The sequence below is a fragment of the Polistes canadensis genome, unplaced genomic scaffold (assembly GCF_001313835.1).
Source record: "Polistes canadensis isolate GaletaPanama2010 unplaced genomic scaffold, ASM131383v1 scaffold_38, whole genome shotgun sequence".
NCBI lineage: Eukaryota > Metazoa > Arthropoda > Insecta > Hymenoptera > Vespidae > Polistes > Polistes canadensis.
Window position 1 is genome coordinate 388,431 of NW_014569585.1, and position 62,550 is coordinate 450,980.

At 36.2% G+C, this 62,550-nt stretch overlaps 1 protein-coding gene across 3 annotated transcripts; it reads right to left on the reverse strand.

Annotated features, from left to right (window-relative positions):
• Positions 1 to 32,924: 32,924 nt before the first annotated feature.
• On the reverse strand, positions 32,925 to 60,653 carry LOC106784695. 3 transcript variants are annotated; one of them, XM_014744510.1, is made up of 4 exons: positions 59,834 to 60,653; positions 36,348 to 36,601; positions 35,045 to 35,427; positions 32,925 to 33,783 (listed from the first exon to the last, which is right to left on the reverse strand). In XM_014744510.1, the coding sequence occupies exons 2-4, from the start codon at positions 36,557 to 36,559 to the stop codon at positions 33,326 to 33,328; spliced, it is 1,053 nt and encodes a 350-aa protein (XP_014599996.1). In that variant the 5' UTR covers positions 36,560 to 36,601; positions 59,834 to 60,653; the 3' UTR covers positions 32,925 to 33,325. The 3 variants fall into 3 exon arrangements, with proteins under 3 accessions (XP_014599996.1, XP_014599999.1, XP_014599997.1); XM_014744513.1 differs by lacking the exon at positions 59,834 to 60,653 and adding an exon at positions 41,779 to 41,837; XM_014744511.1 differs by lacking the exon at positions 59,834 to 60,653 and adding an exon at positions 40,888 to 40,956.
• Between the last annotated feature and the right edge of the window lie 1,897 nt (positions 60,654 to 62,550).

Here is a 62,550-nt window from a genome sequence, read left to right on the forward strand (position 1 = left end):
CTCTATTTCTATTCACTATCATTCTCTCGCTCTCACTCAATCTCCATCTATCCATCTATCCATCTATCTTTCCAGCTTTAGCTCTCTTTACTACGTCACACAAGGCTGCTTGCTTGTTTGCTTGGATACTTGCTTGCTTGCTTGCTTGCTTGCTTGCTTGCTGGTTTCCTTCCATCCTTCGATATTTTTCTCGGCTTTCTAGACACGGAAAATTTTCACAAACGAGTCTCGCCTATTTCTAGAGATCCCACAATAAAGGGGGAAAAAAAAAAGAAAAAAAAAAAAAGCGAACGAAGGATGAGAAGGAAAAATGGGGGTTAGGGGAGGGGGAGACTGCGAGAGGAGTAGCTAGCAATAGTAGCCGTGTACAATCGTTCCATTGTGAAGGTTACAGGAGTGCAACGAAGATAAAATCAAATGGAAATACGGCTAGACGATGCAACACCGAGAATAATATTTACTTCCGGTGTTAAAATTCGTCCAGACACGAATCGTATCCGGCGTATACACTCGGCTTACTCTTTCTCTCTCGCATTTCTTTGAAATAACTTTGTCCTTCATTGTAATAGGGGACCACCTTTTAAATATCCACCATACGTTTTTCGGTTTTTCTCTCTCATTTCTTCTTATTTTTCTTCTCCTTTTCCTCCTACATTTTTCTCGAGAAACAAAGCTATTTTTTTTCCCCTTTCTTTTCTTTTCTTTGGCCAGCTAAAGATTCCGCCATATTTTATTTTATTTTCGTCCTTTTTTTATTTCTTTCCTCTCTCTCTCTCTCTCTCTCTCTCCCTTTTTCTTTTTTTTTCTTTTTTTCTTTTTTTACTTTGTAACTCTTTTCCTAACGTGTCGACTAGACGCCCGAAGTGTTGTACTCTTGCTGAGTATTGAATACAAAGAAAAAAGAAAATAAACCAATAGAGTAGAGTTTAGTAAAAGGTAGACGAAAGAATTGCAGTTTGACGTTGACAGGAAGGAACTAGGGGGCGCCCACGACACAGAGGTTCTCGCTAAAGGAAGAATGAGTGAAAATTATACGTTCCAGCTTTAATCGGATTTTATCGGCGAGAGGGCAGGGTACACCGCGGCCCCGCAAATTATGCCTCAATAACGTCCTCCTATTTTCGACCACCTTCGGCGTTCTTCTTCCAACCCCATTTCTTTTCAATTCTCCTTTTTTTTCTTTTACTTTTTCCCCCTTTATATCACCTTCTTCTCTTACCCGTTCATGGGGTGCGATTGTTCCTCTCTTTCTCTTTCTCTCTCTTTCTATTTTTTTTCTACCTCCTGAGTAGAGATCTTGACTTAGATGATCGGAAATATCGAAAGAAGAAAAATAAATGAAGTTACGTTCAGTGTCATAAACAAATCGTAAAATATTACTAAAGTAATTTTCTTTTTTTTTTGTTTCAATGGCAAATAAGAAAAGATTTGTTCTTTGTCTTTTTATTATCCCTTTTACAGGTTCGAATCACTTTTCTACTAACGGTTTCTCATGCTTATTCAATATTACCAAAGAGGTCGTATCTCTGAAGTCAATAGCACAGGGGGTTTTTGTCTTTTGTTTCTTCAGACGGATCACCCATCAATGTTAATCACTGCGTTTAACTTTAGACGGAGAACTAATAATTCAACATGACTGGGTCATTGATTTAATAATTTTTTATTAAAAATACATATCTCTCTCAATTTTGTTGAAATTCTCAAATAATTGTAAACAAAAAATTCTCTATTACGCGTAGCTTTCTTTGTGCCAAATAAAAAAAAAAAATATGAATCGTAAAGATGAGGAATAGAATGACGAGGAGAAGAAAATCTGTAAACGCTATTAACGAAAATGACTATTCGAGCAAGCCAATATTTTCGTATTAACGATCCTCGTAAAACGTGAGAAAAGATCTTAAACGGTCCAGTAAATATATGAAAAATGTAGGAACTATTACGTGTTGTATACTTACTCGTTATCTTCGCATCTCGAATGAATTTCTTCTTCTTTCGAACGTGCGAAATGAAAAAGAAACATGCATAGTCCTGATCAGTGAAACGCTTCGGGCGTTGAGAAAAGAGCTGAGCGAATAAAACGCGCTCTTAGGAGTTGCATAAATGTTTTCTTTCTCTCTAAGTGTACGTATGCGTTTATTACTTTGTCTGTGTGTGCGTCTATGTATGTATATATGTATGATACGACTGCTCATTACGAACCGTAGAAAATGACTAGCTCCGTAATCGTAATGCGATCGTAATGCAAACGTAAATGACTTGATCTTCGGTGACTGTGAGCAACCCACACACTCCTTTTACCAAGATAAGCCTCACTCATTACACGAAATTAGCGATAATCGCTAAACCTGCACGCGATTATTTCAATATTAGTATCGAATGATAAAAACTATCCCTGTTTTGTACAAATATCAAATGAAACTACAACGAAACGCATTGATTTTACTTCCATCGAAACTTCAAAACCCAAATAGACCTGACATTTCTATACATTTTATTTGTTTTTATTTCCGACAACGAATGGAATTTAATTGAGATTCAATTGTCAGTAGGAAGAAGATTTTATTGAAAGAGAAATTATTGTTTATAATTATTTTGGAATTTTATTTAATTGAAATAAAATTGACATAATATTAAAGACTATTAACAGAGGATAAAAATAAGTAGCGAATCATGAAATTAAAATAATACTTTTTATTCATTTATTTATTTGCTATAGTTTATTTTAATCGAAATAAAGTTGAAATTTGACAGAAGATTTGACTGGAAGGACGAAGATGAAAATAGTATACATAGGGTGGACCACGTGTGACCGTACGTTTTTAGGTCGGTTAGTATGATACTCCGAGTCGAAGAAAGGGAGATGAAAGATTCTCAGGAAGAAAAAGAGAGAACGAAGAAAATAAAAAGAGAGAAAAAATATGAAAAAGAAACTGAGAGAGAAAGAGAGAGAGAGAGAGACCTTGAGGGCACCGTTAGTGGAACTTATACAAACAGGGCCCCTGCAGGAAAGCAAATATTTTGTTGTGATGCAAGAATTTACAACATTAATGGGCTTCGTTTCGAACTTGCATCAAAGTTATGCGATTAGTTTTGTTTTCATAGAAACCGGAACCAACTTTAATTACTTTTATATTCTTTCCTTCAATTTGAAATCAAGCAGAAAAAAAATATCGTAGAAACTTTTTAATGATCGTATGTGTATGTTTGTTCTTATCGTTTGTGTGCATCGAAATTTAATCAAACGAGTAAACGTAGCTCGGATAAATTGCAAATTGTTAAATCTTAACATCCACGTTCCGCCCAAGTTTATTTGTATTTGTATGTGCATATTTACGACACGTGTAAGTGTGTAAGTAGCATAAGTGTGTAAGTAACAGAAGCGGGATCTCTTACTTTCTTTCTTTCTTCTTTGTTTCTTTCTTTTTTTTTTTAGTGAGAGTCAATTAAATTCGTGCAGGAAAGCAATTTACAAAAGCGAATCGGCCAGAAATTAACCAGCGACATGATATCGTCGGGGAGATGAAGAATTTTTTCAAAGAAGGTTTTTTACAAGAACGTAAACTCTCGCGAGAGTTCGAGTTATCCTCATTTTTTGCTTTCTTTTTATGTTGATAGTTGGTACGGAAAAGTAAAAGTTGTCTTAAAATTTCTTTCGTTTGATTGAGCTGCCCAAATTGCTCAGGGTGATTTAAAAATTGCTCGGCTTTAAATTTTCTTTAATTTTATAAATATAAAAATGAAAATATAAACATGAGATATCTTTGTAATTTTCCTTAAAAATCGTTAGGAACTTACCTGACAACCCATTTCATAATACAACTATTGATCTTTGAGACAATTTAGATTTCGAACGGCAGAATTTGTATTGAAATTTTAAAGAATTGATCATTTGGTCGATTGTTGTAAATTTTATATTAAAAATCATGATTGTGTCTGCGTGTCTGCATGATTTTTATTGTGGATTTTTTTACTCTTCCTTACCATATCCTCAAACGATGAAATGGAACGAAAAAATGAATTACTGTAGGATTCCCGTTTGCGATTAAAGAGAATTCATCCGATTGATGTCGATTTTACTTTCTGGATAGTATAAGAGAAGTTCAGAAATTCGCTGACCGATTAAAGGACAGACTTTGTAGGAATGAAGAAAGATGACAGGGCTTGGATCAACCCTAATCGTAAGAGAAACTCGTAGCTTGGCTTACAAGTCGGATTCGGGAATATTCATTAGAAGGACCAACCGATTCCAAGGCGATTTAATTACGCACGTTCACCTTTCATTAATTCGATCGATCCTGGGGACCCGATTAAGCACGAACCCTGGTCTCCTATCAACTCGATACTCCTTTATGTATCCCTTATCCTTTTATCCATCCTTTTCTCTCAATCCTTTTGATGATAACGATTTAACGAATATATTTGTCTAGGGAAAATATTTTTTCGTATTTTCCTACTAAAATGAACTAAATTTTGTTCATATTGTTAGAAGGCTTCTGTGGATCGTATATAAAACATAATTGTTGGAATTTAGGAAGCTTTATACAAACAATTCTTATGAATGTAACTCTTTGTCGTATCTCGAAGGAGAATCTCTTTTTACATACTGTAATGGAAATTCTAGCACACACTTATTAATATCCCTAGATATCACTAAATATCCTGCTAGATACAAAGCGCCATCTACATTACAGTGACAAATTGATTAGCGCCAAATTTAACCGTTTAAGTGCCACGATAACGAAGCTCTATGCAAAGAGAACGATCGAGATAGGCGTTTGCGTCAAATTTGTGTTGTTGAAAATGAGTGAATGTAGAGTACGATAATTATCCGCGAGGGTGGCGGTGATGTTCTTAAGTTTAGATTTAAGTACGTGTAATTTTATAAATAAACCAATGAAATTAATAGTTCTCTGTGATGTTTTTATTTTAATTACGAATTATTTTATATTGTTGATTTTGTGGTTTATTGTCTAAGCTAACTACCAATTACATTTTACATGCAGTATTATTCATTTTTATACTAATTGAGTTAAAGATAAATTGATTCCATTTCACAATTTTTTTACTGATATATAGGATGATTTATCGACATTTTTTTCATGCTATTGTTAATTTTTCTTGACTTTGTGACATCATAACCACTTATTCCATTTTCTTTAGTTTATAATCTTTTATTTACTTCGTCGATTTATTTATCTATTTTTTTCTTAAGTTAAAGGTAGGTTTTTTCGTATTTGAAAAGTCAGATCCAGCGAATCGACGCGCTCTCTAGTGGCAATAGAAATCGTCCTCTCATTGTGAATATTGTAGCCACATTTATAACACTGCGATCGTCCTCTTTATATATAGGCACCGTGGCCACGGTTTTTCTTGTTTTCCGATCGAAAATTGCCAAGCGGCGCGATAGCACTTGTCACATTCCACGTCCAAAATTGCCGAACAAGCACGTTTATTTTCTTCTTACAAGCAACAGATTTGTGTACTGTGATTACGTGCTTCGCCGCCTCGAGCACTGGCGCATTTAGAAATGGACAGAAGAAGCGCGATCGTGTTTACCGTTTGAGTCCCAGACACTCATATTATGCATCCAATCTTCTCAAAATAGTTTGAAATTATTTTCTGATCGTTGATTTAGTTCTTTACCAATTTTATGATTATATCAATGTACCGATTTCGTTTAATTTTTTCCAAAATTTCCATAATCCAACCTTTGTACCCGATTTAATATTGTTTTACGATTTTATTTTGAAATCTCATACTTCCAATTCACTCAATTTTGTCAAATCCTTTAGACGAAATAATCCTATTTCGAACTGAAAGCGAAAGATAGAGAAAGAGAGAGGGAGAGAGAGAGAGAGAGAGAGAGAGAGAAATCGTTTGGTTTTATGTTGCACAACTTATTGGATTTGCTGCATGCGTAGTAAATACAGAGAAACAGAAAGGGAAAGAGAGAAAGAGATAGAGATAGACAGATAAAGGGGGTGGGAGAAAGGAGATGGAGGAAGAAAGGGAGAAAGCGAGGGTGCTGCGGCAACCTGTTGCGGACACTGGTGTAAAGATGTCGTAAATGTACGGTAATAATACGAGACGCGTACACAGAGCGGTTTTGGTGGTATTGGTGCAACATCTGGCAACGGTTAAGCCACCACGAGCAGTCGTTACTTCTACCTCCACCCCCTTTAACCCCCAACCACACCGTACGAGCCTATTTAATGCACCTCGTTTCCTCCTACGTTTATTATAAGCATAGGAACACCACTCCAACTAATCTCATTAAATTAGGTCAAATATTAAATCTCAATTTTCGGCTTTAGACCCGTATTATCCTTTCCCTCGGATCTCCAAATTAATGAAACTGAGTAAATAATAAAATGACGTTAAGGAAAAAAATAATTGAAAGAAGAATAAGAATAATATGAAGAAGAAGTAGAAGAATAAGAAGAAGAGTTTGGGTTCCATTGATCCTTTCGAAACTCTCCTCTTACGTTTTGAAAAAGGCATACCGCGCACACGCGGGACTCCCATATTATGTAGTCGATCAAAGAAAGTAAGGAGCACCGTTGTACAAGGAGGAATACAAGGGGACAATGCCTGTCGCCTCATTCACGTCAACCAAATCCAAAGACTACCGAGTTTCGGTTAGCAAGGATGCAGTCGCGGATCGCGACCGAGTTCGACGTCCAGAACCGCGTCTAACCAGCTTTCCTCATACTCTTACCTAACCCCTAACCCCCCATAAGCCCCTCTAACAACTCTACTTCATCCCCAGGATCAAATTGCATCTCGATTCGTGCCTTCGACTTTTCTTTTTTAACTCCTTCTTCTTCTTCTTCTTTTTATTTTTTATTCTTTTTCCTTTCGTTCGTTCGTTCGTTCGTTCGTTCGTTCGTTCGTTCGTTCTTCTTCGTACTCTTCATACTTATTTATTTTTTCTTTTTTTTTTCTTTTTTTTTTGAAGACCCCTTTTACATCTCGGACATCGTGTAGAATCGTCCGAGCGTGCTTCACTGCGAACTCTCGACAAATAAAGATTTTTCGTACGGTCCAACAGTAAATTTCGGTGATCTCGTGCGAACAACCACCACCACCACCACCATCACCATCACCATCAGCAACAGCAACAGCAGCAGTAACAGCAGCAACAGCAACAACAGAAGCAAGTAAAAAAATGAAAGAGAGAGTGAGAAGGAGGCCTTCGTCGATCTCGTCTCTTGAAGAAAGATGGGAGGTGGCCGATCGGGTGACTGGCCTTGAATTCTTTATGAGGTCGAAGACATCGGGAATTTTGAAAATGGCGATCCCGCTTATCCGCTCGTTCATATCTCCAAGTTTGACTCGCGTATTCTCTAATCGAGTCACGAGTACGAATAACGTCGTAACTAAATATTATTTGAGAAAATTGTATCGTGGATTGTTCTCATTGATTTTCGAAATGATGATCAAATTTAATGAAGAGAGTGTAACGTTTAGTTAAAACGTGCGATTTCTATGGTCTCGTTCTCGCGTGAACGACTCACCCTAAAGAAGAAAAGAGGATATAATTCTCTCATTTGGTCCGGTTTACCGGAATCTCAGAAATTTGCCGGTTACACGCAGTCGAGATTCACAAGAAGACTTCTTATTCCCTTCGATATTTTCTCTCTCTCTCTCTCTCTCTCTCTCTCTCTCTCTCTCTCTCTCTCTTTCTCTTCCTTTTTCTTTCGTTTTCTCGTAGGATGAGAGAGAACACGAAACACGTTTCTGGAACGCCTATTCATCGCGGCTGGATTTTTCGTCGGTCTAAAAGCAAACAACACCGCGAAACCTCCAATCAGCACCGATTCAAATATCCAGTCGGTGAGAGCCAAGCAACTGCTTTTCCAAGCGGACGAGTACTCATTCTCATTGTACAAATATATTCATATGCCTGGATATACGTGGATGCGTGAATGTATTAGTATATGTGTGTGAAATCTTTGCTTCATTAATAAAGACATCGACATACGCGAACGAGTGGCGATTTAAACGAAATTTTCGAGTCGCTCTATATCGAGTTACCGTCACCCGTCACCCTTTCACTTTCCTCCCAGTACTATTACATATACACACCAACCCAACAACCTACCAACCTACCTAACCCACCTACCGTTGCTACCTCGAGTAACTCTGGCCCTTTTCGAGCTAAAAATTATTCACGATTTAACGAGCACGTTCCCTAAGAGCCAATGAACGAACAGAAAAACACACACAGGGAATGAGCGAGCGAGTTAAAGAGAAGACTGAAAGAGACAAATTTAGAAGTATGTAGTTGGGTTCATCGTGATCGACAAATCAAGTCGTGTACAATGTTCTTTATAACACTGACACAGTGACACCTTAACGTAGGAAACACTTTGAACCTGTTTACCCGGCAAATTCCATCCAATGTTGGAGGAGGAGTTGAAGAAGAAGAAGAAGAAGAAGAAGAAGAATAAAAAAAGAAAGAAGAAGAAGAATCTGTAGTCGGTTCTCCTGCAATTGGTAACTCAGAACATAACGTCATATACCGTGTGCCAGGAAAAAAAGGAATGATACGAACTAACTGACTATGAAAACTGGTTTCAAGCCACTCTGAGTCACCGTCTATAATGACGAAGCTTGGGAACGAAGCAGCTTTTGAGATTCACTTCTGATTTCGAGACTTTACGTATTGGTCAGATCCAACTGATGATCATTATAATGATCATAATCCTTCGATATACAAAATTAACAAAAAAAAAAAAAGAAGAAACCAAAGAAAAACAAAAAAGAACTGTGAATAAATTTTGTCGAAATAATCTCAAACAGCCTGAAACACCAAATCTTCGATACCAAAAATAAATTGAACGGAAAAAAAGAGAACAAAAGAAAAAATAAGAAGAGTCGTCTTTCTACCTCTTCTTCAGTTTTCTGTTTCGATTTCGAAGGAAGAGAAACGAGCGCGGAATTTGGTAACTCGGCGTAGAAAATAAATTATTCGGAACGCGGCATTGGTTCTTTCATCTCGTTTAGCGTTCGCTCGCGCGACTGGTAAACGATATTTCTTTCGACGTAGAAAAGGAACGAATAGTCTCTCTCTCTCTCTCCATCTCTCTGTCTTTGCCTTTCATTCTCTTTCTCTCTCTCCTCTTTTTCGATTTCTCGATTGGTGTGTTTCGTGTCCGCGCGCCCATACAAATATCCATCCTACGAATTAACGGTGAATCATCCTGATGACAGGAGCAGGTAACTAGATACCTCATACCGGTGGCTTAGGTCTTTACAGAAACTGTCCTCTCTCTCTCTCTCTTTCTCTCTCTTTCTCTTTCTCTCTTTCTCTTTCTGATTAAAAAACGAACAAGATTTATTCGTTCGTTCTCGTACACGTAAGATCCTCCATCTTTCTCTTTGCTCCAGTTCGAGTTTCATGCTATTGGTTTAGTTTTCATACGCATATGTAGATGAAAGTACAGTTGAATCTCAAGTATCCCAATTAACAGGAAATAATTCGGATAACAAAGAATTTCGTTAGGAGTAAACGTGAATAGAGTAAAATGTTCTAATACCAATACTGAATATTGAAAGGTTCCATTGTATTAGATTCGTGCAATAAATAATTGTACGTTTGAATATTATTTTTATTTTATAATAATTTTTATTCGATAACTATATATTATGTAGATACTTGTCAATGAATTACTAACCTAATTGACGTTCATTCAAACTAACATCGATTGCTATTGACAGGTACTATTTATTGTTAATAGTATTACATAAAGGAGGAAAATAGGATACATTTTTTAACATCCGAGTTCATTGAAAGACACAACTGATCGCATAAAGAAAATTTTCAATGACTTCATCGAATAAAGACACCATTGTTCCCTACAATATACTATAATCATATTTCATTCCTTTTTTTACTCTTTAGATTTCTCAGATTTTCTGACTCTTTTTTTAAAAGATCACCCGCTATAGAAGCTCACCACCAACAAAGGAGGTATCTTGATCTCAGTTAGATCATTGTGGGAGCAAGATATTCCTTCTAAAAACTAGTCCCGTTATTTTCCAACTTCTCAACTTTCCAGTTCTCAACCACCTCGTGCAACCCTTCCCACTCTGGTTGTTGTCACGTTTCGATAGTAGTCTCGATCGATGATATATATGTGTCAAGTGCGTCTTCTCTTGCTAAGAAACATTTGCAAAACGCGTCTTATCTCGATCTACAGTATACTGCTGCTTGCTAGATACTTGCTTGCTTGCTTGCTAGCAAGCAAACTATAGTTTATAAGGTGGGGTGAGAATGTGGGTTGGTTGGGTGGTTGGTTGGTTGGTTGGTAGGTTGGTAGGGAGAGATGGTTACTTTACGATGATATTAGAAAAGCGCCTAAGCAAGGACATTAAGGGTACGATGCACCTGAGGGGAAATTATCGATAATGGAGCGCTCGTTTTCTCTCATTCATTACATGTTATCGTGAAGGTAATAACAGTACCGGCTTGGTAATAATAATGATAGCACAGGACGTCGAGGATATTTACCTTATTCCCTCCCTTTCTCCCGTTTCTTCTATCTCTCTCTCTCTCTCTCTCTTCCCAATTTTCCCCCTTACACTCTCTGCCTATCAGTTTTTATCTTTATTTTTTCAAAGAATAAAAACAAGAATGTAAATAAAAATTAGTAGATGATTAAATCGTTAATCCAAATTACCTGTTTCTGATGAAATTCATATCGTTGATTTATTTCCATTCGAATACCGTAATTTCCGAGTTTTCGTAATAACTAAACGAATCTTCGATAGTTTTGTTTGTTTGTTTGTTTATATATGTGTAAACTTTAAAAGGAAGAACCAATTTCATGGATATTCGAAGTAGTGGAGCTGGCGGAGGAGTGGGGAATAGGTGCAAGGGGGTTTGTTCTCGGTGTTTCATGAATAAAATATACGGTCGACCACTCGAACTACCCAAGGCTCGCGTCTAAGTGGTCTCTAGGAGAGAAGACTATTAACTGATACATCATAAACTGTCGTTTACGGCGTTACCGGCGTTATTATTCATGAGAGCGCCGTTACGGGCGGACATCGTGCGATTTTCTTTCTCTCTCTCTCTCTTAAAGTCCACCGTGAATCCTTTGTAATGAGTTGAAAAAGGATGAAAAGGATACCTACTACTTCATAGTATTAGAAATATGACCTACCGCAAGTAACGATAAAGGATCATGGCTAAATAAATTGTGCATAGAAAAAAAGATTCGTTCGTTGTAAAGAGAAACAATTAATTTGTAAACATTTAAATAACTTGAAACGATTTTGAAATTATTTATCCGTTTTAAAAAGTAAGAATTAAATTTGTCTCTCTTATTCTCATAGAAATATAATATGATATACCATTAATTAAATATATGCAAGGAAATTTATTAACAAACGTGAAAATATTAGTAAAAATTATTTGGTAAAATAAAATATTATACCTGTCAGATTTAGAGTTAATAACGGAAAAAGGAAAAAAGAAACTAATAGGAACATTTGGAATAGATTTCCTGTCGGGGGCGTGGCTGAAATTTCTTCCATTCAAAAGGAAAGGATCAAGATGACCTATCACAACCGACAAAAAAAAAACGAATATATAATAATAGTTAGAAAAATTTTACTTACCAAAAAATGCTGTAAAAAAGTATTCTGTAACAAAGAAAGAGGAAAAAGAAGAAAAGAACAAATTTTACAATAAGAACGAATATTCTCCCCCATTATTATGTAAATTTACAGGACGATTTATCTGCAATAGTATTATTATACAAAACCTTCACAAATCCTACATCCGTTTACTTTAAAGTAATTCAATAAAATATTCGACTGACCAATAGGGGAGGAAAAAAAAAAGGAAGAAAAAACTTGTTAAAATTGCTACCGAAACGCTTTGAAGTATTTTTTTTCTATATTAGGGTAGGGACAAATTTTCCTTCTCTCTCTTTCTCTCTCTCTCTAAGTTTCGAAAGGAAGAAGGATTTACTTTCGCGACGTCGCACATTTATCGAATTACGTTTAGGGTATGGGAAACAATATGCAAGAACGTCCCCTCGTACGAGCGTAACGAGCCCGACCCTCGTAACATCAGGTTTGCTTCATTTACAGGTGTTTACGAAGAGGGAAATACTTTCTTTCTTCTTTCTCTTTCTCTCTTATTCGCGTTTTACGCTGCACCGGGTTCGAAACGAGCAAATTCCAGCCCTCTCGTAATGCTCGGAATATTACGAGCTTAGTCGATGTCGAGAGGATGGCCGCGTTTATCGAAAATCTATCGCATTTGCATGAGCAAACGAGCGTGCATGGATATATTTTGCTCTTTAAGTAACACGCCTACCTTCCTCTCCTAATTACTTTTACCCTATCCACCTTTCTCATTTCCAATTTAACAAACATATTTACGAGAAAAACACTCATCTCGTCTCATCTTTTCCACCTTCCTCCTTCACCTTTCTTCCTTCCTCCTTCACCTTTCTTTCTTCCTTCCTTTCGCGAATTATACTTATCTCTTCGACTATTGCCATATAATTTTGTTTATATCATTTCTATTTTAATTCAATTAACAAACATATTTTATTAGCAAATTAACTGAAATATATTTTTCAATCGTAATTATTTGAAATTTGACATAACAAATTCAAAAGATAATCATCAAAATTATGTTTTAGACACAAAGCCACTTAAGTTTTGAAATAATTAATATAATAAAGAAATGTATTATATAAATAAAATACTCGGAAATAATTGGTATATATATAATTTTTACCGTATTTATATAAGATAGGAAAAAATTGTGATTATAATTAAAATAAAAGAACTTTCAAACGTGTCCTATTAAAGATGAAATCATTTTTAACTATGCGTATCCATAAACAATGTTTACGTTTATTGATAACATCTCTCGCGTTACTTTGCATCCTTGCAAATTGAGTAACCTTCGTTCATTGATACTACGTTCACGATAACGAACATATTCCGTTCAGTCACCTTTTAACACGCAAACGTGTCTATTACATTATTGCAACGTTTCTCTTTAATTGTAAGCAATCAAATGAATATTACAGTATAATTTTTTTGAAAGGATAGTAATTAGTAAGATATATATATATGTGTGTATTAAGGTGTGTTAACATATATGCGATATCGATCGAGGGAAGGATTCCAGGATTTAAATAAACCTAGGGTCATTGTATCCATTCGAAAAGAGAGCAGCAAACAAACACACACAGAGAGAGAGAGAGAGAGAGATAGAGAGAGAGAAAGAGAGAGAATAGGAGTAGGTATGAAGAGGATCACAGGTGGGTTCGAAGAGGGAAGCGAAACAACCTGTTGCAATCAAATTCATGCGGCTACCTGACTAAGGGGATGGAGGAGAGGTAGGTGGCAGTTTTAGCAGGATGTTCCTCTCGTCGTTCGTGGCATAATCGGAGGGACGTGGACTCTGGGAGTTTGGGGATCTACCTGAATGAGGGTTCAGGAAGAGAGTGAATGATAGAGAGAAAGAGAAAGAGAGAGAGCGTAAAAGTGGAGTCTGCAAGAAAGGCAAAAGGTGTCGCGTGGACCTGTGCGGGTCCTCCATAGCATGGATAACCACTGGCACGCGTTCGTCCCGATTGTGTGGCCCGAAAAAAGGCGAGGAACGGTCCAGAAAGAAAGAAAGAAAGAATGAACAAAAAAAAAGGAAGCGAAAGGTCGGGGTGGTAGAGGAAAGAAAGCGTATCGTCCTTTCCTCCTGACTGTTAGGAAAAGAAAAAAAGAAGGAAGGAACTAGGAAGCTCAGAATTTAATTCCTGCTATTATTGAAATACACGCTGCCACGTGCCGCCGACCAAAGGACGGATCTTTTCGTCCTGCAGACCACCCTGGACCATGTCGAGTGGATGGGATAACGCCCTCTCTTTCTCTCTTTCTTTTAGCACAACCTTTTCTTATTTCCTCTCTTCGTTCTCCTTTCTTCTTCTTCTTCTTTTTTTTTTTTCCCCCATCATCACGCAAAAATCAAAGCTGCCTTTAAGCTACTGCTGCCACTCCTATCCTACTGAGATGTTTATTTCTTTATCTTTCGTTTCCTTGCCTCCTTCCTTTTTCTTCTTTTTATTCTTCTTCTTCTTCTTTATTTTCTTCTTCTACTTCTCACCTAGATTTCCTTTTTATAGGTAGAACAGTTATTTTGTGAAATTAGGGTTTAACATTTTGCGGTTGTGACTATTAGGAAAAAGAATTTTACCTAGGTCGGGATCGAAAAGTTTACTGTTTACTATTCTTTGATTTTGACGTAAAAATCTACAAGTGCCTTTGTCTACAATTTTTGTGTGTTGTCTTATTTTCGCATTTAAATGTCCTTATAAATAATTTATCAACATAATTCTAAACTAAATCTATATAAATCGTGTGAAATGAATTATCCTATAGAGAAATAAGGAACCGCGAAGATACGAAAATATATATTCACATTTGAATTATTCGTTACTAAGAATAGACATTGAAAAACAAATAAGAAAAGGACAAAAGTTGATTTCGATGACGCAGACGATTTGTTAATAAAATCGAATGATTTTTTTTGGTTGGTCGAGGCGTCAAGAGAATATATGCGAAGCAATATAGGCTGCGGTCTCGGTGAGAAGAAAAATTGTGCCTCCACCGGCGCCGCCTCTAAGCGTGTTCTTGGAATTGAATCAAACAAGTGTTACCACCCCACCCCCGCCCCCAAGCCTACCCCCTTCCTATTCGAGAATAATATATCTTCCGACTTATAGCATGGGGACCGAGACGGATGGCTCTTCGGTTTGTTCTGCTGGATATATCTGATCCCACCCTAAAGATCTTCCTAGATTCGTGACTTTTCTTTTTTTCCCTTCTTTCTTTTTTTTTTTGTTGTTTTTAACTTCGCCGCGTTTTCCAGACACATACGCGGGCGCGCACCACGAAAAGAAAGAAAACAAATCTTTCGCATTAACTCACCATTTAACATCTTTTCGACCGTTCACGATAGAAATTGATGAACGTTCAACTCTGAACAGCTTTTTTTTTCTTTTTTTAAATTGACTAGAGAGCAATCGCTAATCGTTGTTAGCTATCGAAAAATTCGTTTAGAATGTTAATGAAAAAAGAAAAACAAAATAATATAGATGGAATCTATTCGAGATCCTAAGAAATTTTTGTTACAGGAGAAAGGCCGCCGATTATTAATCGTTTAGACGTCGATAATGTAATATGTTAATAACTTGAAAACTACTTGCAACGTTAACGGTTTTCAATAATTTTCGTGACAGGAAAATAGCCAGCTGCGTGACTTTACATACACCCCGTCCATCCTCGCGACTGTAATTGTTCGTCTGTGAACTCGAGCGAAGGGTCCGTTTAAAAAAAGAAAAAGAGAGAAAAAAAAAGAAAACAAAAAAAGAAGTAGAAAAGAAAAGAAACCAAATCTTTCGGCTCACTTATCATAAAAGGGACCGAGAAATCCACGCGGTAACGGACAGGAGCGAGCACATAATGCATTCATATATGCACGGTTCCCGTTGACAAGTATTATCCTTTCACTTGATCGTTCTCCAACACTGACAAACCAATTATTCGCCACTCAACACTGGACAACCTACCAACCAACCAACCAACCAACCAACCAACCAATCCACCAACCAACCAACCAACCAACGAAAATTATGCATTTGATCAATCAGAAATGCTATGACGGTGGAATCGTCATCGGAATGTTGCAGCAAAAGAATCGACCTGATCGACAAAAGAAAAAGAAAAAGTTAGAGGGAGCAAAAAAAAGTAAAAAAGAAAAAATCCGTAAAAGTATGACATAAAAAGAATAAGAAGAAGAAGAAGAAGAATAACAGAGTGGACAAGTTTCATGGCGACGGGGAGGAGATGGAGGGCTTGGAGAGACGAGTGGGGGTGTTCCGACGAGAGTTATAATAGCACGAAACATAATCCTGGGGTAAATCTAACGAGTCCGAGAGAACCTCGTGCTGATGGACGAGAGAAAAATAGTGAAACATGAGAGAGAGAGAGAAAGAGAGAGATAGAAAATGGTCGAAGATGGAGAAGAGCGTTTTCTGGCCAACCGAGAGAGAGAGAAAGAGAGAGAGAGAGAGAGAGAAAGTGAGAGAGAAAAAAAGAAGGATGAAAGGAGCGGCTTGGTTGGATCGTTTGAAGATTGGAAAGAGATAGAGATAGTCGAGAAAAAGAAAAGGAAGGTGGTTCGGCGCCTCCGATCATTCTTCAGTCTAGCACAACGACTGAGCGGCATTTTTTTGCTGGCCCGCCAAGAGACGTTAAAATTGCTCTAATGGCGGAGCCCCAAAGAGAAAAGCCCTGCTCCGACAGGTACTTATCTTTTTTCCGGCTTCGGCTTGTCTCTCTTCATCCAACAACGTTATTCTTATTTATTTCTGTTCTGTTGTTGGTGCCACCCCTTGTTCATTTTCTACCTCTAACGTTAAGTGTGTTTAGATCTATCGATTTTCTTCAAACATATTTTTCTTTCTCGGTTTTTCTTATCGATCACCTATTGCAATTAGGCTCAGACTCATCAAATTTCTATACTAGTATTTTCTTCGCAGTTCTTTTTCTTTTCCTTTATTTTCTTTTTTTGTTTTTCTTTTTTTCTCTAGATAATTTAATGTTTTCTGTTTTATTTTGTCTACGTTTCTCCAAGAATTTTTCTTCTTTGTATTAGTTTCCTGGTACCCACCTCTTAAATTTTCTAATTTTAACGTTTAGTGTGTTAGATCTATCATCAAATTCCTATACTCGTATTTCGTGGAATTGTTTTTCTTTTCTGTTTTCTCAAGGATTTTTTCTTCATTATTTCTGTTTCGTGGTATCACTCCTCTAATTTTATGCGTGTCAGATCTATCAATTTTCTCGATCTTCTTATCGATCATCTATTGCAATTAGTTTCGAATCATCCGACTCTTTTACTCGAATTCTTTTTTTTATTTTTTTTTTGTTCAATAATTAACTGTCTTTTATTTCATTTTGCCGACGTTAGTCCAAAGACCCTTCATCTTCATATCATTTCTTTGGTATCACCCTTACATTTTTTAAATCTAATACTTCTGAGCGTGTTAGATCCATCGATTATCACGAACTATCTCTTTCGTGTGTTTCTTATCGATCACCGACTGCAATTAATTCGACTCCATCAGACTCTTTTACTCGAATAATTTTTATTTTCGATAATTTATATTATTTTCTTCTTGCTGCAGTAAAAAAAAAGAAAAAGAAAACAGAAAAAAAATTGTAACGCGCCAACGAAGCAAGATGTTGCTCTCGATAACGGTAGACTTCGTCGAACCGTGATAAGATCTATTCGAGAGTAATTAATTTATTCCTCCTGTGCTTATTCCAATTGATTCCATCTATTTTTCTTTTTATTTCCCCTTATCCCCCCCTATTTTTTCTTTTCTTTTCTCGTAACTTTTAATTAATGTATCTTTCGATTATATATATAACGTACGTAAGAGTCTCGCTTGATATTTTCTTTTTCCTTTCGATTAATCGTAAAATGGATTATTATACAATCGAAAGAAGATCAAGGAGCAAGTTGAGAGTTACTGGACGTACTATAATCCAAAGACCGTCGTCATTATGTCTACATCGTGGGTACACGAGTAGAAGCCATTATCTCGTTTACGTCACGAAGACGACGCTCGCGTTCGTGCCCGGTGCAATTCAGAAAATCACTAAGAAATAATAAGTCGGTAGTTGCTGGACTCAGTCTCTCTTTCTCTCTCGTTCATTCTATCTCTTTCACTCTCCTTTTCCTTGTCTCTTTCTATTTGAAATCCGTTTCTTTCTATCCGGGCAATAGTAATTACGCACGGAACGTGTACAAACACAGGACTCCCCTTCGATCGTGTATATACGGCTCTTCGATCTTACCGATCACGAGACTCCAACAAATTCTCGAAATTCGTTCAATTCATATTACGGAAGGAACGTTAGATCTTCGATGTCATTATTATCCTTCATTCTCGATCTCAATCTTCCTTATTTTTTTTTTCAACTATCCAATTTCATTCCATGCAACAACAACCCCTTCTTTTTCGTATCTTATCAATCTACAATTTTACAACTTATTATTGTACGTTGATGGTTTATTAAAACAACGATCGTCTTAAAATGTGGTAATCCTTTTTTTAATTATAGTAGATATCCATTAGCTTTTATATTTGAAAATTGTAACTAAAGTAAAGTTCGATTAACATGTAAATTGTTTACAAAACAGATTTGAATTGATACACATTTGTGAATGATCAACAATATGAATTTTCTTCGTTAGTACACTTTATTTATAATTGTTTACAGTACAAATTTTAATTTGATTTACATTTTTATTTACAATAATTAATCGATCAAAATTTACATTTGAATCGACGTACATTAAATAAATGCAAAAATAAACAAATTATTAATACGGAATCACAGGGAACTTGGACATAAAAAGAAGTAGAACTTAATTTAACTAAGTTGGACGTTTCGTCCCTTTATTGGGACTTCTTCAGCAACTTAATCTTACAGTTCAGCGTCTTTTTTTATTGTGTAGACATACATTTTTCTTTTTATTAATATTCCAAACACAAAACATCTAAACTTCGTTGTGAGAGTCAACGTGTTGTTGAGAGTTTCAAATCATAACGATCGAATATTTAACGAAGTTTAGATGTTTTGTGTTTGGAATATTAATAAAAAGAAAAATGTATGTCTACACAATAAAAAAAGACGCTGAACTGTAAGATTAAGTTGCTGAAGAAGTCCCAATAAAGGGACGAAACGTCCAACTTAGTTAAATTAAGTTCTACTTCTTTTTATGTCCAAGTTCCCTGTGATTCCGTATTAAGAATTATAATTTTGGACGAGAGAAATAACTAATTAAATAAACAAATTATTTTTATTTTTCATATATTTTAAACAACTACAAAATTGTTAATCTCTAAATCAAAATCAAATGTACAATCAATTCCCACGGTAAGTATAATAATAGAACAAACAAAAAATGTATTAGAAACCACATAAGTTTTTTAACGAAACACTGCACGGATTTCAATAAGAAGAAGAAGAAGAAGAAGAAGAAGAAGAAGAAGAGAAAAGAAAATAAGGAAAGAAAGAAGGAAGGAAGTAAGAAACAAGCAAGCAAGCAAGCAAGCAAGCAAACAAGTAAGAAAGAAAGAAAGAAAGAAAGAAGGAAGCCTTGACACTCTGTAGGTGGTATAAGTGGGTCACTGTCGCTTTCAATTAGGCGCAAAACGGCGTGCGAGAAGAAGTAGCCTCTCCTTCGCACATTTGCCGGCGACATTTCAGACGAGCAAAAAGCGCCGACCCTCGCGAAACACTTTCCCTCTCTCTTTCTCTCACTTGTTCATCCTTTTCTATCTACATATAGAAGAAGAAAGAAGATGGGATGATCTTTCTTGGTTGTTCGGAACAAGTTAAGCCTTTGGTATGCCTCGAGAGAACGAAACGTGGCCGAACTTTTGAGAAAGGTCGTACGACGAGCTTGCGAATCGACCTCTCAACTTTCCCCCTTTCCAACCACCCTCCTCCTCCTCCTTCTCATCTTCTCCTATCTTTGCTCAATCCTTTCTATCTCTCTCTTTCTTTCTCTCTCTTTCTCTTTCTTGTTCAGTTCTCTTAGTCGTATACGTGATATCAAAGAGGATACTGGCGGTCTTTATGCTAGCCTGAGAAACCGGTTCTCGACTCCCTTTCATCGAAATATTATATTTGTCGGCAAGGAACGCTTTGATCGATACGATGTAAACCGAACTATTCGATATTTCCTATTATCGATATACTATTTCTCGCGCGAGATCGCACAAACGTAAAATCAGAGCTCATATTTGCAACAGCTTTCTGAGATCTCTTTTTCTTTCTTTATCCTATTTCATTCTGTACGAAACCAAGCTAAGAAGAAGAAGAAGAAGATGAAGAAGATGAAGAAGAAGAAGAAGAAGAAGAAGTAATCTCTTTGTCTCTTTGTATATCTCGCGTAGCCAGAGATAGTCGCGATGAGATAAACTAAACAGACTGGCTCGTTGTCAATTTTTCTCTCTCCCGAGTGTGAGAGAAAGAGAGAAAGAGACTCGGCCCATTCACGCTCATAATCGGAGGTTTATGAATACGGGGAATAATATCGTGGACGGTGAGATGATGCCAGAAGAGAAGGAGGAGGAGGAGAAGAAGAAGAAGACTGGCTAATTTTAGAAGCAACTGAGAGATAGCACGACTCGATCGCGAATAGTGTGCTTGCTTGCTTCTTGGGTGGCGGATTTGCGAGAGCGAAACCAGTGCCTCCTCCTACTCCTCCACCTCCTCCACAACCACCTCCTCCACCTCCTCCTCCTCCGCCTCTTTTTCTTCTTCTTCTTCTCCTTCTTCTTCTTGAATTTATTTTCTTTCATTTTATGCACGTCTCTCCTTCATATAAAAACTCTTTTGTCGCCTCTCTAACATCCTATGGAAAAAAAAAAATTATCTTCGATTCTACCTCGTTAGTTCCTACGTTTTATTATTAATTCCAAACTGTTGGAATTCGTGACGCAGCCGATCAGGAATTACGAATCGAAAAGGAACGTAAACAGTGAAGTTTGTTAAGATAGCTTGTTACTTTGATGAACGCATCACCCAACCATTATCGTCAAGTTCGTTCGTTCGTTCTCTCGCGAACATGGCCCGTCTGGCAAAACGCGACAGGAAATGATTCAATGCTCTAGGAATGATTTCCTCTCGTGTGTGACCCGAATCTCACGGTTTCTGTCCTCGCATTCCGCCACTGGATCATTTTCATCTTTAATTTCATTTTTTTTATTAGTACACACGTGTTTGACGTTAAATAATCATAAAAAAAGGAGAAATAAAAACAAACCAATATTCTGCAAGTATATACGTAGAGAAAAAGAATGCACTTCATACAATATTACTTAAAATCTCATAAATTCTTAATGAAAGTTATCATTTATCATATTCTTTCAGTTGATCATTCAATGCATTAAATGATTAAAACAAAATATATATTATATTTTTTAATGAATACAAACAAAAGAATTTACTTGATAAAATGTTAAATCTCATATCATTAAGACCCATATAAATGCATCGTAAAAGAAAAAGATCAGTGATACGTAATCTCATTAACGCGGTGTTTTCTCTCAAAAGAATCCGAATATAATGCGTTGAAAAACTCGATGTTATTATTTCGGCATGAAAGAGTTAAGAATTTCATCGTTGAAATTAACGAACCGTCGTTCATGTACATCTAACAAAGAACAATTTACGTACGCAGCATCTACTTTAAATTGTCTCATCAAGCGTTACAATATGTATGTATATATATTTTTCTTTTATATAATACGTATATAAATTCTTATTTAATTACAATCCTGTTAATATGTCGAGTAAAGTCGAGTTAAAATCATAGAATGTTGGGATCCTCGAAGGATCGATCCTCTCTAATGAGATTACATCGCGTTAATCATCTTGCTTAAGATATTCCCAAAGGATGCATACAACTACGGAGTCTACGATTTCATGGAGATATACCATTCTCATACTAACTATACCTAGGGAATATCATTTCTATTTCCACCGATAAATTCCATCCTATCATCTTCCATAAATTTCAAATTCTCATTACACTTTATAGTAATTAGAAAAAAACTTAATTAAAACAAAGTGTCCCAGTATCTATACCCAGATATCCATAGTAAACACGAAAAATGAAAAAAAAAAAATAGAAAAGAAAAATAAAGACAAAACAGAAGGACAGAGTATCGTCCACGATCAAAACTCAATTTACAAATTTCTTATTCAAATGAGCAAAGTCAAAAACATAATTAATATAAAGTTTCCTAATATCCAAACCCACATATGTGTGCCATGATGAAAGTGGTCTAAGTCAAAATTTAAAAAAAATGAGTTTATCAGTTATTTCAAACACCACACTATTTTAAACTAAATTAATTCAATGTAATTTCCACGATATTATCAAAAATGATCCATTAGATAGTGTTTGTTATTTCAATATTATATAGAATTCACTTAGTGTACAAATGTAATCCTTTAAATATCTCAAAACAAGAGATATATGACTTAGTCCACTTTCATAATTATGGACACATATATCAATAATAAACATGAAAGAAAATAAAAGAAAACAAAGAAAAAGAAAAAAGAAACAAAAATAAAGATCTAAACCAATAGGAAAATAAAGGATCCAAAAGAGAGTATCATCCACGACCGTAACTCAATTTGCAAATCTCTGAAGCAAAAAAGCGTAGTATCAAAGAAGTGAGAAAGAAGAGACTGGTGAGCAAGAGAAAGAGAAAAAGAGGAAGAGGAAGAGGAAGAGGAAGAAGAAGTAGAAGAAGAAGAAGAAGAAGAAGAACCCGAGGAAGCTATGGAATGAAGGCGCCAGGGTACTCCAGATATACTCGATGGCCCGATGCCTCAACAAGTTGTATACATATAATCTGACCCAGATCCCGGGCTCTAAGTGAGGTCTAACACGAGGGAGAAAAGGAAAGAGGGAGGAGGAACTTAGGGGGGGATAGGGGGCGAAGGGGAGGTGGGGAGGTGGGTCGGTGGGGGGGAAAGGGTACGAAGGATGAGAAAAGAGAGACGAAGTAAGTGAGAAAGTGAGAAAGAGAGTAAGAGAGTAAGAGAGAGAGACAGAAGGATCCGGAGGGTTCCTCGGAAGCAGACAAACAAAATATAACAGCGCGAGTTACATGGAAGGATCCCGTCGAGATGAGGGGTCTCTAGCGCTCTCTCACCATCTCTCTCTCTCTCTCTCTCTCTTTCTTTCTCTCCTTTACTCCTTTCCGACCCATTCCTTCTCTCTTCCGTCTCCTTCGAGAAGACGGAAGAAGAAAGAGAAAGAGAAGCGCAAAAGAGGAGGAGGAGGAAGAGGAGAATGAGCAAGGAGGAGTAGGAGGAGAAGGGTGTACCCTCTTGAAGCATGAATGGATTACGAAGAGCCGTGTTCATTCATTCGCTTCTTAGCGGCCTAGAAACCCACAAAAAGTGTATCTCTCCTTCACGGCCCAGTGCCGTAGTCTATGGTCGTGGACGCGAATCTCCTCCCCCTGCCACCCTACATCCTACCACCTACCCCCTTCCCGTCCCCTCCCGTCCCCTCCCGGCACTCGTCCCATCGGGAAACCATCCGTACCCTCCTCTTTCTCTTCCTTTTTCTTCTTCTTATTCTTATTTTTATTCTTATTCTTATTCTTATTCTCTTTATTCAAGACTCTTGATCCCTATCACGTTAACCATCTCACATGTAACACCCCAAGTCACAGCTTTTTTTTGTTTTTGTTCATCGCATCGATGATAACTCAATGTCCAGATTAGAATTATACTCGTCTTCTCGTCTTGGATTGATAATGTTTTGAGAGAGAGAGAGAGAGAGAGAGAGAGAGAGAGAGAGAGAGAGAGAAAGAGAAAGAAAGAGAGACGTCTTACTAGAGGTTACTTTTTATTCGGACAATTTCAAGGTCAACGGTTGATCACTCTCGATACGACGACGACGACGACGACGACGAAGTCTTGACTTGGAAATTCGTAGTTGGCTTGATGAAAGTATTAATCGAAGGTTTAGAACGTTATGACATTGAACACGAGTTTGACTCGACGATAAGTTACTGAATAAACTTTGTTTGAATGAAGTTTTACAAGAAAATTTCTATTACTTTCATTGGTATCGAAGATTTCTAATGTTTCTTTGGTGTCCAATTTAGTAATCGTAAAAAAAAATCAACCAAGTTAAAATTGTTTACGTTCACGTTCTGTTGTTTGTAAGAGAATAGAAGAAGAATCCGACCGAGTTTGTGGGATTTAATACGAATTCATTAGCCCAAGGTGAGGATCATTCGTTTTGCACCTGTCCCTAATTAAGGACCGATCGATAGACTAGAGAACGAGAGAGAGAGTGAGATAGGTTATGATTCATTTTTGTGGGAGAAGGTATCGCGTATCGACTGGTCGATTGTAAGCACCTCGGCAACGTGTTTTATCGGGGCGCTGATCGCGCCAGGTTACCAGCCAGCTTCATTCTTTTTCTCTTTCTTTTTCTTATTCTTTCTTTCTTTCTTTCTTTCTCTCTCTCTTTCTCTCTCTCTCTCTCTTCCGATCTCCTTTCCCCTGGTCCCCCTTTCTTTAGCGTAGCCCGAAGAACTGCATTCCATCGATTTCCGCTCTAGTCGACCAATCCAGGACCACCTTTAGCTGCTGCATCCAACCAACCAACACTACGATGCACTGTCGAGTTGCCTAAAGTTCCGTCCCGAGTGGTAGGGCCGCCACACGATTGTGTGTTTAGTGTTCGTGCCACGTAAATCAGACATTGTTAAACAGTGTCGCTCAACCTGACGCTTAGAAAATACCCCGGGTGCCGATCTTACGCCTAAAAACTTTGATTGAACAACCTCTGCGAAGTGTACTTGTCAAGAATTTATGACCTCCGGTCTGGCTTCTTGAGTCATCAGAATTTCTTAGATTCGACATCAAAAATACGTTGGTCGAGCTCCAATCTTGTGTTTCAGTTTTCTTTTTCTGTTCCTTTTTTTCTTTTTTTTTTTAAATGTCTCATTGTTTCAGATTCGAAAATACATTTCAATAGAATCGTAAATACTTGGCTATGTTTGGCATTCGTGGTTCCCAGACGAGGAGGACCAATTAATTCGGCAAACGGACAATTAGCGAAATTATTAATATCAATCGTAATGAACCTAAATCAACGGTGATAGAATCCTTCCTGTGCGGTCGACGGTGAACTCATTGCTGGACTCCTTTTGGTGTGTACCATTTAATGATCGGCAACGTCTTTCATAATTGTATTTCAATTGGTTGAGCTTATCAAATTTGGTCATACGAAAGATACCGCGAGAATATCTCATACTAAAATATAATCTTTAATACGTTTCTTCATTTTAATTCTAATCTAATAAACGCGAATTAACAATAATCGGAGGAATAGTTTAAATGGAGGAAACCATAATCAGATGTTTATGACTTTCAGCAAAGATAATCAGGTTTTCGAACTGATTTTAAACGAAAATATTCTCAGATTCTATATATATATATATATTTTGTTTAATTCACCAAGTGGGATGAGGACTTTTAATAGGAAACGAAAAAGAAAAAAACTCAAATTCCAGGTGCGAACTCGTTAAAAGATTTTTTTATTAAAATCGTCAACTCGCTCAGGAGCTCGAACAGTCAACGCAATAAAAGATTATTAACGCACGTATTCGCGAACGGGTAAGATGCTCGAGAAACGTTTCGGATTCTTTTCTTATATTAAAAGAAAAGCGAGAAAATAAAAATAAAAAATATTAAAAAGATATCGCGCTAAGAGAAGAAAGAGTAAGAGAGAGAGAGAGAGAGAGAGAAAAGGAATACTTATAAGCAGAAAAAAGAAAAAGAAAATAAAAAAGCGAAGAAAAAGTAAAAGGAAAAGAAGGTTGAAAGGAGAAGCGCATTTACGCAAACGGAATATAAATTGAATATTCCAGGATGGCGAAAAGATGGTAATATGATTCTAAAGAAATCCTTCGTTGGACCGATGTTCTTGAAAAAGAAGTCGTAGAACGCGAACGTTCATTAAACTCGCGTAATTAACTCTTAGTCGGTAGAATTAAAACGGAAATTTTGTTTGATAAAGCTTCGACGTTGAACGAATTTCGGTTACTTTCTACGATCAAATTTTACATTGCGTAATAGTGAAAATTCATTAACGTTCTTTAATTATTGTACGGAATTTTTTTGTCCGATTTATTACATACATTTTCCCCCCCTTCTTACTCTTACCCCCACCCCCACCCTGCTACGTGTCTACCCCTCTTTTTCTTTCTCTTCTTCTTCTTTTTCTATCTGTTTCACTCTTCTCAATTTTACTTCTCGATCGGTTAGCGACAATAATAAGTCTGGCAACGACTCTGGGAGTAATTGCCGGAAAGAAAGACCGGATACGGTACAGAGAGCAATAGTAAAAGAGAGAGAGGAAGGAAGGGAGAACATGAAGATGCAAAGAACATTGAACGGCGGAGCATCGTCGTCTTTTAAACGAACGGTCGAGACCACGCACTACTAAAATTATACTCTCATTAACTCGAATTACGAGTTCCGCAGCAGGAAATATCTCGAAAAAATAAAAATGACAAGACTTTTCACGAGAATAAAGCACAATTTCTCGTATCTGAAATAATTTTGATAAAAGAAAAACAAATAACATTCTATCGGATTGTCTCCGAAAGATTCAATCTGATTTATTTCAGTTTTTTATTCTTCCTTTATTTCAAAATATTTTACTCGAATTTTCCTATTCATTTTAATTGTATTTGTTTTTTTCGTTTTCTAATTAATAGAATATTAATATTTTTATTCTATTTTTGAATAAACACCGAGTCACGATCAAGGGCAATTGTTTTTTTTATCTCGAAGGTTTAATTAATAATTTGAACAATTTATAAACGACAATCCTATTACAATTTATAATCGGAGTAATCGTCACAATATTTTCCCTTACTCGTCGTTCGCGTTTCATTTAAAACAAAATACTTTTACCCAAAAACGCATTCACATTTATCTTCAATTATTATATCCACGTAAAACAGACTAAAATGATTTAATTCAAAACATATCTCCCTCTCAAAAAGAATATATAAATTTTTATATAAATCGATCATAAAATATATATTATATTTTTTCTATCGATTTTGAGTAATCAATTATCGCTCAACATACTGTCGCCATGTTGAAAATAAAATCGTTAAAGTATCAAATCCGCTTGTCGTATCGAATAAGTAGAGAAGAAAAAAGAAGTAAATGGAAAAATGAAAAAGAAAAAGGAAGAGAAGTGGAAGAAGAAGAAAAAGAAAAAGAAGAAAAAGGAAAAAAGAAAAAAAGATTAGACGACGATACGTATATCCGCGAATTCCGAGGAGAATTTAAGGTCGTTCGTCGATCATAAAGCCGCTCGACTCGAAGGAGACTCGAATTCATCCCCCGAGTCACACGGGGAAGTCATCGAGTTCGTTTTCCACTTGGCTACCGGGACTACTCTGGAGATTGATGGAACCGAGAAATTGAAATCCCCCACTCTTGTCCACCCCTTCGTACACCCTTCCTCCTCCTCCTCCTCCTCCTTTTTCTTCTTCTTCTTCTTCTTCTTCTTCTTCTTCTTCTTCTATTACTTCTTCCTTCTCGTTGAAAACTATTCGGGATAAGCTCGAACGGAGCTAACCAGTCGTCGTAGCTGCAGAAAGAATTTCTTCGGGGCGCATCGATCGTCTTGAAATAAATGACGGTGAAACGGAAATCCGAAAGAACGATGCGAGGGTGAAAACGAGAGAGAGAGAGAGAGAGACGTGTGGGTGGAGTGGGGGGGGGTGAACCGTTTATCGAGCAATTTAAGATGACAACTCGATTGCGACTTCTAGATGCAACCACCCTCTTACGAGACGAACATTGCTAACTTATTATATTTCTATTCGGAATTATTCATTCGTAATTTTCGTCTATATTAGGAATGTATTGTTTTTTATTATTATTATTATTACTACTATTATTATTATATTTTGTTTGTTTATTTGAGATGCCTCTCAGTGTGGAGAATTGATTATCGGAACAATTTATAAATGGAAACTCAAGGGCGATTTTTAGATGCACCCTCCGAGTCAAAGTTATCAAGAAATTTTGTAGGTTTTACGTGTTCGGGATGACTTTAAAATTTAAGGATTTTTTCTTTTTTTTTTTTTTAGATAAAATTGATTATCGGAACAATTTATAAATGGGTACTCAAGGGTGATTTTTAAATGCACCATCGAGTCAAAATTATCGGCAAATCTTTTTAGATTTTTTTGTATTTAAAATGGCTCTTCGAATTTATAGAATTTTTTTAAATATAAAAATAATTATCTAAGCAATTTATATATAAATGAGAACTCAAGGATAATTTTTAGATGCAACCTTGAGTCAAGTATTTTCTTTTTTATTATTTCGTTTGTTTGAAATGCCTTTAAAAGGTTTTTTTTTATATTATAAAATCATTTATCTAGCGATACAAAATGACAGTCAGCTGCATTCCTAAATCAAGTTCGTCTACCATTTTGTTATTTCATTAATTATTATTTCATTCACTCAACGAGTATTTAAATCCATAGCATCATTATACTATAGATAAAATCGAAAGATAATTTATCCAACAACTCAGAATATTAATTAAATGCATCCTCGATATTCGAAGTCACCACAATCTGATTTTAATATTAAAACGAATTAATCCTAAGAGAATGATTATGTTGTATATCCAATTTTTTGTTTACATATTATTTTATTTTTACAAGCATTTAAATTCGACGAATCCTTTTAGATAAAAAATATTTCTAGTCTCTTTAATAAGAAAAAAATAAAAGAGAGAAAAATAAAGAAAGAAAAAAAGAGAGAGAGAAAGAAAGAGAGAGACATAGAAGGCGCCGCAAAATTGGCAGCTTAATAAAAGAAGCGACGGTGAATCGGCTGCAGTTGATCGATTCGAAACTGCACTTTCATCGTGATAACGATCGCTCATCAAGCGTACACCTAGTATTTCTTTTATCTTCCCCGATTCCTTCTTATTCTTTCGTCGTCGTTGATCGATCTCGTGCTCTCCAACGCGCACTCTCACACACCAACTACACTCCCACACGCACGCATGCACACACGCACACTAATGCAAGCACATGCATACGCGGGGCCGGTGATACCCGTTTTTGAAGGTGCGCTAGAACGCGCTTTGGTTCTTCCTTCCTTTATTTCGTATTTTACATTCTTCCTAACCGATGTTGTATTTTTAATCGAGAGGGGGCCCTCCCCCTTCCCCCCACACCCCACCTTCTTCTTCTTCTTCTTCTTCCCCTCTTCACTAACTCCCTATCCATCTTTCTTTCTTTCTCTCTCTCTCTCTCTCTCTCTCACTCTTTCTTTCTCTCTAAATTTATTTCACATTTTTTTTTCCTTTTTACTTTCAATCTTAAAAAGAATTCGGCTATTACGAACGTTCAGTTTCGTTCGTTAAAGAGCATAAATTAGATCCAACAATCGAATTTTCTTAATCGATCGGTCAACCCAATTCGTTTCATTCGAACGACTTAGGAAAAGAAAAAAGAAAAAAAGAAAAACAGAAAATAAATCTGTGAATTAATTATTAAACGTTAAAATGTTCGAAAATTCGATTAATACAGGTTTCAGTGGATCTTTGGATACGCGTTTCATTCGTTTGAAGCAATTATTCGAATCGACGAAATTAAACTAACTGTCGAATTTAAACGAAGCCTTTCGTACAGAAACACGATACACGATCGAAAAATCCATTTAGGGTTGAAACGAGTGTGTATGGTATATACGATATCTTAATTCCAAGGTATCGTCATCGTTGTTGCACTTACACAATCATCACAAAATTCTTACTACCTCGTTCGAGAAAGATCTCAATCGAATCCTTTTCGAGAAAAAAAAAAACAAAAAAAACATAAAATTAAAAATATCGTTTAGATTAATAGAAAAAAAAAAAACACAACAAAAAATCATTTCAATTTGATCGACAAAAATAACCAAAATTTAACGCGTTCTCTGCCACCTAAGTTTTACATATTTTTTAAATGATTCACGTAGTCCCTCTCTTCCTTCTTCTATCGACAAAAAAAAGAAGAAAAAAATAAACTACGATCAGAAATAATCCACGTGGTACACGAATGATTCCCATTGGCCATTAATGATCCACTTTTTTCCATTGAAATAACAAACGTCGGCCACGAATGACCCACGTGGCAACAAACGTCTTCTTAAATGACATTGTCGATTGAAATAAAAAATGGCCGATAGAAATTTGCGATTTTGATTTTTCGTAAGCTCGAATACTTTGTCGTTGCTATAATTAAGATGCGCCACAGAAATGAAAATAAGAAGTAGAAGACAAAAAAAGTGCAGGGAACGAGAAGGGAGGGTATTATCAGAAAACATCGGGAAGGAAAGTAGAAACGAAAAAAAAAAAGAAAAAGAAATAATAAGGAAGAGGAGGAAAAAATAGGAGATTTCTAACAACGAGCTTTCTTCTCTCTCCCTCTCTCTTTCTCTCTCTCTCTCTCTCGTTTTGGCTCGAAGAAAAAGGAGAGACTTTGAAACAAGCGCGTTCATCTTTTATTCTTTTTCCCGGTACAGTAATCAACATACCAATTTGCGATCTCTACAATAGCGTCTCATCGTCTCCCATTTGCGTCTCTCTCTCTCTCTCTCACTCTTACTCTCTCACTCTCTCTTACTCTCTCTCTCTTCCACTCCCCCTCTCACTCTCTTTCTCTTTCTCATTTTTTAATATTTTTTCTTTTTACATCGATATCTTGGAGGAAAGAAAGAGATAAAATAAGGTGGATGAAGAGAAGAAGAAGAATAAAAACAAAAAAAAAAAGAAAATAAAAAAAGAAAGGAAAAAGGACGAAGAAAAGGAAAGAAAAAAAAGGAAACGCAAGGAGAGATCGTAGAGCCTCATCAACGGAGCACAAAGTCTCCTTTGTCTTTCGTTCTCTCGCAGATCTTCGTCGAAAGTCATTTGTGGATCTTCGTTCGCGCGTTTTTGCGCGTCTCAATCGAGTAAACACGTTAATCGATACCGGGGTAGAGAATCTGAAGAAATAGGGTTGGAACATGGAATTGAACTAAACGAGAATTGACGAGGGTAGATGAGGAAGGTTTTATAAAACAAGAGAGAAATTGTATCAACGTTAAAATTATATTATATATGCATGTTAACGATAATAACAAATTTGATTATTTTTATGAATAATAGACAAATTAAGCAATAATATTTAACAATCGGAATCAAAATGGATAGAAAATTTTCATTCGTATTAAACTGCAAGATAATGGAGATGTGAAGGAAATGTTACGTATGAAAGATGTGCATCCACATTAACGTTAATGATAACAATAATAATAATAATAAACGAATGAATTAATGAAATACGATGATAAGATTCGCGAGAGAAAAGAAAAAAGAAAAACAGGGGGTATCGAGATTTAATTCGTAATAATCGAAAGTTAGATTTTATTTGTCAATAAAGTGTAGATTTTTATTGAGCAAAAGCGTTGAAAAAAAGGAATAGACATTTAACTGGTCATTATAACTGCAACATTGGCGGACTCTTGACAATGTTCCTCCTTCACAAGGGAAATGTTCTAACTCTTAGGATTTTATCCGTTGATAAATAAAAATGTATAAGTAAATAAAATAAATGAAGGGAATAAGGAAAGAAGGAAAAATAAACGTTAAACCTGACGTTATTCGAACGAGCTGTGTATGCAAATATCGCGTAATATGATAGCAAATATACGAATATTCGCGGGCTACGGGTTCGTAGCGGGTGTAAACTTCTCGGGTTTTCTACAAACGCGTGTGTTTATCGGAAACAAGAAGAAAGAAAGAAAGAAAGAAAGATAGAGAGAGACCAAAAGAAAAAAAACGAAGGAAAAGGAAGAGTACGAGAGTAGCAACAGCAGCAACAGCAGGATCACCAACAGAAGAAGAAGAAGAAGAAGAAGAAGAGGATAAGAAAGAGAAGAAGGAATAAGAGTAGGAGGAGGAAGAGGCGAATGAGGATGAGGTTTAACCTCCTCGTAGGATCCGCGACGAAATCGGCGGTTGGAAACGGCCATGAACCATTTTCGCCCTTAGAGAGAGCACCGTACACAGCACAGACAAAATAAAAATGCGACGTTAGAGAAAGAGAGTGAGTGAGTGAGTGAGATACTCGAGATGTTGGTGAACGAGATGAAGGAAGAAGAAGAAGAAGAAGAAGAAGAGTAGGAGGAGGGGGAGGAGGAGGAGGAGGAGGAGGAAAAAGAAAAGGAAGGGGAACACCGAGCAACTTCTCTCACCCGGTTTGGGCTGGCTTGGCCTTCCAAGGGGCCAACCTAGACGCGTGATTCTCATCTTGCGCTGGTCCACCAGGAGAAAAGGAACCTACAATTCTTCTCTCTTTCTTATCCTTCACCTCCACCTCCACCTCCACCTTCTTCTTCATCCACCTTCCTCCTTATTCTTCTTCTTATTATTATTCTTCTTCTTCTTCTTCTTGTTCGTCTTCCGATTCTTTTTCTTTCAACTACGACAACGACGACAACGACGACGTGGAGGAAAAGGAGGAGGAGGAGGAGGTGGAGGAGGATGAGATGGAGAGAAACCGAAGGACGACGAGAAAGAGCCTAACGGCGCTTATACTTTGCCGTCCGCTTACTGGCGATTTATTAGACGATCTAATTAATAGGCCGAACGCGTGCGCTCATAGTCCTTGCAAGTATGCGTTCCACCTTCTTCTTGTTATTATTATGATTATTATTATTATTATTATCCATCTTCTTTTTCTTCTTCATCTTCTTCTTCTTATTATTTTTCTTCTATTTCGAAGAAATCGAACTGGCGATTGCGATTTATTACCCCGAAGACGGAGATTCACGATTCCGAATTTCGTTATTCACGCGATAAACGGTTCCCTTATACTTTTGTTCAGAAGAGAAACTTCTTAGAGAAACTTCTTCGCTTTTTTTTACTCTTTTTCTTACAGTTTAAGAATAATCTTCTTCTTTTTTATCTTCGATATTTAGATATGAGGTTGAAAAAATGTTTTTCCTTTCTTTTTTTCTTTTTAAGATCGGATAAAAATATCTTTGGAAATTTTTACTCAATGATTTTATCTTTTTACTTATCATATTTAAATCATCAAAATGAATATACTGATTTTAATGTATTGCTTATCGGCAAGGCTAATTAATGGGCTTTAAACTGTCAACGTTTTTGTTGAACGGTAATCAAAAAATAAGCTTTTATTATTCAACGTGAATTGTTTTATTATTTTAACACGTTCCCGACCAAGGTAAATTTAAGTTAATGTTATTTAACACAATGTGTGAATTGTCTACAGTACGAATTTTAATTGATACACATTTTGAAATTGCCCGTAGTACGAATTTGTCATTGACAGTACTAATCACAAATTGTAACTAATTTATTTTTGGATTAATGGACAATTCAAATTTTTTATGTGTACCGAAAACTATGCACGTGACAGAGACTGTGTTAAATATCATCTTTATAATAAATAAACACAAAACCACGTTTATATCTCATCTTTCTAAATATGATTAATCATAATCATAAACAATCTGTGAAGAAACAATTTCAATCAGTATTATCGAAAAATTAGAGTATAAATTAGCCGATCTTTCGTATATTTCAATTTAATTTATTGCTGATGAATAATGCGTGAATAATTTTGGGAAACTAATATGAACGCTCGTCATTCGTTTCAGCTTTGAGACTAATGTCACGAGACGTCAAACGCACGCTGTTGCAATTAAGCGTGAAATCTAAAGCAACGTTCACACCGGTGCAACAACCCTCCTCACGAATCACGTAATCTCTGTTTTCAATTTCATCATTCGTCCTCGTTCTATCGCGAATATCCTTCAAATTTTTCCCTTGCGATTTCCTATCCTTTTTATTAACATTCTTTTCCACTTCGGTATTAGGAACCTTGCACAATCCTGATCTTCCATGATACTTCATCGCTATTCTTATCGTATGCGTTACTTCCGGGCTCGGACTTCTCGATGTTGCACAGGTAACTTCCGTTTTGTTTCTAACGTTGATCCGCAAATTTTCCGGAATTTCCGAACAGATACAATCGTCGACGTTTTGGAATTTTGTCTGCGTCAACGTCATCTCGTCGTCTCCTTCTTCTAAAATTCAATTGATTAAAATTAAAGGAAATTAAGTTAGAGAAATCATATTTAGGGGTTTCAGAAATTCTTTAATATAAAAAGGGTACGATGAGAAAATGAAATCAGATCAATGAACACGATTGGTTACACCTTGACACAGTGATCACTTTTTTAATTTGTAAATAAAACAAAAAAATATTCCAGCACCTTTATTAAATTGAGTTAATATTATAAAAGGATAGTTTTTCGTTCGAGTAAAGTAAATTTTGTGTTAATACGTGATCGTTTTAAATGGTTTAATCGCCGCGAGGTATGGCAACGCGACCGATCGTGAACGTTTCTTCTAATGCGTTGCATAGCAACAGGGGCAGCCCTCATAATGAATGCGCCCAGCCGAATGCAACCCTATTTTCACAGCTGCACCTTTCTCTCTACTCACTTTCCTTCCCTCTACTCTCACACGCGCACACCTTTCGCGCCTCGATTATCTTTCCATTTTCTCTTTTCATTTTCTAATACCATCACGTTTACCGCCATTAAATCGCACACGAGCTTCCAAACTGGCCAATCCTTTTCGTTCGTTTTTCACCTATATACAGCCGGTTAAATCCGAACCGATAATCGCCATAGTCAGGAAAGAAAACTTTACTAGCTTCCTTTAATTAGATTTCCTTCCCCGCTTTTGCGTTACCTCGTTAATTGATTTTAATCAAATTTATATACGCGCGATATTAACTGAGTTACCAATCCTCGATCTACAGTTTCTTTAAATTCATATTTCTTTTCGTTTTTCTTTTATTTTCTTATTTATCGCTTTATGGGATAATTTAAAAAAATTATATTTGCTAAAGGGTAAATCGATTTAATTAAATTTAAATACCTCGCGGAATATTAACGAAATATCCAATCAATTTTCGATCTGCAATAACTTTATATTTAAAATATTATTATAAATATTTTTTGCAATTAAATAAGTATGAAAATTAAGTACAAATTTGAATTAACGCACATTTGTTAATTACCCACTATACAAATAACAAATTGAAACCAATTATTTTAAGGATTATTAAACAACATAATTACATTTATCGCATATATAGAAAACAATAAGCTTAGTAAAGATCGTGTTAATTAAATTGAAATACCTTTCCCGATATTTGACAAACCCAATTATCGACCTACAATTACTTCAATTTAACATTCTTCTTATAGTAATACTATTTATCGCGTAATAGGTAAATTAAAGTGAGAAAGAAAAAGAAAGGAATACAATACTTACGAGAAATCCGAAGAATGTTCCTGGTACATTCTTCGAGGGTTGCGACTTCCTTCGTGCATTCCAATGAATCTACCTGGCTCTTCCTACTTCTTCTTCTTCCTCCTACTCCTACTCCTCCTCTTCTCACACCATCAGAAAATGCATCTAACTTTCTCCCACGGGATTCCTTATCTCTCTCCTTACCGATCTCGCTAACTTTTTCTAAAAGTTCGTCGAGAATATCGTCCTTGTCGTCTTGGGTATTAACATCCAAATAGTTTGATTTGTTTCGTTCGCTAGCTTGAGACTCGATTAACGGTATCGGTGATTCTGGTAATTCGAGTGAAACGATCGTCAAATATGCCGGTCTTTCTTTTCGTAATCGTTCCTGCCAAGATCTGTAACTGATTGTGAGATTATAAAAGAAAAAGAAGAAGAAGAAAAAAACAAATAGAAAAAAGGTCATAAGAATAACGTTTGAAATTTATCGAAAGGTACAGCAATGTAAAACCAAACAAAAATAAAAATAACAAAAAAACAAGAAAAGAAGAAGAAGAAGAAGAGAGAAAATGATCGGTAGAGAGAAAATTGCGCGAGAGACGATCGTACGTAGATGATAACGATGTTTATAACGATATTGCCAGTCGTTCGTATTTTAATACTACTTCATTTAATAACGTTATAATATTGCTCACGGTTGTGCTCGTGCATATACTTCTGCTTGTGTTTGTACATTCGATCAACGGTTAGGTTCTTTATTAAGTCGTCCAACCGCGATCGTTTGTTCTGTTCCGACCGTTAAATTTTAGTGCGTTTAATTAAGGGTTCCTACGGAAAAAAAGAAAAAGGAAAAAAAAAATCTTTAAAAAGAAGAAGAAGAAGAAGAAAAAGAGAAGAAATGGAAGAAGATTTTTCAAATCGAGGACGACTACGTAAACGATCCCCCTTCCCTCCACCTCCATCCCTTCCCCCCTTTCTCTCTATTAGAATCGTTAACAATAATAATGTCGTTTGAGAAATAGTCGGATCGAAAATAATTGATCGTATTTTTGTGAAAAATGTTTGAAAGATCGAATCGATTCGATTGCGGATTCACCTCGGCAGAGATAATCGAGTAATCGTACAAATGATCGGTTAAGTTTCGTTAAGAAAAGAATAAGATGAGTAAAAGTAAAAGTATGAAACGATCTTTCCGTGACCTTCACGTACGCGTTCAGAGAGACGCATATCGGATAATTAAAGGTGGAGTCGCGAGCTTGAAAGAAGGAAAGGAAGGAAGGAAGGAAGGAAGGAAGGATGGGAAAGAAAGAAGAAAGAAAAATACCTTGAAGATCCACGAGTTGAAAAGAAGGAAGAGGAGGAGACGTAAGGACCGGCAGGATGACAGATATGGCGCGGTGGCGTGCGCGACCTTGAACCGCTTGACCGTTCCTTCAAGCTCCGAGGATCCTCGAGAGTCAGGCGCCGAATGTAAAGTCCTGGCACCTCCTCAACAAGTCGACCTCTTCTCCCGCAGGAAGCCACGATTATCACCATCGATTAACCTCTTTTTCTCATATTATTATTATTCTCTTCTTCCTTTAAAAAAAAAAAACAAAAAATTAGACAAATATTTTCATTTTTTATTAACGCTAAAGTATTTGATTATTAAGCAATCATATTAACAATAAATACATTCTATCGAGGACATTTTCGTAATATTTACAAAATTACAATAGCAACGTTTCCTGGCACCAGTAATAATAATAAATTGTCAGAATGAAAAAATCAGATTAATTGTTCGTGAAAAATAAATGTTAGGTTTGGTTGGTAACGTTAATCGAGCGTCGACGAGAAGATCGATTCCCTCGTGGGCGAAGCCAATTAGCGACGACTCATTCTGCCGGATCATCATCACGGACTAAACTGCAATCATAGTTTGCATTCTACATCCTATCTCTAAAACTTTTCATCATTAACTTCATTCTCCAAGAAAATATCTCACCAATTAAATATGATCTAATCGATAATCGAATTCATATTATTTCGTATTAACGATAAGAATGAGTCATCGATAAATGATTCGCCAATCGGCAGGTGGTCTTTGAACAATCGAGGAAGAGCCGCACGAGACGTGGTGAATCGACCTGTAGACCTAAACCATTCTTTGGACAAGGTAAAGGTAAAACAGGGGGAAGGTGGTAGGGGAAAGGAAGACATTAAAACGTTGTTTAACAGGCTATTTTGAATTTTAATGTTCTTGTTGGAGCTAGCCAAGGTGTGGGATAGATTAGTTTTCGTTCGCATGACTGTCAGCTACTTGCCGCAGGCTTGACTGACTGACTATCTTCTGACTATGCTCTCAGCAAACTGGACCGACCAACCGAATGACCGAACAACCGGCTTATTCTTTCTCTTTCTTTCCTACTACGATTCATTGTCGACCACTCGTTCACATTTCAAGGGGACCACACCGATATTAATACACCTATCTCTCTCTCTCTTTCTCTCTTTCTGATCCTTTCAACAGAAATGTTTATTAATTCTTGATAATATCCAACCTTTCGCTCAATAAAATTCATCAATTTCTTAGGTGTCGTTCGATATTCATTTTATTCTACAGTTTTTCTAGTTGTTAATCTTAAGACGTTCCAGCCAGCTCATCGTTTAAAACGATTCACGATAAATTGCTTTTTAAACACTACTAGCTCATGCACCGATTAGAATAACCGAGAGACGCGAATTATGTACGATCGGTGGGTCGGACGAGACCCGGTGGAAAGATTAGATGCCGATTAAAATTCATGACGTGTCCGAAGGTATAATTTGATTTCGTAGGTGTTCGAGCAGATCGAGTTACCAAGAACCAACCAACGAACGAACGAATGAACGAACAGACGGACGGACGGACGGACAGACGAATAGACGAGCATACGAACCTCTTTTTAGTAGTTTCGTTGAAAGAACTCAGACGTGAAGAGTGCGGAACGCAAACCTGTAGAAAACGTTCACGATCAACGAACGAATCAACTTTTCTTTTCAAACGCCAGACATATTATATCAGGATGTGTGTGTGTGTGTGTGTGCGCACGTATGAGCGCTCGTATGTGTGTGTGTGTGTGTGTGTGTGTGAAGGAGAATTCAAATTGAAACGCCCTCATTAGCGATTCGTCGCGCTAATCGAGCATAAGGATTAAGACTTATAGATAACTGGAGTCTAAAAGGGGGAATGTATTCCACTCGCGTACCTCCCCCTCTTACACTCCCCTTTCTCAAGATTGATAATAACGACGTAATCTCGTAGTAATTCCTCAAGGTTCTTCTACGCCACAGCAATCTTAATCTTCTTCAGATAATCATTGGAAAGTAAGAAAATTTTATTATCAATGAAATACAGTAAACTACTGATTAATAAAATTGAATAGATCATAGGTTAAACAATTATGCTAATTTAGAAATCAAATGAATTTTTTTCCGACATCACATATTTTTCTCCTCGCCAATAACAATCGTGTTATTGGGATAGCCTATATTTCTGTGTTCTTTTTTTTTTTATTATTTAACTTTCCTTTTATTATCAAAGAAGAAGAACAATTTTCATAGCGAATAAAATGAAACGTTTTAATTAGGGGTCTCGAGTAATTTGAAAATGATTAAATCCTATCAACAATGATGGTCGAGATAAATATAATCGAACGTGAGAACGAGCGCGATAGTAATCGAAATCGTACGATTCGAAAAAGGGGAGAACGAAAAAAGAAACGAAAAAGGAAAAAGAGAAGAAAAAAAAAAGCTGGATCCTGTTTGATGATAAGTCGAAGTAGAAGGGGAAAAGATTTTTCCTATGGGTGGAAAAAACAACGTTCTAAATCGTGATGGGCGCGCGCGCACGCGAGTGAACTCGAGTTGGCTTGGTAATCCAGACAGATGGGACTCGTTAATGGGACGCGCGCGAGTAATTCGCAAGAAATCTAATAATACCAAAGAAACCACCCCCTTAGCCCCTGCTTTACCCCAGCTCATAATTTCTACCTCCAAAGAGGCTACGACGACTTTTCTCTTCGTTCCCACGTTTTACGAGAACGCGGAGGGGGAGTGGGGGTGGGGTGAACAGGAGGCCAAGGAGGGTGGAAGGTTTCTTCTCTCGAGCTTCGCGATTATTAAAATTCGCGATGACTCAAGTTGTAGATTACTATTTTCGAAAAAATAACTATCCCATTTTTCTCTTTCCACGCATTTCTATAGATTTGTTTCGATAATTTCTTTTGTTTACCTATTCGTGGTAAAAAATTTTAATTGATTACTATTCTGTTACCTTGAAAAATATTCTCAACGTATTAACACTATGTATAATATATTTTCTCCTTATTAAATGTTATATATAAATATTTCTTTCTTTTTTTTTCTATTATATTTAATATATTAATATGCAATAATTTTGAGATTTAATATTTTATTTAATATAATTTCTTTATATTTTTGATAATTTTTGGGGCGATATAATATAATATATATTTGTTTTGTAAATATTATAGGCATATGATCCAGACGGATAAAATTATGCGAACGTCGTGCAATCAAATGAGAGAAAATATAAGATCGTCGAAGTTTTTTAACAAATAGAAAAAAAAAACAAGTAACAAAAAAAGGAGAATCGAGAAGCGCGGAACTCGTTAAGCTGTTTGCGGTTTCCTCCCTCCTTTCATTCGATTTTTTTTTACTTCTCCTTTAAGACACGCCTTTAATGTAAACATATTCCGCGAAGAGATTCCCCTCCCCCCTTTCCGTTCCTATACCCTTCCCTTCTTTCTTTCTCTTTCTTTTCCCTTTCCACTGTTTGGTCCACCCACGACGAGAACGACAACGAACGGATCTTGCTGCAGTTCTGGATCGATCTTCACTTTGCGATACGATCTTTGATATTGGATTAAATTCATTTAACCAACATCCCGATAATTTTCCCTATAAAATCCAATTTTTATTCCCACCAATAAAATGCCAATAAAAAAAATATCCTTCGTGACAATCTACAAATCGCGATCGAAAAAAATATTTAAATCAATGCAAAAAGATTTTTGTTTGAGTTTAAAACGTTTAACTCCTGACAGAACATATTTTAAAAATTTTGTTAACTCGTAAATGAAAAAATGATTGAACATAGTAGTTAAATAATTAAAGAATCATACCTAAATCAAGTGAAGAATCTTCAAAACAAAATACGAATGTTTGACGCAAGGAAAGATATCTTTTAAGAAAATTATACGTACAAATAGAATATGATTGAACATAGTAATTTAATAATTAAAGAATTATACTGTAAATCAATGTAAAGGATTCTCGCATAGAAAATTGTAGTATACGATATCAGAAAAGAGAATTATACTTTTCAAGACTACATTATGAAAATATTTTTTGGAGAAAGTAATAGTAGAATAAAGTGAGTATCGATCGAAGAAGGGTATCGAAAGTCAAACTCCCTGATATATCGGTGGTGTTTCGAGAAAGTTTGGCTACGCCGTAGAAAGGACCACCCAAGCGATTTGAAGGTCCGCAAGCGAGATCGCGATATCGTATCGATCTTCGGTGCGGAACACGGGCTCCGAAACAACACGACTGGCCAACCAATGGAAAGAAACAAGCCAATTTCCGAAAAGGAAAAACCAAATCGATACGTATACCTTCCTTGTATTCCAATATACTCACATCAGCTGAAAAAACAGGGGATTAGAAAAAACAATTTTCTTTTCAAGCGATCAAACGTCTGCAGAAATTAATCGATTAATAATTGTTCGATGTAATCGTATTAACCAATATCTACCATTCATGCAAATTTAATGACTGATAATAATGATACAGATTTTTTCAATGCAAACGTATAGTCATACCATGTTAAAGAAACTCGTGCGTGTTTTAGGGTCGTTGTTATTGTCTCCTTAACAGAAAATAAAACGAAGACACAGAAGGTTGTGTCACGAAAAACACGTCCGGGAATTTAAAAAGTCATTGACCTCTTCTTCTTTACGATCCACTGAAGATAAATTTTCTCTATTGTTTCAGAAAGTTGGTTCGATAGAGGCCTTAAGGCTATTCCCCCTACTTTACTTTCATATACGGGACTCTTCTTTGACTTTAAGATGGACTACCGCCGATTTAGCGTAACCATGCGTAGACCTCTATAAAAATAAAAAATAAGAAAGAGAGAGAGAGAGAGAGAGAGAGAGAGAAATAGAGAGAAACGTTGTGGCGATCTTTTTCGAAACACCGACACTATGTAATTTCGATTGGTCGTTCCGCGAAAGCCGACGAAACTGAACGGTAATTGGCAAAATTGGCAATCCTGCCAATCAATCGTTAAATATCAAGGATACCTTGGCCCCACTTGCTTATGCTCGTGTGATTCCGCATCTGTGTTCGCGCTTACGCGTTGTTAGCACACACATGACCCTCTCTCTCTCTCTTTCTCTCTCTATTTTATTCCTATCTTTCTTTTTGCCCCGTAGCCCTCCGAGACGAATAAATTTTGGTCGAAAAATTTCCGGGAAATAAAAAGGAACCCACATATGGAGACCACGACAACAACAACAACAATAACAACAACTTAGACGACAACTACTACAACCAGAAACTAGTCAGCTCTCTCTTACGCAATTCGATTTGTCTCGATATTTCGGAACGCGTTTCTTTGTCCCAACCAGATTTCTTAGTTTAAAACTTACTCCGACAGAAACCTGATTCATACGACGAATCTTATATCTACCATTTAGGAATTTGTATACCGATATTTAATTTCGTTCATTCCATTGATCGTTCCCACGATTATTATTTCACTTTTCAAATATTATTTTCTTTTTATTAATTAATTACAACGCACTCGCGATTGATTTTTATTGTCGGTGAATTAAATACAAAAAAAAAGAAAAAAAAAAAAAGAAAAAGGAAAAATAAGAAAAAGAAAAAAAATTCATAAATCGAAACGAAACACTTGGAAGATATGGGAATAGGGGTTAGAATAAAAAAAAGGGGTTGTTTCGCGAGTCACGTCTGAGCACGGACTGTCGTGCCCGAGGCCTACACGCCATAGTCTCGGCCACCCTCGACGAGTCGCTATTATCGAATCTTGAGTGTGTGCATAGTTCGCTAGAACATTTCAATGTATGCAAACGTTTCTGCGCTTTTGCATACCATTGCAGATGGTGTTGCTTTGGGAACACACTCAGGTGAATGTATGGATACGTGCAACAACGCTACTGCACGTACAAACTTGGACGTTTCCATGGATATGTGTAACGCACATATAATAACAGCTTTTCCATTCGACCGGAGGAATTCTACTGTTACGGGTATTTTTATTTGACAATACGCAAATCAATCATTGTCAAAGAAAAATGAAGGAAGAAAATCCGATATCAATTTATTCGCAAATACTATTATTCCCTTTTTCAATACTGACGGAATTTGTTAAGTAGAATGAAAAAAAGACATTTTCTTTCGTAAATTTGTAATGGTAAATTATGCTGTCTTTTGAAAAGGAAACGTTTGGGACGTCGCGAAACCGAGACAACTGCTTCCCACCGTTCCGCATTCCCGAAACGACAATAATTAGCGTAATTACGCGAGGAAGGAACAGGGGATGAATCCGGACGAGCGTGCGTCGCTAGGTGTCACCGTAAACTTTAGCCGAGTTTAAGCAATAATTTACAGTGCTTTTAGCAAGTTGCCTCCGAAGGAAAACGAGCAAGCAACTAAAGGAAAAAAAGTATTTCGAGTAAGGAATACTTCGAAGTAGGGGAAACTTACGTTTTACTTTTTTTTCTGTTTTGTTTTGTTTTTTCCTTTTTTTTTGCTTTTTTATCTTTCTTCGCGCACGATCGTTTCTCTTGGGACGAATGAGCTTAGAAGGAAAGAATTTAATGGTTTTTTTTGTTTTGTTTTTTTTTTATATTTCCAAAAGAAAACGTTCCATTAAACCGATAAATTATGGTTCAAAGATTAACTGATAAAGTAAACGAAAGTTCAAGTAAATTTGATACTTCATCGATCGGATTAATAGTTTTTAACGTTGTTCTCAAATCAACAAGCAAGTCGACCAATGGTACAGTTTAAATATGCCCATTGGAGAAAGTGAAAAAAAACTTTTTGTCGAGTCCCTTTAGAAACAGACTTCAAACAAAATCACTCGTTGTTTGATCTGAACTACCTTTCTGCCGTTACATCATTACGAGAACGAAATTGTTGTTAAACGTCCTTGATCCGAACAAACATAGTCCGAAGTTTCTGTTATTTTTCATCCCCTTTTTTTCCACCCCAATTTCTTATACTCTTTTATTCAATTTTCCAAGTCAAAGAAAGCGTGACGGAGAAAAGAAAAAAAAAAGAAAAGCAGAAAGAAGAAGACAAAGACGAAGACGAAGAAGAAGAAGAAGAAGAAAAAGAAGAAGAAATATCGTGTATTATACGAGTATCGTATTGTATCGTGTCGTGAGGGGTTGGTATTAATATTTATGAAAAATATTTAAAAAATAAGGTAGAGGGCTGTTAAGCACGCGTCGGCAAGGTATTTCACTGTCAAGCGTGTTTCCTTGAAACGTAGAGAGCCGCGTCTCGTTAAGATTTCATCCCCCGTGTTGGTCCAAGGATACCTAGCGGTAGACTACACGTGGCTTTAAGAGAGTTTCGTGTTTGGGGAGCGAAGGTCCTTGTACGCCTGTCGGCTACATAATATATGTTATATGCATACGTACGATATATTATGATATGTGGCACGGCAAATGCCGTAATTCCGAAACTAGAGCGTGTTATCCACCGACCCTCCTATTTATACCACCTTCCTTTAGAAACTTACAACAATGCTTCCTTTATTACAACTCCTAATCATTTGCCCACTACGCAAAAAACATCATATTTTAAACGAGTTATGAATTAATAGACCAAATGTCATTTTATTTCCCAGAATAATATCAAATGTTCATTGTTAGCTATTGCAAAACTTATAGTAAGCATTTTGCATCAGAGTTTCGTTAACTTTATTATAATTCATAATGAATATTTCGGGTCAAGTTTTCTTCAGAATTGTTTTAACCTTATATATGACTTAGTACTTAGTATCATGGATTTCAAAATATTTTGAACAAGTTGTTAATTAACAGACCAAATGTCATTTTATTTCCCAGAATAATATCAAATGTTCATTGTAAGCTATTGCAAAACTTATTGTAAGTATTTTGCATCAAAGTTTCGTTAACTTTATTATAATTTATAATGAATATTTCGGGTCAAGTTTTCTTCAGAGTTGTTTTAACCTTATATATGACTTAGTACTTAGTATCATGGATTTCAAAATATTTTGAACGAGTTACTAATTAACAGACCAAATGTCATTTTGTTTTCAAGAAAAATATCAAATGTTTATTGTAAGCTATTGCAAAGCTTATTGTAAGTATTTTGCATCAGGGTTTCGTTAACTTTATTATAATTCATAATAAATATTTTGCGTTAAGATTTCTTTTAACCTTTACTATGGCTCGTAATAAGAATACTTTTTTTATCATGAATTCCAAAATTAATTCTTTACTTCCACGCTTCTTTTTTAATTATAATCCATGAAGCACAAAGTTAGCACAGTGTTATTTTTTAAGAATTGGCAAGCATTTGCAATATTTTGCGTTAAGATTTCTTTTAACCTTTACTATGGCTCGTAATAAGAATACTTTTTTTATCATGAATTCCAAAATTAATTCTTTACTTCCACGCTTCTTTTTTAATTATAATCCATGAAGCACAAAGTTAGCACAGTGTTATTTTTTAAGAATTGGCAAGCATTTCCCAGACGTCGATCGATTCACCTTTCAGAAAAATATTTCTTCTTTGGATTGGAAGCATTCGGTGCCAGGCTCTGCCTTTTGAAGGCACCCATTGTCAGTAGAATGAACATTCGTGTACAAGCAGCCTGAGTGATGGACGTGCTACGAGCCAGTAAAGACCGTAGTGAAAATGAAAATGAGCAGGTGGTAGAAAGAAAGATAGAGAGATAGATAGATAGACGAAGGGAAAGTTTTCTAGTTCATAAGCAATTATTGTACGCGAATAGCGTTACTTGGCTAAGCTCAGATTGGTTTCTACGATCTGTTAGTATTATATATCGATCTTGTTCAACCCTTTTTCCACCTATTTAACGAAAGATCAATGACTATATAATAACGAATAATAATCCTCTTTAAAAGCTCGTTTATTTCTCATCTATAAATAAATTGTGATTATATTACAATTACGCGCGTCGGATAATAGTTAAATAATTTTCATTTTTATTCGCATATTTCTTCCCTATCAAACAGCAAAAAAGAAAAATGCAGATTGAAATTTCACCCCAGTCGTAAATCTTGAATAAATCGTTGTACGTGTCATTGGTAACCCGAACGAGGATCCGTGAACGTATTATAGTAAGCCAAGGAAAAGAGCAGGAAGCTCGAAATCGGTAAAGCATATCGCGTGTGTTGCTGTTTGGTTTCTGTTTGGCGCGGCAGAAGAGCGAAAAGGTTTCGCGTTGACGCAAAGTTATGGCATCTAGCACGCGAAAAAAACTTGGCGGACAGTTGAGTTTGTTTTATCGTTTCGTTCAACAACCTCTTCTTCCTTTTAACTCTTCACCCGTCCCACCTAACCGTTCCTCCCAGTTCCTCCGCCTAAACTTCCATCGTTCCGTATCCCTTATTCCCCTTGTTTTCGTCCAAAAGTCATATCGTTAAAAGCGACACGGCCGACGACCGTTGTGAATATTACATCCGCCTAGCGAAAAAACGATGTAACTTGTCTCGAAAACTCGTAACGTTGCCAGCAAAACCAACTTTCTTTTTCCTTCCCGATACGCCCGCTCTTATTCTCTTATTTTTTTATAACGCAAACACACACACACACACATGCACGCATACGCACGTATATAAATACGCGTGTATGTGTGTGTTACTTAGACCGTAACTCCTGCCATTTCTAACGATAAATAAGTTAAGGTAGAACCTTGAAATTATTATGACGTTGATAATGATACTCGTTAAGTTTCTTTCTTTCTTTCTTTCTCTCTCTTATTCTATCTTTCTCTTTCTCTTTTTCTAACAGGATGATATACAAAATTGATGATCCTGATGTTTACGAGACAGCCATGTCAGAATTAACCTAGCCGTGAAGCCGTTTTTTTTCTGATACCAATTGTGAGAAATCAAAGAACGATTAGGATTTTTTCAACTGATACAAATTTCAAAGCTTTATGATTTTTTTAACGAATTCGTTTATTCATTTACGTGGAAGACAATTTTAATGTTCATTTGCAACTATTTGAGAGATCGTAACGCGTGTTGGTATTGGTGTCACATTAATTTTAATTACTCGGACTAGTCTTTGAAAAAGCATCATCTTTCTTCTTCTTCTTCATCTTCATCTTGTTCTTCTTGTTCTTCTTCTTGTTCTTCTTTTTCTTCTTAGCCGGTACCGAGGCTTCAAAGGCTCAAACGAGTTAGTCGTAAAATCTTCCTTCGACGACTCGGAACGTTCCACGTGAAACTACGTGCCTATTAAAATCCAATTCTCAGAACGCATTCTACTAACGAACGTTCTTCTTTCCCTCTCATTCTAGCATAAAGTGTTCTCCTTCATCTTTTTTCACATTTCTTTCTTTTTTTCTTATGATTTTGTTTTTTTTTCTTAATAACGAAACTAATTATCGTGGAAATAATCGAAAGAGTAACACAGTGAAAAGGGGTTAGCCAGATATTTGGAAGAATGTGTTACAATAGTTTCACGTAATAATTCTAAACGCATAACGCGTAACGAAAAAGAAAAAAGAAGAAGAAAAAAGTTGAAATAAAATTCAAGAAGCGTAAAACTATTTCTTCGCAATTGAAAAATACGTTTCTTCGAGGCTTGTGTATCGATATACGAATTTCTCCTTTTTTTCTTCAGAAACCACCAAAAACTCGGCTTTTTTTTCACTCTCCTACAGTCCACCCTTTTCTCCCTTTTCCGTCTATCGATACTTTCGTATTGGAGTCACGTGGTCGGCAGCCTCTTGTTATCGCCGTGGCAGCAGCGACCCTCCTCCTCCACCCCTGCCTCCTCCTGCTTCTCCTATTTCTTTTTCTCTTGCTTGTTCCAATAACAGCCCTTCGATACACGTGGAAAAGCGTGCGCGCAAACTATTCTGACCAAACACGAGCCCTTATTGGAATTAGGACTCGAAAACTAAATTCTTGAATCATCTGAAACTCAAGTTAATGTAGTTTATAGTTTTTACTTTTTCTTTATAAACGAAAATATGCAATAATTTTGCTTTGCTTTGCTTTTCTTGTATATTTCAAGATTAATGTTCGCTTAATATTATTTTGAATTGGTACACATTTTTTAATTCCCCAAACTAAAAATTACAAATTGTAATCGATTTATTTTTAAAATTACTGAACAATTCAAATTTAAATTAAACATATGACAGGGAATATGTTAACTGACACGATACTGTGAGCAAATGACTTTATTTTGTAGAATTAGAATTCGAAAATTAAATTGTTGAGTCGTATAAAATGCAAGTAAAATTTCTTTTATCGATACTAGTAGCATCTTTGATTCTTGTATAAGCGTGTGCGCGCCTAAAGATGTGTATATACGTTGACGTTATATATGGGGGTGAATTATGTCTGTACTCTACGAACAGCTTATGGCATTTATTAGAAGGTTGAGGGTACTTGAGAATTACGAGCTTTCCTCCGTGCTACGCAAGACTCTCACTTTTTCATTTATACGTCCATCGTAAACGGTTGGTCGTTATCAGCCCAACACCTTCTTCAACGCTTTTCAACAATTTACTGCCCTATTCCTCCCTCCCCGGACAAAAAAAGAATGATACGACGTCTAGGAATTTCTACGTAACGATTACAAGGGATAATTTCCTATACCGATACCAGATTTTTCTTATCCTTCCTAATAAAAAGCAAAACACACACACATACACACACGAACAATAAATGAGATCAAATAAACGTGATAGCGGAAAAATAAGAAAAACAAGTGGGCCAATCGAACAGAAATAAAGTGTCCACCGATAACAATTTCATTCGTTTGATTACAAAATAACTTTTGACATGATTCACAATCCATTCACTTAAGGATCATTAAAATAAATTATTTTCATGATAATTACGACAATGAACGATCTCTTTTAACGTTAACTGCTATACGTTTAATTACTCTTCAAGTTTAGCTTACTCGACATCACCGATCAACTCTTTCTTTTTCTCTTACAAAGATTTACACGTACTAAAGGTATGTGTACGTATTTGTACACGTGTGTGTGTGTGTATGTGTGTTAGTTCGAAGTCTCGAACGAATCGGGAAGTCGAGCGACGAGGACGAGCGTAATCGATGCTTTTGATCTACTGAGAACTCGAAAGGGCGAACGAAGCTGTTAACCGTATCACAAAGGGTCGCCCTACTCCCCCATCGTCCTTCTCCCTTCGTCCATCTCCTCCTCATCCACCCCCGTTTAAAGCCACGTCGCTCCAGTACGCGAAAGTACCATGAGCCACCTACCTAGTGCACCTCCTAGCGATCGGATTGGGGCTCATTGAATTTTAAAATATCAAATAGGGTTAACGCAGACATCAGAGAAGGCGAAGTACTCCTTTCGGAAAGAGCTTCGGCTTTTTACCAAGTTCTCTCTTTCTTTCTTTCTTTCTTCTTTTACACTACCCACACTCCCCCATTCAACTCATTTTTCATCCTTTGAGTATGAAAAATTTTCTATAACGATCCATACCGCAAAGGAGAGCCACGTTTCTTTTTTTTTTCCTTTTTTTTCCTTTTTTTTTTATATCTCTTCTTCTCATCACGATGATACTCAATGCTATCTTCTCGTCAAGATGATCCCTTCAAATCGTTTCATAATTAATTAGAAAACTTTCATTTCGTTATAACCGATCTTTCGCGTACGACAAAAAACAAAATCCTATTATTCGGAATATTAAATGAATCAATTGTAAATATAATATTTTGTTATAAAATTTTAGTGAAAGAAAAAAATCGTGTTATGGTGTTCTATAGTATTATTAACAAAAACTATCTCGTAAAATTGTATCATGATTGAAACGTTGATAACAACGTAGCCCTAATTTGGGCGACAGTTAGGGCCACGTAATCCATAATTCTGTTGATTCTTTTTTTTTTCATTCAACGATCCACGAAATAAAAACAAGAATTGCAGGAATATAAAAACAAAAGTTTATTAGAATTTATGCAAAAAAGAAATTAATCATATTATAATATTTTATAGATATTTTGATCAAGATATAATCCCCATCAATTATCGTATAATTAATAAAAAAAAACTCTAATCGCGTTGTTGAATAAAAGAAAAAAAAAAGACAAACAATGTATAAAAATGAAACATAACAAATGTACGAGATAAAAAGAGGGAAATATAAAACGCGAAAAAGATTTAGATGAAAGAAAGAAGTCACGTTATGGGAGGATTTAACGACCCTACAAAAGACACATATCGTTAGGGTAGGTCCTTCGTTTGGGATCTTTTTCCGGTCAACGATGAACCTTAGGGGTTGGCCTAATTCGTCATAACGTTTTTGTATCCCGTTTTGACGGGTGGAGTTAATACTACTCGTAGAAAATCCAAGGACGTGACCTTTGACCGATGTTCCTATCCCACATATACCAAAGAAAAATCCTAAGAGGAAGGAAGTCTGACGTTCTGAGAAAAGGTTTCCTTCCTTCCTTCCTATCTCGAACCGGTGAATGAAATAACGATAGAAACAAGGTTAAAGATTTAGAAGTGGAAGGGGAATTGGAAAGGGAGAATGGGTAGGGCAGTGGTTTGGTGTGGTTGGAGAATTTTATGACGCGATTAAATGTGTCGAACGCTAATTGCTTTTTTTTACGGGCACTGGGGCGCACCGAAAAAAAACAAAAAAGAAAAAAAAACACAACCAACGACAACAACAACCCAAAAAATCCGATCGAATGTTCGTATCGGCATGGTCGCGTTCCTCGAGTTCTCGCGCGTGTCACGTCGAATCGATCGTAAAAAGCGCACCGGTTTAAGCAACCGAGAAAACCAACACGCGCGCTTGCTTCGTAAATGTACCACCGTGTTGTCTCTTTTTTAGAGCCTACAATTCGGAAAAGAAAGAAAGAAAAAAAAAAGAAGAAAAAAGATCAAATCTGCGGCATTCGATATTATTGGTTTCGAAATATTAATAAATTCGGGGATGTGTTCCTGTGTGACTTTTTTCTTCTTCTTCTTTTTCTTCTATTTTATTTTTTTTCATTCGTCCGCGAACTCGAATCTACTTTGTCTTTAATCTCCGACGTTGTGTGCGGGGCGGGGAGGAGGGCAGAGGGCCTTATTAATATTCCTCAATTTTTAGATTTTTATCTTTTTTTTTTTTATCTCTTCTCTCTCGTCGACATTGTGTATAGTTAATGAAAGATTTCAAATTCGTTATAGGGTTTTATTAGTTTCAAGTTTCTAACGATGGTACTTTTATTATCCCAGGAAAGAAGAAAGTATCTTAAACGTTTCCGAAATCTGAATTTTTATTGCTATAGTTGAAGAAAATTATTTCTCTTTTTATGACCTGTGTGATCGGAACCGGTTTTTTTTTGAGCCACGGCCAACAGTGGCAACGCCATTTTTTGTTTCTCAAACACGAACGGGTAATTAGAGATACGTTAATTTAGTATCTTCCGTGTCGTAGATAACACATCCATCCAACCGCCCATCCATCCGTCCATCCGTGTATGTGTATGTGTGTGTGTGTACATGTATGGGAAATTGGCAGAGTGTGGAGAATGCGGAGGTATTTCCGGCAATTGGCGGATAATTGGGCCGAGTCATGCGAGGATCCAACGTTCGCCCTTTAATCGGCCGCTCATTTTCGTTCGAGTAAACGAGAACTCAGAAGTGTTTCAAACATTCGTGTAAGTCTACTGAATGTATCCTCACGATGCTCATTTATTTATCTGATCTTTCGATCATCCCTGAAACATAATCTCGATTAAAACGAATGTGACGTTAATTAATTTAAAAGAAAACAAATTTAACCCACGAAACACAACATTATATATATAATATACACATATTTTTTTATTTCCACGAAAAGCTTGAAATAATTATGCAATTATAAGATGAAAATGTACGAAGCGTACTATGAATATAAAAGAAACAAAAAGCAGTAGCAAAGTTTTACAACATAAATTTCAATTCATTTTAGATTTGAAAGGAGAAGAAGAAGAAGAAGAAGAAGACGAAGAATAAGGAGGTTTGAAACGTATTGTTCATCTTTAATTTCTTAACAGTAGTTTCAATACAAATTTCGAAGCTCGGAAAACTTTCGACCTCGAAGGAATTCCATTCGTAAAGGGTTGCGACCTTGAAGGTGAAAGTAACCAACCAACGAGCCGCCCACCCACCCTTAAGCACGAGTTCACCCGGGCGACCCTTTTCCAAGCGGCTCAACGTAACTCTCGCGTATCTCTGCTATTTCCTACTCGACGAATTGTCGAGAGACAAAAGAACCACGAAAGAAAGAGAAAGAAAGAAAAGAAACAAAGAAACAAGGGCTAAGAAATTAAAAAAGAAAAAAAGAAAGAAAAAAGAGGGGCAGGAGGAAGGAAGGAAGGAAGGAAGGAAAGAAAGGAAGAATAAAGGAAGGAAGGAAGGAACTGTTAGAACGTTCTTGAGTTTCTCGTTAAAGGATTTTTCAAAAAGGGAAGAAGAAGAAGAAGAATAATAAGAAAAAAAGAAGAAGGAGGAGGAGGAGGAGGAGGGTGGTTGAAGTAAGGAGGTTAGGTGTCCAACGGTGGCGTCCTCTGGCGAGGTTTCCACCAATCGATACGAGGGTTCGAGGGTAGACGTATCTTCGAGATGGGGGATTAGGGTGCGGCGACGTTGCACGACGGCCCGGAGAGACCAAGAAGAGGAGAAGGTGGTATACGGGTAGGAGGATTCCTAGTAGCAGGACGAATGGGGGTTTAAAGATAGAAAGAGAGAGAACCATCGTGGATCGTGGAGGGTGCAAAAGAGGGTCGATTCAGCGCTGGACCAAGGTCCACTCTCACTTCTGCCGGCGCAGAACGAGAGAAGACGTAGACGAGTTGGTGGAGAGACTGAACAGGGGTCTGCGAGGGGTTTAGGGGAATCTAAGGGAAGAAAGGAGAGTAGTAGTAACCTGGGTGGGGAGAAAGGCACCGGAAGAGGGAACGAGAGAGGTTGAAAAGGAACCAAGGGAGGACAAGAGTGAGAGCGAATCGAGAGCGAGAGTGAGATTGGCCTGCCGGGTGAGCCCAACGGGGTGAGACGCTAAAGGGTTCTCATACCCTCATCCTCAACCTCACCCCCTTCTCTCTCCCTCTCTCTTTCAATCCCTCTTTTCTACTCTCTCTCTCTCTCTTTCTATCCTTCACCCGGAGAAAGTGAACAGTGGTGATCAACCTCACTTTCATCCCCAAATTCATAAACTTAACACGTTTTTTATTTTTATTCATAAATTTTTCATCATTTTCGCGCATGATTTATTGTAATTCAATTTGAAATAAGTCTGTATGATTGGGATGAGAATTTTTGTATGTTATATTTTATTTTGTAACTCGCGAACAAACGAGATTATTTTACTTTTTTTCTTTTTTTTTTCTTTTCTTTTCCTAGATCATTTCTGGTCACGCTAGTATATTTGTTAGAACAGTAATCCTATAACATTTTCTAATTTCCGAGGTGGCTCATTTCAAGTTGGCTCAATAATACGTAGAATATAGTAATTGCGTGTAGTAAGATGGTCGAAAAGCACGCAATTATGTTGTTCGGGTTATGCATGTAACTATCAACGGTAGTAATCTGTAAGGTGTAATATTACACAACCCCGTCATTTTCGCGCTTTATGTCGCGAAATCGTATCTTCTACTACAATCCAAGCCCTATTTTCACCTTCTTCCATCTCTATTTCTACTTTAACACGTTTTATATGGTAGTCTCATTATTCGCGAGTTCACGATCTACTTTTTTTTTAATTAGAAAAGTTTATTCGCAAATTACGCAATAGTCCGTCCAGTCAAAGTATTATTTATACCAACTAATTTTTGTTTTATTTATTTTTTTTTTTTCAACAATTAAATTCAGTATTTTATCGTTCAAACGAGAAACGTTCGACAAAGTATGAAAAATGGTTTTTTTGGTTTTATTTCAATTTTTCATTTAATTTTACGAAATAAAGGAGAACTTATATACGCGGTTTGTGTTAGAGATAATATTTTTTCGGCAATCTAAACCACACGAATATTTGAAACTTGGAACAAAGTAGCATACATCTATCCATTGGTAGAATATACAGACACACATACACGCGCACACACACGTAGGGTGAAAGATGAGAAAAAGAAAGAAAAAGTGAAAAGAGAAGAGTGGAAGAAGATGAATAAAGAAAGTAAAGATGAAGAAGAAGAAAAAGAAAAAGAAAAAGAAAAAGAAAAAGAAAAAGTAGAAGAAGAAGAAGAAGAAGAAAGGAATAAAGAGAGCTCTATTAGAGCTCGAAGAAAAACAAAGCGTCGGCAAAAAACATGGATAGGCGGGTCCCCTTTAAGTAACTCCCGTGGAAAGTCACTCGACGAGTATTGTCTACTCTACTACGTGAGTCGGCCGTTCCTCTTTCCCCTCTTCCTCCTCCTCCTCCTCATCCTCCTCCTCGTTCTACTCTCTGCCACTGGAAATTATAATTAAGAAGAACGGGGGGTTTGAAAATTTGGAATCATCGCGATCTTCCTCAAGCCGACGAAGATTTTCCTTTTAGAGTAGAAAATAAACGGAACATCTGACGCTTTTGGAATTTCAATTAATTAAAGATAATAGCCGAGGTCATCAATATAATTCTATCACTAAAATGAATCTAAAAAAAATGATTCTTTAAAATTAAATAATATCTCTACCATATAAATTATTTTTATATAAAATTATATAAAAATCTTTCAATAGTTAAACTTATTTTAAAAATCGAGACAATATTCCTAAAAATATATAATTTAATCAAAAAAATTAATCTTAAAAAATTATGTATAAAATATATAACTATCATTAATTATTTTCTTACGAATTCGTATAATATAATTGTTCAAAACGTTGAATTTACTTTTAAAAGTTAAAACGTGTTCGTCGAATATAGTTGATCGAGAAAAGAACAATTTATTTCAACGACGTTACGAATGGTCGTCTTTTTCCTGAAAGAAGAAGAAGAAAAAAAAAAGGAAAAAAGAAAGAAGAGAAAAAAAGAGAGAAATAAATAAATAAATAAATAAAAAAGAAGAAGGAGAAGGAAGGAAGGGAGATAAAAGGGGAAGGAGGGGGAGGGGTGGGGGAGTGGAAAAAGGAATTTTATGGAGGTAACGTATTTCGCATGGTACGTAATATGTGTAGAACGAAAGCGTAGGAATCGAAAGGAGGGGAAAGCATCGGAGAGATTGGAAAAAGACGAGCATGCAAATGGACCGGCCGTTTGAATTTTCTCCAAGCGTTTCAGCTCTACCTATATCTTTTAAAAAGTGTGAGTTAGAAGAGTGCGTAACTGTGTGAGCTTGCTTACGCGAGTGTATTTGTAAATACGGGGTTGCGCGGGCACGTTTCCTCCTACGTACTCGTTTACGAGCGCATGTAGAAGCGTATTCGAAGAGACGAACCGTCCATCCTTCCAACCTGAAACGAAACTAAGGGAAATTGACCGGTGCACAGTGGTTCTCCAACTTTTCCCCACATACACACGCACACACGCGAACACAAAACTCCTTTTCTCTTCTAATTATACTCCCCTTTTCTTTGTAGGATCGTAGAAAAAATTTTGCCAACAAAATTGAAAGTCATCGAATACGATTGACACATTTTTTTTTTCATTGATTTATCATTCACTCATAAAGTTGATATTTTTAAGGATAAAAAGGGTTAATCCGAAAATATAAAAGAATCGATAGAACGAGAATAGCAATTTTCATAATTTTAGAGAAAAGAAAAAACAGGAGCCAATTAACTTAATGGATTTGACGATAATTTTCTTTTTTTTTTTTTCGCGAGCACGTACACTCAACGCTAAGGCTTTTCCACCACGTGCGGGAAAAGACATTATACCGAGGAATGGCTCGTAAAAGAGTAACAGGGAAAATTGAATTGTTTTCGGTGTCGTTTATACGCTATTTCTTGCCTTGTTCAAATAATCATCCTTCTCATCCCATCAAATCACTTGTTCTATACGCGCTTACGACCTATCAACCAAAATTCCAAATATTTCAAACATCTTAACAGTAGTTCGGGAATTCTTATAAAGAAAAAAGTACAACAAATTCCAACGCCTAAAAGACCTATAGACAAATTCATCATTTTTCCAAGATCTTCCGTAGAGTATCGAATTTTTTTTCAGTGAAAGTAGAAAAATATCTTGGTTCGTCTAGTTGTGGAATAGAATAAAAAAAAAAAAGAAAAGAAGAAGAAGAAAAAAGGAAAAAGAAATGGAGGATCGATAGATCGAGGGATAAAAAAAAAATGAAGAAGAAAAAGTAAAAGGAGAGAGAGAAAGAGAGAGGAACGTAGAGCCTAAAACGAGTTTCCTTCAGGAAAGACGGATGCAAAAGGCGAAATACAGCGAGAGGGGTTGGCCAGCTAAGTGAGAGCAAGAGAGAAAGCAAGCGAAGAAGAAAGAGATGGTTGAGAAGGAGACGGAGGTGGTAAGGTTGGGTAGAGAGAAAGAAGAAGAGAGAGGGGTTGGAGGGTGGTAGGAGGGAGGAGAGGGGCGGGGGAGGGGTAAAAGGTGGTGGAGGTGGCGGAAAAGAGAGAGAGAGAGAGGAGTCAGTTGTAGGAGGGTTGATATCGGCGAGAAGGTGAGCTTTGGAACGCAATGTCCGGCCTGGTCCAGCCGTCGGAGATGCGAGTATTGATCTAGGCTCAGACCCAACCACCCTTTTCCTCCCTCCTCGGCCACCTCCGACCACCTCCTTCGTCTCCTTCGTCTCCTTCGTCTCCAGCTCAGTTCGCGAAAGCCACCCCTGCTTGTTCCTAGGGGGTCGCCTCAGCCAAGAAGAGAGAAAGGGATGCTCGATGCACGAGCTAAGAGTAACCAACAGGGACAGCAAAGTATTGACTAGAATGAGACCAAATCCTACTTGGTAGAGCAAGAAAGACGGTTCAATGAGGGTGGGTTACGAGGGAGGAAGGAGGGAGGAAGGAGGGAAGAACGAGGGAGAAGAGAAGAGAAGAGAAGAGAAGAGAAGAGAAGAGAAGAGGGTCGAAGGCGGAGGACCTCGAAGTCCGGCTTTTCGAGCTGCCCCTTCAGCTACGCACGTTCACTCTCACCTCCGGTCTCCTCCTCTTACATTAGACACGCTGCAGTGGCTCTCATTCGCTAACTCTAACTCTTCCTTTTAGACTTTTTTTTTACTTCTACATTTTTGAAAAAATGTGTTTTTCTTTAATCTCTTTTTCTTTGTTGACTATTTTTATTTCTTTTAATCTACGATAGATTTAGATTGAATTAAATGTTAGGTACTGTTAGTGTTACGTTTGTTATTTTTGTTGGAATTTTTTGAGATGTACGAATAGTTGGATGGATTTTTTATCGATTGTGAAAAGAGGGTTAACCGAAATTGGAAACAGCCACACCCTAAGGTTAGAAATATCAAGGAATTTGTAAAATCGTTAGATTTGTTGAAAGTAACAATGTTTGGAGGGATATTTAATGGGAGATGGATTAACGTATGTTAAAAATAAGGTAGAAGTGGTATCCTGATGATAACGTACGTACGAATTTACTCGAAATCTCGAATAAATTTAGTCTCTCGTTGGAATTGTGTAGGTTCTTGCACGGTACCCGTGCTCACTCGAAGATTAGTATTAATTTATAGCTCTGCATGATACGACAGAAAGGTAATACGATAGGGACGCGCCGGGTCCACGAGAAAACGAATTCTAAGTGAAAATTTCTGATTCCTTTTCATACCATACCGTTTCCTCAATTCATATTATTTTTAATCTTTTATTAAACAATTTGGGGGGGAAAAAAACTAATATATTGATGATTATTATTTTCAAATGAAAAATATTTAATATTATATTGAAAATAAAATCTTTTTCATTATGGTAAACGAAACTAGGTGTCATAAATATGAACTAAGTAATTTCTTTTCCTTGTTTTTCTTTTCCTTCCTCTCGCCCGGTATGATATTTTTTTTTTATTAACTCTCGTGGAAGCTTAAGATGCGGTCTTTGGTATGACGGAAGCTGGTCCTGAAGACTTTTATCGTCCTTATGGCGTTATCTTATTAAGCGTGTAACGGAGGACCAAGGGATGTTAGCTGAATGGTCGCGACCGCGTGCGACAAGGAAGAAAAATGAACAGGAGACGAGAACCTACCCCACGGTCCATCGGTCATCACCCAAAACCATCCTATTTTTCTCTTCCCTAACTCTATTCGTCTTCTTTTTACCCCGAGCATCGTTTTTACTCTCTTTTTCTTCGTGCACGTTTCTTATATCTCGTCCCTTTAATGAATTTGTTTGAACTATTATTTATCCTATTTTATACGTTATAATATTTTTTTTATATGAGATAAATAATTTTCTACTCACACAGCACAAAATTAAAATTTTTATATGAAAGATACATTGGGTTTTGAAACAAAATTTCATTTCATTTTATTTCATTAATCACAGGATTATAATATAATATTATTTGATGAAGAATTTTAATAGCATGAAATTAAAATTTATATCGAAAATATATCAACTTTTGTAATAATATTTCATTGAATTTGTATGAATAAAATTTTAATTAAATAATATTTAATAAAACAATGTTATATAATTACGCGTTTGAATATTAAAATTAATAAAAAATACATATATATATATATATATATATCAACTTTAAATAATAAAATATAAAATAAGAATTATATTAATATTGAATGAAACAAAACTTAAAGAACGTTCGATTAAAATTTGATATAAAAATTATACGAACACACAGAATAATAAAAATGAGATATCAATTTAGGATAATGGTAAAAGGTGGGATGGTAAGTTTGATATTGGAGAGGTATGGGAGGTATGGTAGATAGGTGGGTGCTAGAGATATATAAAATGCAATGAAAACGAGAAGTGAAATTGAAATCGGTCTCTCGACCTCTCGACCTCGAGTCGAGGAGGACGATCTCTCTTTGGAAGCTCGCGAGGGACTCCGGGCAAAGGAACCCTGCGACCCAGTCCCGAAGACTTTGACCCACATCATATCGCTCGTTTTTGCCTTTACCTTCTCCTTCTAAGTTTCTTCCCTCTCGAGACTATTATCTTAATCCCATACCTCCTCTTTAAGGGTCGTCTTCTTCGAATTCACTCGGCTTATGTTGCCCGTTAAACACATTTTCGATTCTTCGTTCGACGAGTAATTCGATCAATCGTATCGAAACAACACTTTCCTATTTACTCAATTTTTACGAGAACATCCAAAATTTTATTTTTATTTTTCATCCTCATAACGAAACTTCGACTATCCTTGATGCGTGCATTGGAAAAAGAGAAAGAAGAAGAAAAACAAAAAATGAAAAAAAGTTAGCTATGCAATTCAGTAAATCGTAAACTTGTTCCTAGAGTATCTATGAAAATGGAAAATAATCTGATCGATATAAAAGTGATATAAAATCCTGCATAAAAATCGACTTCATCGATAGGGATAAAACTTCGAAAAGCTCGTGTAAAATCGCAACTTCAGTCGACGATGGGCCCTCGTAATACAATGCTAAGGTTTTCGAGAGGTACTTGGAAAAGTTATGCGATGCATAAATCTTTCGAACTTCGTCCTAACTTTTCTTTTTCCTCGTCAACTTGTCGAGAAAAAGTTGCACATCTTTTAAGCATAATACAATCAACGACAGCATTGATCAAATTGCGATAGACGATCGGAAAAAAATGTTCTTACGGTAAGTAACCTGAAGAAACAATGAAGAGGGATAGAATATTCATGAAACACTAATTGTAAGTTAAATTTATTCAACAACTCGTCGAAATCTGATTTGGTTCGCGAACCGCAGATTGGGATTGTAGATGGAGGAAAGGTTTCAGGAAGGAGAACGGTATCGTTTCAGGTTCGTGAATTGGGCTCAACGTTGGACCACCAGCGGTTCACCGTAGGCGCGTTACGGTCTCGCACACTGACCGACATTCCTGCGGTTGGAAAGGAATGTCGGTGTACCGACAAAAGCCCCTAAGCTTGACTTGGTGTTAGATTAAAAGTCTTATTACACGTGTTCCTAAGAAGAAGACTAACAAGGATAATTACAAAAGTCAATAAGATAAAATATATTTGGGTGTCAAATGGGATGTGATAAGTGCTTATGTAAGGGTAGATTATATTATCTCAAACTTTACAGTCACTTTCCCAACTTCCTCAAAGATTTCCAATAATTTTGACACTTCGTAGAACATCGGCAAATAAGAAACAAATCACTGTTCACTGTTTTTCTATAATACCAATTTATAGTTCAACAATAATTATTAATATTATTATAATCAAAATGGTATCCAATTAGCATCGCAAAATTTAATTCATAAACACTCAACAGTACACCCAATCCCTAAAACATATTTCAATTAAATCGGTTACAACAATTAACCTTGTTTTTTTTATTGTTTCAGGGTCTGAACATTAACCAATCATAAATCCATTGACGATGATTAAGAATCCAGGTGAGGGAAAAAGAAAGAAAAAGAAGAGGATGAAAGAAAACGTTATCCTTGGATCGTTTCCTTCCTGACCTTACCTCGTTTCGCTAATTCGTTAACGACCTTGCACGAGCTTCGAACTGGGTTGGGTTGGAGAGGAGAGGTTTGGGCCTGGCCAACTTCTGGTCCCGTATTATCTTAGCAGTTGGTTTAAACACTCCTTGCTCGCGGGTCAGAGAAAACAACACGATTATAAGTTTAAGGTAGCCGAGTGAACTGAACAGAACCAAACGTAACCGATCAAGAGAGCGGTACTCGAGTTCTCGTAAAATTATCCGTAATAAAAGCATGATTTACGTTCACGTTCTTGAAAAGCGGATCGTTCAAACGTTCTTCTGCTCCTTTCATTTTGTACTTTTTTTCCTCTTCTTCGTTTCGTCGATCGAAAATGACGAGGTCAACGATGACGACAACGACGACTACGACAACGACAACGACTACGACGACAACGGCAAATTCCCTCGGGAAGAACTCTGACCTTTAGATGAGATTAAAAAGAAAAAAGAAAAGAATATTGAAAACAAAAAAGTTCTTTAAAGGTTAAAATCTTTTTCTAACGCGCATCTACGAATATGCACTATCTTATTAAATTCTAATTAAGCTTCACATAATGTGATTTATCTTCGTTAATTATTATCTATCGATTGGTAATTTTGTTATTGTAATGAAACGTTCTATGGGCTTAAATTTTAATCACACGTTTTTCCCGTTTGTTTATCGTTTACTATAAAACCATTAACCATTTGAATCATTTGATATCTAGGGGTTCTTCGAGCAATTATTTGGCTTATAAATCATATTATGACTATCCCAAGTCGCGATACTGCATTGCTTCATATAAATTCAAATTAGATATAATTAATGAATCTAAATTCACGCTAAAATATTTATATTTCTTAACTAAACTCTATATACAAAGAAAATTAAATCTAATTATTCAGTCAGTTATCTAGGCATATAAATATAACACCATTAGATTACAACACGAGCTGGCAGTCACGATCAAGAATGAATGTTCCAGTATCCAAAAATTCCATTATCCGAACAGTTACGTTTCCCAATTAATTTAATTTTACTGTTCATAGATCCATAATATTTTTTTCGAAGAAGATCAAAGTATGCGAACGAACGCGTTTTTCGAATCTCGTAACTTTGGATTAACGCGTTTCTCATAAACGTGAAACGTCCGTGAAGTAAAAAGCTATTTCATTTCACAAGTATATTTTTTCTTATATTTTTTTTTCTTCTCCTTCTTCTTCTTCTTCTTTCGTATTTCTCGATACGGAAGGGGAATTTCGAATGGTGGTGCTCGTAAACTTTTGTGAGACGCGTATGACGTAAGCGTAAAGTAGAACGCGCGGCTTCCATAAGTCGTAAAAAGGGCCTATAAAATTGTACGCCTCCCCCGTTCGAAACGAGTCCACAGCAATTTCATATATTTACGAGAATCCTCCCGAGTCATGAAACTAACATTAGAATATATCCTTTCACCCACCCCCACTACCACCTCCTCCTGCTCCTCCTCATCCCCGTCCGCCCCCTGCTTCTCATCTCGTCCATCTTCTCTTACACTTAAACCGACGATATGCATGAGAAATCGGTTATTAATTATGCTAATTAATGATTCACTTTTAAACCATTCTCATCGATCAAACTTTCGTCGTATTTTAAATCAAAATCGAACACACATTTTGCGTTACTTAAAATATGTTTTATTTTATTTGATTTTTGTTTCTTTCTTTTAAACGTCACGTGGGAAAATTATTTGATAGGAATGTGTCAGGATTGAGAAACGATTTGGTATTAATTTAATTGATAAACGATCATTGAAATATACCAAAAATTTATTTACATAAAAACATGAATATAATACCTGTAATATTTCAACAGCTGCGCATTTTTTCAATATGGTCAAATACCCAACCAACTGGCGACGAGTCTTCAAAAGTAATGGTATTGTCACGATATTTAAAGGTTAAACACACTTCCACGGTGAGCGAAACAACTCGTAAGAATCTAAATCTAGGGACTACTATATCAGAGAAAATTAAAAGAATAATTAAAAACAAAAATGAACAGAAATAAAAAGTAAACCAAAAGAATCGATCTATTGGCTTATGATCAAAACCAAAAAAAAAAAAAAAGAAAATTATATATATTACTTAAACAAATTTTTGTTATAGAAAAAAAAACAAGGCATCGTTCGCTCTTCCTTTCTCACAATTATAATTTAACTTTTTCTTTTTCTTTTTTTTTTTCCTTTCTTCGCAATTTTCTCCTCCTAATTTTATATATCTCGACTCTTTGAAAAACAAAATTTGTTAAAAAGAAATAAAAACAAGATCCGTCTATGGAATAGGATTTTCTATACTTGCATTATTATTCTCCCATAAATAATAGCATAGCGTTGTTTTTTTTTATTATTATTATTATTTTCTTTTCCTTTTTTGTTTTATATTAAATCAGTCATGATATCTTCGATAATAATTGTTTGTTTGTTTGCTTGCTTGTTCGTATTTTTTTTTTTTTCTTTCTTTCTTTTTTCCTTCCTTTTCTTCGCAATTATCATTCGTTACAATATTTACAGAAAACGTATACGTACAACTTAGGAAATATATAAGTGAAAAGGTACGATTAAATTATTACCATCGTCATACTTATCATTGGCAGTTATAATAATTTTTCATTTCGTGTCATCATCATCATCATCATTGTTATCATCATTATTATCATCATCGTAATCATTATCATCATC

Excerpts from the sequence above, each read along its gene's own strand:
- LOC106784695 (XM_014744510.1), bottom strand. The coding sequence starts at position 36,559 with ATGGTGATAATCGTGGCTTCCTGCGGGAGAAGAGGTCGACTTGTTGAG. Across the intron at positions 35,428-36,347 it reads TCAACTCGTGGATCTTCAAG|TTACAGATCTTGGCAGGAAC; the intron begins GTATTTTTCTTT and ends TCTCACAATCAG. Across the intron at positions 33,784-35,044 it reads GAACATTCTTCGGATTTCTC|AAGAAGGAGACGACGAGATG; the intron begins GTAAGTATTGTA and ends ATTGAATTTTAG.